A 72089-nucleotide genomic window follows, 5' to 3' on the forward strand; every position below is an offset into this window, starting at 1 on the left:
ATGCTTAAAGAGCACTTCAACTTCTACTTAAGTCACTTTTTTGACAGAGCACTTGTACTTTTACTCAAGTCTGGGTCTCTAGTACTTTATACATCTCTGATTATATGTTACTTTGTGCTCATGTTTTATTATATTATGTTATATTATATTATATTATATTATATTATATTATATTATATTATATTATATTATATTATATTATACTATATTATGTTATATTATTGTGTTGTATAAGTTGTATTATATGTGTTCCAAAGAGTTATTTAACAATAACAAATACTATTTTTGTATCAGCACATGTGTTAATAACACGCGTTACATTTTCAAGTCTTTTGTCTTAACCGAAGAACATGTCTGTTATCCATAAACTCGGATATTAATATGATCTGAAACTAATATTATCTTAGGCATCAAATGGCATGTGGTATTATTTCACTGCATATCTCTGGATATTGCCTTTAATCTGAAACATGCATGTCTCGCACTTTAGACACAACTCTGTCAGCAACTGTCCATAGACATACATACAGTATTTCTTGGTATGTGCAAACAAACTCTAAACAAAACAAAATTTGTTTGAATTCACTGGGCATGTGATCCATATATTAAACCTGTCCATATGTTAATTTCTTGGTTATTATTATTCTATATTAGAGATTTAATGGTTAAAATAACACGTTTTCCTCAATGTTTTGAACTAATTAAGTGAATGATTTAATGACTCTGTCACAAAGTCTTGTGTGTTACTGAATCAATATTTTTTTAAGTAATTAGTTAAGTGAACAATTCAATGACTCGTATAGATGGGCGTCACAGTTTTTAAAAAATGGCCTGTTCACACATGACCCCTTTCCGGAAAATGACCATGAATACTGGTAAATTCGTTGCAGCAATTTTTTTTTTTTGGAAAGAGAAGTTGTAACATTACTGGTAATTTGCCAGAATGCTGCTCTGTGTAAACGCAGAAGGAAAAATGTGTGTTCACGTTTGTAATGTGCTGACGTGAGACATCTACTCCAGCCAATCAGAACATTTAGATGTATTCACATTTGTGCTGGATTTTCCAGACACATTTAGCTGCTAGATGTTAGTTGTCAGATTTTAAATGATGTTTCTATGTTCCTTCTTAATGTAAAAAAAAAAACATTGATAAAATGCTTATGATAAACTGCTGTTTGTTTACCTTCAAGCTTCAGTTGCCTGACGCCTGTGAAGGAGTGCTTCGGTGAGCCCAGCACACACACATATATTATGTACATTTCAACATGTGAAGATGTTCCTCCAAGTTTTCATCGAAGTTGTTCAGAATCCACAGAATTTGTAATGTAGTAAAATGTGTAAACATTTACCTGCGGTTAGCGCTTCTGCCTTGGATGTCTCTGGAACAAAACAGCTGCATGATGCTAAAGCTTTAAAGAAAAGTGAAACCATCAACAAAAGCCTGACCCTTTCTATGTTTACAAATACAAGTGCAGTCGTGTAGAGCTCATTTCTGGTTAATAATGTCAGAATTTGCTGGTATTTTGGAAAGGATGTGTGAACGGTCTTTTCTGGAAAAATTCTGTAATGTCCTTGCCTGTGTGAACGCCGCTTTTTTTAATTTACTGGTTCCAGAAATGTTCCAGATATTTACTGGTATCACTGTGTGTAGGGGCTATTGATCAAGTGAATGATTCAATAACTCATCCATATAGTTTTTCTTGTCTTTGAATGAATCAGGGTTTTGACATGCTTGTTTAGATAAATGAATCAGTGACTTAATCATAAAGCATTTTCTGTCCCTGAATGACTCAGTGTTTTGAAATAACTGTTTATGTAAATGATTCAATGACTCAATCATAAAGACTTTCTTGTCATTTATTTATGTTATTATAATAATTAGGTAAATGATTCAGTAATTCTTCTTAGAGACTTCCTTGCTCCACAATGAATTTTTCATTCATTCATTCATTTGTCTTCGGCTTAGTTTCTATTTTAGAGGTCGCCACAGCGGAATGAACTGCCATCCATACCAGCATATTTTCACACAGCGGATGCCCTTCCAGTTTTGGGAAACAACCATACACACCCATTGACACACACACATTTTCAATTCACCTGTACCACGTCTTGGACTGGAGCACCCGGAGGAAACCCACGCAAACACTGGGAGAACATGCAAACTCCACACAGAAATGCCAAGTGGCCCAGCCAGGACTCGAAGCAGTGACCTTCTTGCTGTGAGGTGACAGTGCTAACCACTGAGCCACCATGCCGCTCCTGATTGAATCAGTGTTTTGAAATATTGTTTGAATGATTCAATAACTCACTCTGATAGATTTAGACTGCAAACAAAAAAACCTATTGCTTTGGTGTTTTAGCAATTTTTTTCAGAATTCAGCAGCCACATCGAACGAACATCTACAAACAATCGAACTTTGTGAAAAACATGTATTATTGTAAATAAACATACAAAAGTAATTGTATCATTGTATCAAGAGAGGGTACAGATGCTGCAGATCTGGGCACGAAAAAGTGTGAACTACATATTACAAAGCAGCAGATGTGTGTGTGTGACATTTATTGGTTTGCAGGAATGTTGTCACTTCTGCAAGTCTGAACCGCTGGGTTTCCCTTCATCTGAGGAAAGAAATCCTATCTGCAGGAACTAGATGAACAAGACAAGGTTCATTAAACCCAGAGAAGTTAAACGTAAACACACAGAAATGGATGTTTACATGTATTTAAAAAAAAAATCACTTTGCCTTAGTTTTTTTAGCGCTTCTGCCAGATGTTGGAAAAGATTGTGCTGTATAGCTTCTGGTTTTATATCTTATCTGATGGATCTGACGATCCGCCTCAAGCCTTCATGATGGCAAAAGCAGAGTGTCTGTCAGTAACTCAAGCAACAGAACAGTCTCAGTCAGAACTGAGGCCAGAATTTTCTTATCATTATTATTGATTCGTGTTCAATCAGATAAGCATCTTCACACATAACGTCACTGGGAAATCCACCATGTTTCTGCAAAACTCCACCAAAGCAATTATTTTGTCACATTTTATAGTGATTTGTCATTTTTGAGGGATATTATATAGATTTGATGGTCAGTACCTGTTGTTTTTACCACTATATACTATTTAAGTATAGCTAACATAAAAAAATACTGTACTAATTTATGGTAAAGTGTAGATTATAGTACAGTAATTTCTATAGTAAAGTGTATTATTCATTCATTTTCCTTCAGCTTAGTCCCATTATTCATCATGGGTCGCCACAGCTGAATGAACCGCCAACTTATCCAGCATACAGTATGTTTTACAAAGCTGATGCCCTTGTAGCAGTACTGGGAAACACTAATACACTCTCACATGCGCACACACAAACACACTAAGGCCAATTTAGTTTATTCAATTCACCTATAGCGCATGTGTTTAGACTGTGGGGGAAACTGGAGCACCAGTAGGAAACCCACACCAACACGGAGAGGACATGCAAGCTCCACACAGAAATGGCAACTGGCCCTGCCGGGACTCGAACCAGTGACCTTCTTGCTGTTAGGCAACAGTGTTAACATTCATTTAATAAGAAAGTGTTGTAAACACTACAATATATTCAGTATAATAAATATACTATAGTATGTTTTAAAAACACTATAGTATTTACTATTAATTAATTTCTATCATACTTAAGACTGCTCAACAATGGATATATATGTGCCTGACCTGGCCTTCTTTTTGCCTATATTTTCATAATAACCGAAAGCGATTTACTGTGAAAGTGGGAGAAACTGGGGCGACTGCAGATAAAGCCATTGTCCCAGTTGCTTTGAATTTAAGTGATACTGCCTTAAAGCAACAGTTCAGTTCTGTCATTGTTTAGCCACATTATGTCATTTAGAGGTTGTATGCTTTTCTTTCTTCAGTGGAAAACTAAAGCAGATGTTCAGCAGAATGTCTTGAGCTGCTCTTTTCCCTGCTGAACGCTGGATGTGACCAGCAGCTGTGGACCATCAGATGATCTTCTGAAACAATAAACGATGATCCAATGTGACTGAAAATTGTGGTTCACTGAAAATATTGTCAAATTCAAAGTGGTACATAGCATGCTAACACAACAACTAAATAAATACAAAAAAATCTGATGTTTTTTACAATTATAGGGTATATTGTACTACAATACACCAAAGTTTACTGTTGTAAAAACACAAGTATACTACAATATTTACTATTACATTTTGTTTAGCACTCATTAACAAAGTTTTGTAAATGGTAAAGTGGTAGTTTTTTCATGTGGATTATGTTGGTTTAGCTGGAAACTTCCCCAAAAAATTCTGAAAGTGTTTTCCAGGTTTGGAAAGTGTATATATTGGTGTAATCAGGTTTCTTTTATGTAGTCGAGCATTGTTCAAGAGTAAACCACTAGCACAAACACGTCATTTACCTTCTTGCCTAATTTCACCACATCCTTTCCTAATCAGACATGAAAGTACAAAAATATAAGCTGAAATGACTTTCTTTAAGAATATGAGATGAGACTGTAAAAATGAAATTGATTGACTCTGTTAAAAGGATAATGATAATAATAATAACAACAACAACAATGGTTAATCTACAGATCAGGGATGTTTGTTTGTTCGTTAGTAGGCCATCTTGACCATGTATACATGTCTAACTGCATTGATTGTTGCGCATAGGTTGTTCTAACCCAATCTCCCTCATCCTGGCATTGTTCCTACTGATGCAGGGACCACTCTTTTGCAACGTTTTCTCCATTTGGTCCTGTCCAGGACATCCTCTGGCGATGCCTTGTTGATATTCAAGTCTTCCTTAACTCTTTCCAATCATCGGTTCTTCTGTCTAACGTATGGCCAACATCCATCTGGAGCCATCCTTATGGCTGTTCTTGCTACAGAGTTCTCATCGCTTCGAGTCGAGTCAATTCAATTCAATTTAATTCAATTCAATTCATGTTTATTTCTATAGTGCTTTTACAATGTAGATTGTGTCAAAGCAGCTAAACATAGAAGTTCTAGTAAATTGAAACTGTGTCTGTCCAGTTTTCAGAGTTGAAGTCAGTTTAGTTTAGTTCAGTGTGGTTTAATTTTCCCCGCTGAAAGTCCAAACGCTGAAGAGCAAATCCATGTGCAGCTTTACAAGTCTCAAACAAACCAAGCCAGTGGTGAGGAACAAAACTTCACCAATTGACGAAACTGAAGGAAAAAAAAAAACTCGAGAGAAACCAGGCTCAATTGGACACGACCATTTCTCCTCTGGCCAAACTTATTGTGCAGAGCTGCAGTCTAGGCGCCGGAGCCTGGAGAACGCTGGGTGTCCATCGAGAAGAAGTTGCAGGTGCAAGTAGGTCAACGACGAGTGTTCAGGTTGCCCCACGGGGTCAATGCAGAGTCACTGGGGTCTTTCAAGATTCAGTCTCATGCTCTCCACTCCTCCATCACCGCAGATGATCATCTGCTCAAAACAAGACCTGTTCCAGGATTATGGATACCTCTAGAAGTCCTCTTTGGTTGAGATGACATAATTTCTTCAAAGGTCATGGATCGCATCAGTGGCAATGCACAATCTCTAGAGGCCTCGGGATGAGTATCCCCACGTGTCCGCATCACCTTAGGCACGAATCGAGCATCTTCTCCTTGATAGGGGCTATTCCCTGTTTTTTCCATATGTTGTCGTTCATAATATGACCCATTCCTGTGATTCCTAGGCCTCATGGTATTTAGGGCCAGTTCATGTATGGTAGAGTTGGGCCAACATTCGAAGCCGTACAGGGCTACTGGTGACTTAGTGGTGACAGGGCTGACTTAGTGGTGACAGGGCTGATCTTTGGTGTACTCCGATGCTGATTGGAAAAGGAGGTGACAATCCAGCTACGCATCGGACCGTGGTGGTGACATTCTTATAGAGGAGTCTGTAGTAGTAGATGGATGGGTCGATAGCTCTGACACTCAGCTACGTCTCCCTTGTTCTTCCATATTGGCACTGTGATGCTGCTCGACTACTCCTTTAGTACTTCACCTGTGCTAATGATGTTGTTGAACAGGCCTGTCAAGGTGATCATCCAAGCAGCTTCCATATTTCAGCGAGGATGTCATATGGTCCTGATGCTTTGCCATTCTTTTTGACTGCTTGTTCCACTTCAGTAGTTGTTAACCCAACTGTTGGGTTAAAAAAGAGTCATTTAAATGAATCAACATTGGGTTTGTCCACATTTGTCCCAACATTGAGTTAAAACAACCCAGCATTTTTATAGTGTAGCAGTTCATGCAGGGCCGTGCACAGGGGGGTGGCCCTTTGCCCTCATTGGCTGAAGTGCCCCTCTCAGCCTGTACCCCCTCCTCCCCCTCGAACGCGTCCGTGCAGTGCCCCTACACTGATACCGGGAATCGCCATCTACTTCACTTTGCGGGTCACCCCACCTCCCACCCCACCCCACAATTAGCGTGATTCCCGTCAACCCATGTCATGTCAAAAAGTTTGGGTCAAATATGAACAAACACAACAGTTTGGCTAAAAATTTAATTGAAATCTAATCTAAAACATTAACCTAATGTCAGGTTTGTCCATATTTGACCGAAAATTGGGTTATTACAGCATTTTTAAGAGCTGCCCTTTAGTTGCCAGGCAACCAAACATCCAATTCATGCCAAAATTACACAAAATTCAATTAGCCTCAGAACATGCGTGCAAAGTTTGGTGAAAAACTGTAAATAACCAAGAGTGCAGACAATTGGAAATAATTTAAGCTAGACTGCTAAATAAAGCAAATGAGCAAACTCAGATATGAATTTGATGTGCCATAGATAGTTTTATACCTTCAATGGAACAAACAAGGGTCTATCAGCATCATTACATAATGAAATTACATCCCGCTTAGTTCTTTACAATGGTATCCGGTGAACTGAAAGTAATAGTCTTTCCTGGAAACTCCTCAAGTTTGGAAAGCACATCCAGTGCCACTTCATCCACTGACAGCGGAATAAATATCCAGGGAGAGCAATGAGTTAAAAACCTGGGAATCAGATCAATCTAAACTCAAGCAATATGCACTCGGTAAACTCAATAAACAGTCTTATCCGTCGTCTACATCTAATCCTCATGTGTTTGTTGCTAATTTGACTTCATGCCGGTTAAAGTTGGACATTGTGGCTGTTGAATCACACGTGGCAACACAACAGTCGTGCTCTTGAAAACATTTGGATGTCTCCGGCCGCCAGCAAAGAGGACTTTTGTTTGTTCTTTTCTCAGCTCAGGAATAAGTTAAGGGCTGTTGTTTATATGACGGTTGACTTTTGTGTCTTTTTCTTTCATGACATCACCGGTGAAGTATCCTGTTCAAAGTTCCTACATCGTAATGAGGTGTTATGTGAACGTGAACAGCGATTCTCATCAAGTTGAATATAAGAAAGAATTTAAAACAAAAACTGGTTACCCTTATCTAGTCTTTCATGGACTATCATGTGTATTTTTTTTAATGTGCCATCATATGGATGCTTTTCACTTGGCATTGATGGCATGTTTAACATTGTTGTCATCCTTGAACATTTTTAATATTTAGATTTTTACAAATGTATGCACATTTAAAAAGCTTTACTTTGCATTATAACATATTTTCATCAAATTGCATCAAATAAATAAAAGAAAATAATTACAGATGACGCAATGTGATTCTAATGAAGTGCTTCAGGCTGGCGTTATCATTATTATTTTTTGAAAATCGTGAAAACAATATTGTGGAGTTTATGATTTGAGCTAACAGGAATGTAAATAAATGTATTTGTGGTACTCTCCCATTCACTACTATCTATGTTTACCTACGTACAGCTGTCCAACTGCTCGTTAACACACATTTCTAATCAGCCAATCACATGGCAGCAACTCAATGCATTTAGGCATGTAGGCATGGTCAAGACGATCTGCTGCAGTTTAAACTGAGCATCAGAATGGGTAAGAAAGGGGATTATAGTGATTTCGAATGTGGCATGGTTGTTGGTCTGAGTATTTCAGAAACTGCTGATCAACTGGGATTTTCACACACAATTTCTAGGGTTTACAGAGAATGGTCCTCTGTGGGCGAAAATCCCTTATTGATGCCAGAGGTCAGATGAAAATGGCCAGACTGGTTCCAGCTGACAGAAAGGCAACAGTGACTCAAATAACCACTCGTTACAACCGAGGTCTGCAGAAGAGCATCTCTGAATGCACAACACATTGAGCCTTGAGGCGGAATGGGCGACAGCAGCAGAAGACCACACCGGGTGCCACTCCTGTCAGCTAAGAACAGGAAACTAAGGCTACAATTCACACAGGCTCACCAAAACTGGACAATATAAGATTGGAGAAAGGTTGCCTGGTCTGATGAGTCTCGATTTCTGCTGGCAGGGTTAGAATTTGGCATCAACAACATGAAAGCCTGTCTTGTATCAAAGGTTCGGGCTGGTGGTGGTGGTATAATGGTGTGGGGAAATTTTCTTGGCACACTTTGGGCCCATTAGTACCAATTGAGCATTGTGCCAACGCCACAGCCTACCTGAGTATTGTTGCTGATCATGTCCATCCTTTTATTGCCACAGTGTACCCATCTTCTGATGGCTACTTCCAGCAGGATAACGCGCCATGTCATAAAGCGCGAATCATTTCAGACTGGTTTCTTAAACATGACAATGAGTTCACTGTACTCATATGGCCTCTACAGTCACCATACTCAATCCAATAAAGCACCTTTGGGATGTGGTGGAATGAGAGATTTGCAACATGGATGTGCAGCCAACAAATCTGCAGCAACTGTGTGATGCCATCATGTCCATATGGACCAACATCTCAGAGGAATATTTCAAGTACCTTGATTAAACTAGGCCACAAATGATTAAGCAGTTCTGAAGGCAAAAGGGGGCAACCTGGTACTAGTAAGTACCTAATAAAGTGTACCTAATAAAGTGGACGGTGAGTGTATACTTGTATGAAATCACCTTTGTGTGGTTTTGAAGATTGGCCAAGGTCTTAGCACACAATCTTATGAGATATCACTTTAATGTTATTAAATTCATACTCATATTTCAATTATCTATTTAACACAACACCCAGTTCCCATGTCTTCAAAAGACAATCAACTGGAACAAACTCGCATCTTTGTTTTTACCAGTTCAGTGTACTGTGGTTAATATCAGGCATTGTCCATAAATCAGCCAAAGGCCCAATGATGACTCTGACCTTTTCACATTTTCAGGTGAATGTCCTCATGTTATGGCACAAATAACCTGCAGTGAGTGCCGGATCTGTGTGCACTTTCATCTTTATCAGAAACATAAAGGAAGGTGAAAAAAAAAAAAAAAGCTACTGCACATAAATGCTACTATGACACTAAAAGGACCATTATCAAGTAAGGGCTATTAATGTGTGTTTCATTTACATGGGCTTCTTTCCCTCTCATGCTTATCCCTAATGAAGCTCAGTGAGCGAGGTATGCCATGTCTCTATAACACTCAAGACAGTAGCATTACAGAGAGTAACATCAGATAGTAACACCACAGACGGTAACACAAAAGAGACTAACACCAAAGACAGTAACACCACAGACAGAAACACCACAGAGAGTAATTTCAATGACAGTAACACTACAAACAGTAACACCACAGACAATAGCACCACAGATAGTAACATTATAGAGACTAAAATCAAAGACAATAAAACCACATATATTAACACCATAGAGACTAACACCAAAGATAGTAACACCAAAGATCACAAAATTAAAGAGACTAACACCAAAGACTGTAAAACCACAGACAGTAACACAACGTAGAGAGTAACACCGATGACAGTAACACCACAAACAGTAACACCCAAAACATTCACATTACAGAGAGTAACACCAGATAGTAACACCACAGATAGTAACACAAAGAAACTAACACCACAGACAGTAGCACCATAGATAGTAACACCAAAGACAGTAACACCACAAATAGTAACACAAAATAGACTAACACCACAGACAGAAACACAACAGATAGTAACATCACAGACAGTAACACCACAGATATTAACACAAAGAGACTAACACCAAAGACAGAAACACCACAAAAAGTAACACCACAGATAGTAACCCCATAAAGAACAACATCAAAGACAATAAAATCACATATAGTAACACCATAGAGACTAACACCACAGACAGTAACACCATAGAGAGTAATACCAATGACAGTAACACCACAGACAATAACACCATAGAGACTGACACCAAAGAGACAACGACAATAGATACTAAAACCACAAATAGTAACACCATAAAGACTAACACCTAAGACATTAACACCACAGATAGTAACACCAAAAACAGCAACATCTCGGATAGTAACACCACAGACAGTAACACCAAAGACAATAACACCACAGATAGTAACACTACAGACAGTAACACCAGAGACAGCAACACCACCAATAGTAACACCACAGGCAGTAACACCAAAGACGATCACACCACTGATTGTAACACCACAGGCAGTAACACCAAAGACAATAACACCACAGATAGTAACACTACAGACAGTAACACCAGAGACAGCAACACCACCAATAGTAACACCACAGGCAGTAACACCAAAGACGATCACACCACTGATTGTAACACCACAGGCAGTAACACCAAAGACGATAACACCACTGATAGTAACACCACAGTTAAAAACCCCATAGAGACTAACACCAAAGACTGCAATACCACAGACAGTAACACCAAAGACAATAACACCACTGATAGTAACACCACAGATAAAAACCCCATAGAGACTAACACCAAAGACAGCAATACCACAGACAGTAACACCACAGATAGTAACATCATGGAGACTACAGTGCATAGAATAAATAACCGGAAGTAAGTGTTGAATCTGTGTCCATCTTTATCAGAAACTTAAAAGAAGGTGGAAAAAATACAGATGCACTTTTTCCCATACAGACTGTTACTATGGTGCTAAAAGGACCATTATCAAGTAAGGGCTATTAAAGTGTGTGTTTCATTTACGTGGACTTCTTTCCTCCTTGCGCTTATCTCTAATGAAGCTCAGCCAGCAAGGTATGCCGTGTCTCTATAGTAACCTTTCAGGATCAAATCCCGCTGATAGTTTTGTTTTGCTCTTTTTTATCAAAGGTCCGCGCGTGTCACCGGGAAGCAGAGGATTGATACAACAGCTGACGTCAGAGCTCAGACTCCGAGCGAAGATTGTTTATCGCAGTGTGAAATGAATGTGAGTTCAGTGTGTGTGAAACTCGGGGAATGTTTGGTCTGATGACCTCAAGATTATACATGACGGCAGAGCTCCACTATCAGAAATGCTGGAAAAACAGTAGTATGAATGCACAGATGGGTCTTCTTTTGGATGCTTGCTTTAGAGCTGCTGATACGGCTAATAATTTAGGAGGGCTAATAATTCTGACTTCAACTGCATATAACTCACATACAGTTTGTGTCACATTAAACATGTTTAAAGTTCCTGTGAAATCATAAAATCATAAAGTTTTTTTAGATGTTAGTATCAGTATATTAATTATAGGTACAGGTGAATTGGGTAAGCTTAATTGTCCGTAGTGTATGAGTGTAAGTGAGTGTGTGTGGATGTTTCCCAGAGATGGGTTGCAGCTGGAAGGGCATTCGCTGCATTAAACATGTGCTGGTTATTAGGATTAGCTCATGTGACATAGCATGTGACCACAGTGTTAACAACTCAGAGAGTAACTTCACAGAGAGTAACATTGCAGAGTTAACAACATCAAGACTAACACCACGGAGAGTTACACCGCACAGTAACACCACAGAGAGTTATACCACAGAGAGTAACACCACAGAGAGTAACATCAGAGAGTCACCACAGAGAGTTACACCAGAGAGAGTAACACCACAGAGAGTTACACTACAGAGAGTAAAAGAACAGAGAGTAACTCTACGGAGAGTTACACCACAGAGAGTATCACTTCATAGAGTAACACCACAGACAATAACACAACAGAGAGTAATGCCACATAAGAGTTACCCCACAGAGATTTACACCACTGAGTTACACAACAGAAAGTAACAGCACAGAGAGTAACACCACAGAGAGTTAAGCCACAAATAGTTACACCCCAGAGGGTAAAACCACAGTTAACAACGCAAAGAGTAACACCACAGAATTACACCACAAAAATTAACACCACACAGAGTAACACCACATAGAGTTACACCACAGAGACTAACACCACAGAGTGTAACAACACAGAGTTACACCACAAAGAGTTACACCACAGAGAATTACACTACAGAGAGTAACACTACAGAGTTACACCAGAGAGAGTATCACCACAGAAAGTTACACCACAGAGAATAACACCACAGAGTTACACCAGAGAGAGAGAGAGAGTAACACCACAGAGAGTTACACCACAGAGAATAACACCTCAGACAGTAATACCACAGAGATTGACACCACAGAGTTACACCACAGAGTAACACCAAGAAAAAAGTAACACCACAGAAAGTAAAACCATAGAGGGTAACACCAAAGAGTTATGCCACAGAGAGTTACACCATAGAGAGTTAAACCACAGAGAGTTACACCGCAGAAAGTAACATCACAGAGAGTTACACTACAGAAAGTAACACCACAGAGAGTAAAATCATAGAGAGTAACACCAAAGAGTTACGCCACAAAGAGTTACACCATACGGAGTAACACCACCGTGTTAACAACACAGAGAGTAACACCATATAGAGTTAAACCACAGAGAGTTACACCACATAGAGTAACACCACAGAGAGTTACACTACAGAAGGCAACACAATTGGGGAATAACACCACCACCAACAACAGCAACAACACCACAGAGAATAACATTACACACAGAAACACTACATACAGACAGTAACACCACAGTGAGTATTACTACATACAGAAGGCCAAAACATGGAGAAAAATATGCATTAAAAAAACATGTACTGTGGACACGGCCACAGTTATAATAGCGATATTTCTGAGATTTTGAGTCCTAAATATTTAGCTGATAAGTGATTAATATCCAGGCAAAACTACAATATCACACACAATGAGTATGCACCAGACCATTCATCAGTGAAAGATATGGACTGAAACAATCATCCTCACAGTGTGCATCATGTTGTGAGGGTGTTTTTCAGCCATCAGTTCAAGAGATGATGATGAATGCTACACAATACATTCAGATGTTGGATGAGAAGCTGCTCTCCTTGGCCAAAGCCTAAACGAGGAAGTTTGTTTTTCACCAGGACAGCGGCACACAGCGACTGCCAAAGCAATGCTGGAGTGGCTTAAAATAAGGAGAACTGACGCCCCAGAGACTCTCAGACGAAGCTGTGACCTCGTTCGGCCTCAGAATATCCTTCGTTGCTGATCCACATCAATCCTGCTGCTGCACATCTACTGAAACTGATGCTGAAACATCAATTATCATGGACTGTGAAATAGAGGATGCACAATTATCCCCACCTGATATTTGTGCAATCTGAGCTGCATCCAATGCTTTTTAATAGGCTCACCTAACCCCACCCCTAACCCTACCCCTCACAGTGACATCACTCGCTCCATTTGAGTGCATTGTGTCTGAAATTGCATCGCTGAGTGATGCAATCTCAGCTTTTATCATAGAGGCTGCATCCAGATACTATTGGTTTCTCCTCCTTTAAAATAATAATAATAATAATAATAATAATAACAATAATATGTTTTTTGGGGGTCGGTTGGAACTTATAGACATGAAAGGTCTAAATGTTCAAAAAAATTTATGCAAAAATGGTTTATATTACATACTTTTTTCAGAGCATATTAATAAAGTTTAATTATTTGCAATAAAATTCGCTCTCATTAAAACTGTAACACACAATATTGGATAGTATCTGTTCAGATTAGTATTTTACATTGTTTTATTTTGAATAAATGATCAAAAACAGATAAAAATGTCCTACTAATAATTAATAATTATGTGTTTAGTTACAAAAAAAATACTATTAAAAATACAATATTTGTAGATCAGTGTTTCTAGGCACTATTTATTCTTACATATCAAAAAATAGCGACACTTTAGTTTAAGTACCAGTTCTCACTATTAACTAGTGTCTTATTACATGCCTATTATTAAGGTATAGGCTGCTGCATGATCTTATTCTATATTGATATTGCGTTTACACAACAGTTTGACGGCATAATCATGTATATAAAAAAGAAAAATAAACACGGAGAGTCTCAAATCTCTTTTGTTAAAGGAGCTATTTTCTTCCGCCATTCATTCACATCTGCAGCTGACGTCAGAACAGCAGAAACTGTAACTCAGGGCCATGCACAGGGGGGCTGCCCTCATTGGTTGAGGTGCCCCTTTCAGCCTGTACGCCCCCCCACTTAGGTCTCCCCCGTCCCCCACTTAGCTTGTTTTTTTGCAGGGCACTGCTGTAGCTTATTCACTAATGTCACTTTAGCGTTAATTTTTGAATGATGCTCTAGCGTAATGTCTAAAGTGACACATTTATCACATTTAAGATTATAAGGCTGAACGGAATATGCCATCAGTCTACAAAGATTTCCCAGGATTTCTATGTTCCAATCGGGAGTACACAATATTACTATTGTATAAATACAGCACTACAACATACAAAAGAGAAAGATCGACTTAGAATATCGCTTACCTGTTTAATAATGATTTCATCTGCTGTAGTTTGAAATTATGCTGTTTTTCTCTTAGGGCTTATTATGCGTTTTCTATCGCCATCTTGTGGATGATAATCATCAACCGTCTTTGCTCAAAGACAGGCTAATGGCCGCCGAGGCGTCGTCACTCAGAAATGATAAATATTTCAAAACACTATCCTTATAGATAAACTGCATAGTTAAAATCTAAACAACTACATTCTCGACTAAAAAGCCTCAAAGTACATTATGTTGTCCAACAGCAGCAATATTTGTCAAACTTTTGAGTGTCCTCTGCTTGTCGCTGTACGTGGGTGGAGTAATACACAAGGATGAAGGGTTAAGAGGCTGAACGAGTGATGTTATTTGCAGAATATCGCACGGCTATCAGCCAATCAGATTCAAGAACCAGACAGAACTGTTGCATAAAGCAGTGTTTCCCAACCCTGTTCCCGAAGGCACACCAACAGTGCACATTTCAAGCTCTCCCTAATCAAACACACCTGAATCAACTCACCAGAACATTAGAAGAGACTCCAAAACCTGAAGTGAATGGGTGAGATAGGGGGGACATCCAAAATATGTTCTGTTGGTGTGCCTCCAGGAACAGGGTTGGGAAACACTGGCATAAAGTGCTATATTGTCTGGGTTGGTGTTGTATATTACACTATAAAAACCTTGTAATAAACTGCCAGCACATTTTATTTCTCTCTATATCATTGCTTATACATTATATTATCTCAAACTGCTAAAATGTTAATAATAGTCTCTTTGTTAAACTGTAGAGTTGAATTTTCAACATTAAAAAGCAGAGCAGAGCGTAATTCACAACCGTAAATAAACAAAAAACACTTGTGAATTACTAATTATTGTTAAAATAACTGTTAGTTAACAGATGTAGATAGATAGTGCTCCGCTATAGCTGGCATCTTAATAGTTTTGCACATGTAACTGAGCGTTGAGGTTAATATCTTTACACTAAATACTTTACATGGCACCATCTCTCATTTCTCCCCAAGATTACAGCATCTGCTGATCTTTCCAGAGTTTCAGAACTAATTAAACATTTTCTTACTTCCAAAAGTTAATAAGATAATGGAATTTAAAGCAGCTGTGAGTGGAAAAGAAGCTCATGCCAAGTGGGAGAAATAACAATATGGTGAGGAAAAGCGAAAGATGACATAGGAGTGATCCCACATCGATGAGGGACATCTGCACACAAATGCATTTGTCTCCTGTCAGTCTTCATTCAGTGTTATTTCAAGTCGGAGTGATCATAAACTTTTTTTTTTTTGAGAAACACTGGTCCAGCATCAAGAATCTGACTGCTATAAAACCCTTGGAAAGAGCTGCTCGCAAATCAAATCAGATGTTTCACATGTGCTATAATTTCTACAACTTCACTGCTAATTAATCCTCCTTTAATATAAACAGTTAGGCATGCTTGAATGACTGTTTCTGTGCAGTTTGATCAAGTACACTCAAATAAAGAGGTGTCAGATTCACTGCGCGACAGATTTTGTAAGCTGTGCAGGAAGTAGAGCGTTTTTCCATTGGATTTAAATTGCTCTGTGACAAAGAAAAGTTGATTCTTATATATTACATTTTGCCCAAAGTGACTTAAAATGGCATTCAGCAATTCAACAAGAAGAGGCTTTACACACAAGAAGTGGTAATTAATTAATTAGGTGTAGGGTTATGAGAGGGTAGTGCTTCTTTTATAGAAAGAAGAGTGTTTCTATAGGTGGTTTGTCAAACCCACTCACATATGTGAGGCACGCTTAGTTGTTAAATGTCACATGTCCCATTTATACAGAATTATAGAATTGGTCTAATCAGATTCAATTATCTATGCTAAGCTAAGCTAAACTTGCTCTTGTCAGACCTAGAAAAAGGTATTTTTTTCTCAAAAATCTCACCAATTTATGGAAATTGAGTCATTTAGTACACAACGTAACAGAATAGTCAAGCTTTAAAGTAGAATTTAGAATTTTTAGAGTAAGATACTAATGGTCTAATCTTATTCAATGATCTATGCTAAGATAAGCTAAAAGTGCACTCATCAATTTTTTCTCAAAAATCTCACCATTGTATGGAAATTGAGTCATTTAGTACACAATGTAACTACAGAAATGGTCAAAATTTAAAACAGGAATTTAGATTTTTTGGAGTATGATGTTAATTGCTAATCATTCAATGATCTATGCTAAGCTAAGCTAAAAGTGCTATTAACAAACCTGGAAAAGGTAAATTTTTCTCAAACATCTAGCCAATTTTTTGGAAATTAAGTCATGCAGTACACAATGTAACTACAGAATAGTCAAACTTCATACTGGAATTTAGAATTCAGATTTTTTGGAGTGAGATGTTAATGGTCTGATTCATTGATCTATGCTAAGCTAAGCTAAAAGTGCTCTCGCCAGACTGGTAAAAAGGTAAATTTTTCTAAAAAATCCTCACAATTTTGGGAAATTGAGTCACAATGTAACTACAGAAAAGTCTAGCTTTAAACAAGAATTTTGAATTTTGGAGTGAGATGCTAATGGTCTAATCTGATTCAATGATCTATGCTAAGCTAAGCTAAAATTGCTCTCGCCAGACCTGCAAAAAGGTAAAATTTTCTCAAAACTTTGGCCATTTTTTGGAAATTTGTTATTTAGTACACAGTGTAACTACAGAACAGTCAATCTTTGATAAGGACATTTTTATTTTTAGAGGCAAGATGCTAATAGTCTCATTAAACTCAACTGTATAACTCAAAGGGAGTTGTAAAAATAAGCCTACTTTTCAAAAAACAGTGGGTACTTTCCTTAAAATGGAACAATCTCTGTATCTTTATTCACTCCCTGACAGCGGAGAGTCTCTGAAACGCTGGACTGAATTCAGTGAATAGATTTGGCCTAAACAGTGTCAACAGCTCACTCATCTCTCAGAAATCAGTTTCTTCATCCCAAACAGAGCCATCCCTGTCTCTACATGTCACATAGCATTGCTCTCTACAGTCCTGCAAAGGGAAAAAGCCTTTTTCTCATCCCTACAGCTCTGAACCAGCTGGTTTGAGCACCTCAGGCTCTGAGCTTGACTATGCAAGTCATATGTTTTAATGCAGTCACTAGTGGATCCAAGCGCTTGATTCAGAGCGGCTCACGCTGATGTAACTGTTGGCAGAGATCTTCCTGTTTTACGGACAGGCAGATACATGTAGATGTGCGCTGTCCTTGTGGATGAGCTCTTACTGATATAAATCAATATTAAGAAGATAAACTCAGGGTTATTTTGGTCGCTTTTCCAACTTCTGAGAACATCTGAAAACAGAGATTCAGTGCTGGTATCATTTTGTTTTTTTAGAAGTACAACTCTGAGAAAGGTTTGCTGATACAAGTTTAACAGTTTTAGACCCCACATGCTCAATTTTATTAAATTAATAAATAAAAAAAAAATTAAAAAAAAATAAAAATAAAATGATAAAATTTGAAATAAATTTAATAAATAAACAAAAAATGCCATAGACCTGTCATAGCATTTATCTAGTGCAATTCTGATTATTTTATTACTGCAAATGTAACAATGTAACCTGCTCACCTAATGTTTGTGTTCGTAATATTTATATTATTTGCTAATTAATAACTTCATGTGTAACTCTGAATCTGCATCTCATTTTGGAGTCTGCTGCTATCCACCATAGGTCGCATACAGTCACGGATGCATACTTTAAAAGCCTTCATGACTGAAATACGCTGTTTTCCACCAAGGCAACCCGGGTGCTGCAATGTAATTGGCTAAAGTGGCATTGGGCAGGTTAAAGGGAACAAAATAAAGAATATCTGAGTTCCGCCACGTAACACATTTTCAAGTAGATTATCTGACTTCAGCATTGTTTTTCAGATAAACAAGAATGTTCACTTAACATGTTTCTTAAATATCTGCAAACATATTATGGTATTTCTATGCTTTAGAAGAGGCAAAAACTTGCATACAGCACCTTTAAACTCCCATTGGTAGCATTTAACACTAACTAAAGCACATAATCAGTACCTGAGGTAATAACTAGTCACTAGTTTATGCTGTTGTTCAGTCATGAGTTTGCAGAAATAGAAGCTGTTTCTAAAACAGAAATTTTGCGCATCGCAGATGGTCTGGACAAAAACTTGTATTAACATAAAAAAGATACCTTTTATCGCATATCGCCACATAGCGTGTAAGTAGAACATGATGTTACCTCTAAATTATGCACTTATAGGCTGGCATGTTAAGACAACAGTCACCAAAGCAAAATAATAATAATAATAATAATAATGAAATTTAGAGAGCCCAGTTAAACATCGATGAGAGCACAGAAGCCAAGAAGCTGTGTTTGTGAGACGGGAATTGTGCCCTGCACTTGAAGTGCTAATGTCAACTTCAGACTGAGTGATATGCTTGTGTATAATTACTCCATGTGCCGTTAAACAGCTCTCATGTTGATCCAGGCATGATTTATAGGAAACTGAGGATGCCAGAGACGTGATGTATAGAATATTTAAGTGCATCAAACATGAGCGTACTGTAAGTCACGAGCCTCCTGACCTCTCTTTCTGAATGATGGTTTTCTTCATGAGTGTTTGGAGCTGGAAATACATTCAACCTGCCCTGCTCATTTGCCAGACAATTGCTTTTATAGAACTGTGAACGACCATTTAAAAAAACATCCATGCAGAGATTAAGTAGTTTTACTTTGCATGCCCTGGGAATGTATTGCATAATTGATGGAAAATCTCATTTAACCTTAAATGTTTTATTATTTGTGGTACAGCAAGCATGACTCATATTACTTGAGGTTAGATATATGAAGAAAGCATTTAACCTTGCTGCTGAAACTCAATGCTTACTTTTTTTTTTTACCTCTTAGGCAATCAAAGCAGCCAAAAAATAAAAGCATCCATCTACTATTTGCACCCAAGTAGCAAAGTAGTGTTTGTTTCTTGACTGTTAAAGTAAAAATTGTTAGCGTTTGACCTGCATACAATAATAATTACAAACCAGGCACATTCTGAAAACGTACCCCTATATACCTTTCTGAAGAGTACCAATGCATCCCAGAAGGTAAGGTTTTTGGCGTTTTTTGATTTCGCTTAAATCCACCAGAGGGCCGCTGTCGACTGACTGACTGACTGACTGACTGACTGACCCAACCTCCTCCTTCCCTAAACCCAACCGATGGTGTTTTTAAAAGTACTGATTGATCTGCCCACCCACTTCTCTAATCCCTACTGACAGTGTTTTCAAAAGAAATCCAGAAAAAAAAGAAAAAGGCTTCATCTGATTTTACCATGTTTTCAGACTTGACCACATTTTACCCTGTTATTTACTAGTTCATTTAAATTTTTGGCTTTTGTTTTTGTCTTACCTGCTTTCTGGAACCATTTTTTGCCAAACTTGAACCCTGTCATCGCGGTCCACTTCGCTCCACGTCACAAGTTTACCGAACAAACTGGTAACAGCAGAAAAGCTGTCCACACAGAGGTAAGTGGTCTGCTCGTAAGCGCAGAAAGGAACATAGCAATTGTTTTAAAAACAAAATGCAGCCATACGTACCTCTGGCTACATGTCCAACAACTGATCTCCAGAAATATTTATAGGGCTACGTTTTCAGAATGAGCTTATTATACAACAATTAAATGTTTATTGAACATTTGTCATTCTAAACCTGTATGCCTGTATGCCAGGAAATCTTTCAGTTGTTTACTGGCAATGGGTTCTTGTGAAAATAAATTGCGTCCCATTTGCCAATTGGCATTCATTTCTTCCCCAAAATGCCTGAAATCCTGATTTATCTAACCACAGTACATGTTTCCACTGTGGTGATGGTCCATCCCAGATGCCTCCGAGCCCAGAGAAGTTGACTGCTTTTCTAGACACTGTTAACATAGGGCTTCATTTTGACTTCAGTAGAGTTTTCACTGACATTTGTGGATGCAACTATGTATTGTGGTACTTGACAAAAGTTTGCTAAAGTAGTCCTGAGCCCATGTGGTGATTGTCATGATTACCAGCGATCTCTAACCACCAGAGGTCGCTGGTAAGCACTCACCCTCACAATAACTTATGGACTACAAAATCCGCCATTCATGGACTACATTTTCATACATGCACTCCGTTCACAAACACACATGCTTCCTCATTTAGACTGATTACATTTGCACCAGCTGAGGAGATTGTCAAAGACTGATTACACCACACTATTTAAACAATCACCACACTCCCTGCCTTTGCCGAGTCTTGTTTACTGTATAGTGACAATTCAACGCGTTTCCTTAGTCTTGTTTCACCGGTGTGTTTACCCTAGCCTTGTTTACTGAGTTATCCTTGTCTGCCGCCTGCCTTCCGACCTCTCGCCTGTAACTGATTACGATTCTGGACTGCCTATATACATCTGTTTGCACCTGTGTTGACCATTGCCTCCCTGACATCGAATTAAACCTGCATGTGGATCCAAACCTCAGTTGTCTCTGTCAATCCCCGTGTTACAGTGATAAAGCTGACAATTCTTGATTCTGTGCCGCCTGAGAGATAGGAGATCACGGTAGTTCAGCTTTGGCTTGCACTCTTCTTCATCACGCACTAAAATTTCTCCAGATTCTTTGAATCTTTTATTGATGTTATGCACTGTTGAAGGTGAAACATCCTAATCCTAATCCACCCTTCTTTGAGGAACATTGTTTTTAAACATTTAATATTTTCTCACATATTTGTTGGCAAACTGGCGATCCTCCTATCTCTCCTATCAGGCATTCCTGATAAACAACTTCATAGACTACAGTTAATTCAGAATTCAGCGGCTAGGATAGTTACCTGCTCGCGTACTTCTGATCACATAACTCCAATTCTCTTTCACCTTCACTGGCTCCCTGTTCACTATCACATACAATACAAAGTCCTCCTCTTAACATACAAAGCTCTTCATAACCTGGCCCCTCACTACCTTTCTAATCTTCTTCATTTGTACACTCCTTTTCGCTCACTGAGACCACTGAGAACTGTTATCGGTCCCAAACTTTAAGATGTAGTCATTTGGTTGGCAGGGCGTTTAGTTGTACAGCACCAAAGTTACGGTATTCCCTGCCTTTGCACATTCGCCAGATGGACTCTATTTCCAATTTTAAATCTCAGATAAAAACGGTTTTGTTTGGGATAGCTTTTAATGATTTGCTGGTTTAATATTATACTGATTGTTATTTTACTGCTTGTATTTTTATGATGTGCTTGCTCTGCTGTAAGGTGTCCTTGAGTGCTTTAAAAGGTGCCTAAAAAATAAAATTATTATTATTATTATTATTATTATCCTCTGCCCATCTTCGCTCCTAAAGGACTAGATCTTCGAGGATGCTGCTTTTGTACCAAATCCATAATTGCGATCACCTGTTGACATCACCTGCTTCAAATCACATCAATATTTAACAATTTGCCTGATTACTAGCCCTGAAGCTACGGTCACACTTGGCTTTGTGTGTGCGAAATTCTGTCGTACGGCGCTGCGAAAAGGGCGGGATTAAACAAGATGTTTAGACATTAAAAAGCCAGCGATTTGCTCCATGTTTTAAATTTCTGTCCAGAGAGGTGCTGTTTTGATCCCTCGATTGGTCTCACGCAGTCAAATGATGCGATTTCACAGGTCAGAGTTCACCAAGCTTGAACTTTGCACCGCAGCGACATGCGAAACTTGACGCATGACCTTGCGTTTCCGGTCTGACGCAGTCGCGTGCGTATGAATGGAAATCTATGGGAGGAAAAGCCCAGTGTGACTGCAGCTTAAGCTGCTCTTGTCCCAACTTTTTTGGAATGAAAATGTCTGAATGACGGGAAAGGATGTATATTTACGAATGAAATGAAGTTGACCAGACTAAACATGAAATAAATTGTGTTCATATTGTCTGCAATGAAACACAAGTCAAAGTAAATTTGGAAATCACTACTTTATTTATTTGTGTTTTCCATACTGGACCAACTTTTTTCTCATAATTGGGGTTGTACAATAATTTCCCTTTAAAGCATGCTGAAGTGTACTTCTTTCTCCTAAGGTTTTTTTTTAATGATGACCTTAACATGAACATAGTATAACACTGCCAGCTCCGACAGGCCCATTAATCCTCTTGTCAAATAAAGGCAGATAAATCAGATGACTGTTCATACGTCCATCTGGCAGCAGTCCACCAAGGAGAGATGCATGTGGATGAAGCTCTTTAAAAGATGATGAAATGCTAATTTATCTCTTGGCTACACAAGCATGTGGAGCTCTTTGGGAAAAAAATGTACTGTCCTTTATATTTTTACAGTATCTTGCTCTCCTGCTTCACATGCAAATACACACAATACATAAAAATCAGACACACACACACTTTTTATGTGGTTTACGAGAACATGCAATCCGTAGGCATAATCTGTCTTATACTGTAAGAAAAACTTACTCTACCCCTTCCCAAACTAGATAACATGTGGCAAAATGTAAATGTTAGAAGATGCATTTGATTTATAAGTGTTTTGAATTACAAGGACACAAGGAATGTCCTCATAAACCAAGCGTAAAGTTGTCAAATATACAAATCTATGTCATTATACAAGCACTTATGTAATTATTTATGTGATGTTTTCCTCATTTTCCTGTTTTCCAGTCCTTTTTGACCTTGTAGGCACACTTTTTGGAGACATTTGGTCCACACAACAGAGATATAAGCCACCTCTGATACCAAATGATCAATTAGAAGTTATCATTTACTGTTCCTAATACTTGGATGGGCGACCAAGACTTTTGTCAGGTAGTGTATTTACTAGCCTTACACCAATCCTATCCGTCAACCCAAGCCAACTAAAAACAACAACAAAAACATTCTTGATATATAGTTCTTTTAAATAATGGAGACATGAGCAATGTCCTCATAAGTTACTTCAAGTTACTTATAAGTTACTTTCTCCCTGAGATATTGGTATTATACTTATGTCATTATATACAGTTGTGTCCTGATATGTAACAAAATCTATTGCACACACACACACACATTTTTTTTGTGAATTGTGGGGACATTCCATTGGTTTCCATTGTTTTTATACTGTAAAAACCGTATTTTCTATTACCTTACACCAACTCTATCCCTAAACCTAACCCTCACAGGAAACTGTGTACAAGGGCTTACAGTTTTAGTTTCTGAAAACAACAACAATTTATTAGCCTTTTAATAACGGGGACATGGGTAATGTCCTCATAAGTTTCTTTCTCCTTGTAATATCGATATCATACCTATGCCATAATACACATACTGAATGTAACCCCAAACCATGATTTTTCTTCACCAAACTTGACTGATTTCTATGAGAATCTTGGGTCCATGCTGGTTCCAGTAGGTCTTAAGCAGTATTTGTGATCATTGGGATGCAGTTCAACAGGTCTGCCGTCTGCCACTTTTCCAAATAATCAACTAGAACTTAAGTTATTATTTGTTGCTCTTACAACTGGGATCAACAACAAGACTTTTGTCTGGTAGAATATATGTGTCAAACTGAACAGAACTACCCTGGGCTATATTTCTCAAACAACAACATCCATAATTGCTGAAATATCATAGTATGATGCACAGTTGAAGAAACCAACTAGCTTTCAAGCGTCTAGTACAGTTTCTAATAACAAATCTCACTATTAACTGATGGCTTATCACATGCTTATTAAGATATTGGCTGTTTGCTAGCACTTATAAAGTATGATCTTATTCTACATCTCTATATCTACACCCAAACATTTACCCAACTACTACCTTGCTAACTATCAACAAGCAGCCCATTAGTAGCTTATTGAGATAAAAGTCATAGTAAATGGTTTGTTAATATCGAGAATTGTAGCATAATATAAAGTGCGACCAAACTGTTGTTAGTCACACAGGTGCTAATTAAAAGCTTTGAGATCAAAATAATGTTGTGTTATTGCTGTAAATATCGACCCGGACATCGAAAGGACTGCATTGTTTTGTTCTCTGATAATTTGCTTTATTATGTGGGAGTCCTGATGTCACTCTCAGGTTCTGCCGGCGCACACAGGACAGACTCTTTAAAACACTTTTGGTCTTTAAAGAAAACTAAAGTATGCAGTAAGGAATGTGTACATGTATGACATATATACTGTTATGTGAAAAAGTTAGCACAACCTATTAAATTGTAATTTTTCCATGTTATTATTTAAAAGATTGTATTAAATGTAAGCTTAGTAGAACAGTGTTGTATATTTTGCAACATAGGCTCATTCTGAAGACTTATACATTTCTGGAGATCGCAAATTATGTAGCCAGAGCTATATGGCTTCATTTCAGCTTTATAACGAACGCTACATGGTGGTATGACACCACTCCATTTCGTGCTTACCAGCTGACCGCTTACCTTCATATGGAGGGCTTTTCCACTGTAACCTCCGGTGGCTCACCATGTATGTCGGCAGATTTGAGATTCAGAGCGGAGTTGACTACGACAACGGGGTTTGAGTCCGGTGAAGAACGGTTCCAGAAAGAAGATAAGACAAAAACAGAAGCCAAAAATTAAAAAGTGGTAAAATCTGAAATCGTGGTAACAATCAGAGGGCTTTTCATTTTCTGCATTGCTTTTTAAAACATTGTCGGTTGTGTTTAGGGAAGTGGGTATGCAGATCAATCTGTGCTTTTTATAACACTATTGGTTGGGTTTAGGGAAGGGGGTGAATAGGTCGGTTGGTCAGTCAGTAGGTTAATCAGTCAACAGCAGCCTCTGGTGGATTTACGTGAGAACAGCAGGCGCGAATGGCATTCGAGAGAGAAATTTAAGATCTGAAAAAGCATACACAGTGGCCTCAGGTGGATTCGCAAAAACAAAAACTACAAAATATGACCTCCTGGGATGCATTTGGCTCTCTCCAGAAATGTATATAGGGTTATGCTATCGGAATGAGGCTGAATTGATATTTTGCTGACTTTTTTAACTTACATTATACCCAATATTTTGAAAAATCCTCAAATTTATCTAATGGAATAAGCTATTTTAACTAGTGAGACGTATTTACACCTATTTTCCAGAAAATAGAGAAACAACAGATTTCTGCAGGAGTCCTGTAGGAATATGAAGACCACAACTCCCATGATTCCACACTCAGCTGTGCAGTCATCAAAATATACGGTTGTTTGTTGTGAATACATGCCCTCTAGTGGAGAAAATTACAACCCCCAATCAGAAAAAGTTGGGACAGTATAGAAAATGCAAGTAAATAAAGAAAATAGTGTAAATAAATACCGAAAGTGGTGATATATTATGATCACGAAATATTTCATGTTTAGTCTGGTCAACTTCATTTCATTTGTAAATATACATCCTTTCCCATCATTCAGACATTTTCATTCCAAAAAAAGTTGGAACAGGCACAGTTTAGGACTAGTAATCAGGCAATTGCTGAAATAATGATGTGATTAAAAACAGGTGATGTCAACAGGTGATTGCAATTATGATTTGGTACAAAAGCAGCATCCAAGAAAGCTTTAGTCCTTCAGGTGCAAAGATGGGCAGAGGATCGCCAGTTTGCCAACAAATATGTGAGAAAATCCTTGAATCTGGAGGTATTGGTAGGAACAAGGGCACAAGCCTAGGCTGAACAACCGTGATCTCTGATCCCTCAGGTGAAACTGCATTAAGAATCATCATTCATCTGCTGTATAAATGATATCACCACATGGGCTCAGGAATACTTTGGCAAACCTTTTTCAAGTACTACAATACATAGTTACATCCACAAATGTCAGTGAAAACTCTACTGCGCCAAAAGGAAGCCCTATGTTAACAGTGTTCAGGAGTGCTGTCAACTTCTCTGGGCTCGGAGGCATCTGGGATGGATCATCAAACAGTGGAAACATGTACTGTGGTCAAATGAAGCAGCATTTTTGGCAGATCAGTAATGATTTTGGGTTGTACATACTGTGCAACCCTGATATGATAGTGTTACGCACCCTTGATCACCACCTCCTGTTTCTGGTTCATATTTTTACTTCCATTATCGCAAGGTTTCCTAACAAGCACAGAAATCTGATTTCCTGCCCTTCTGAAAAGCACTTTTAAATCTGGCAAGCCGTAATCTGATTGGCTGATAGGATTGAGGCCAAACAGGATTTTATCATCCTCTTGCCATGTTTACAATGGACCGGGTGGATTCTATCTAAATAGAGTGGATTGCCAAAGTTATGTATAAGTTATGTCTGTGAAATGATCAGATTTCTGGCCACAGATCATAATGTGTTTTATTTTTGCGGTTTCCTTTACACTCCAGATGATTGACCCGCAAAATACGAGTACTTGTTTTGTCTGGCAGAAACCATGTGTTTTCAGTTCTGAAAAAGAATCAGCGGACACACATGAAAAAATACTACAGTAATTTCCAGAAATTACTACAATACTATAGTACAAGGGGTGTCAAGTCAATTCCTGGAGGGCCGGAGCCCTGCAGAGTTAGTTCCAGCCCTGCTTCAACACACCTATCTGTAGGTTTCAAGCAGCCTAAAGCACTCAATTAGTTTGATCAGGTGTGTTTAATTAGGGTTGGAATAAAACTGTGCAGAGCAGTGGCCCTCCAGGAACTGAGTTTGACACGTGGTGCTATAGTAGATTATATTATACTGTCTAATATTCACAAATGTTTGTTAATAAATGCTCCACCATATTAATAGTGAATGATAAACTGTCATAAATATTGTAGCAAGCTTTAGTTTTTACTACAGTAAACTGGTATCATTATTGTAAATACCCTTGTGGTCATTTCATAGTTGCTATGGTAAACTCAACAACTATAGAATATAAAACAAATTAGCCAGTACTGTAGTTTCTACAACTACAGGGTATATTATGCTACAATGCACCACAGATTACTGTAGTAAAAAACAGAATACTACAGTATTTATTGCAGTTTATCAAACAGCTAATATTACAGTATGCAGTGATCAGCTTTAACATACAATATTACACACAGTGTAATAGACTTCATTATAGTGTGGTTCAAAGCACTTATTATTTACTACAGTATTTTTTACAAGCGTGTATCGTGTCTTTTTTTTAATCATACAGTACAAACTAAGAGAACTACACCAATAAAGTTTACCATAACATAACAAAATATGAGAGATACCAACATAAACGTGAAATGATTCAGACAATGAATGTTAGCACTTAAACGATTAATTGATGAAAATAAATATGCAATCACTAAAAAAGACTATGTTAGGCTATTTTGATTTTAAATAGCCAACAATTATCTGGATTAGTCTGTAGCTGAAAATCTGTTGACCGCGTCCTCCTGCCGCACCAGCATATTCATGTAATATTTATCTTAAGTTATGTTCATTTCTCCGACACTGGCGGTGTTTTCCTTCCAACTTTTGGTTTCCATGTTTGTGAGTTATCATGGCTCTGTTGGCTAAACAGAAATATAAATATATATAAATATATATATATACAGTTGCTGAATTGACATCAATGAATCTGCAGTTATTTTTATCCAGTGATTACACACAGAATTGCCCCTTTAAAATTTGAACAGTAACCCTAAGTCACCGTCACGCCTCTGGGATGTTTTTTTGCAATTAAATCTTATCTAATCATGACAAACTATGGCCACTTTACTGGGTATACTGTCCAACTGCTTGTTAACGCAAATTCTAATCAGCTAATCAAGTGAAACTCAATGCATTTATGCATGTAGACCTGGTGCTGCAGTTCAAAACCGAGCATCAGAATGGGGAAGAAAAGGTGATTTAAGTGACTTTGAACATGGGCATGGTTGTTGGTGCAGATGGGCTGGTCTGAGTATTTCAGAAACTGCTGATCTACTGGGATATTTCATTCATAAACCATCTTTAGGGTTTACAAAGAATAGTCTGAAGAAGAGAAAATATCCAGGTGAGCAGCAGTTCTGTCAGGCGCAAATGCCTTGTTGATGCCAGAGGTCAGAGGAGAACGGCCAGACTGGTTCCAGCTGAAAGAAAGGCAACAGTATACTCAAATAACCACTTGTTACAACCGAGGTTTGCAGAAGAGCATCTCTGAACACACAACACATCCAACCTTGAGGTGGATGGGCTACAGCAGCAGAAGACCACACCGAGTGCCACTTCTGTCAGCTAAAAAAAAGGAATATGAGGCTGCAATTCGCACAGGCTCAACAAACAAAACCATTAGACAATATGGTCTGATGAGTCTCGATTTCTGCTGCGACATTCAGATGTAGGGACAGAATTTGTTGTCAACAACATGAAAGCATGGATCCATCCAGCCTTGTATCACAGTTCAGGCTGGTGGTGGTGGTGTAATGGTGTGGGGGATATTTTCTTGGCACACTTTGGGCCCATTAGTACCAATTAAGCATCATGTCAACGCCACAGCCTACCTGAGTATTGTTGCTGATCATGTCCATCCCTTTTGACCACATTGTTCCCATCTTCTGATGGCTACTTACAGCAGGATAACGCGCCATTTCATAAAGAGCGAATAATCTCAGACTGGTTTCTTGAACATGACATGAGTTCATTGTACTCAAATGGCCTCCACAGTCACCAGAACTCAATCCAATAGAGCACTTTGGGATGTGGTGGAACGGGAGATTCCACATCATGGATGTGCAGCCGACAAATCTGCAGCAACTGCGTGATGCGATCATACAATATGGAACCAGAATCTCTGAGGAATATTTACATTATCTTGTTAAATCTTTGCCACGAAGGATTAAAGCAGTTCTTGAAGGCAAAAGTGGGTCCAACCCGGTACTAGTAAGGTGTACCTGATGTGGCCGGTGAGTGTAGTTGGAAAAGGTCTTCCTGAATACATATTTTGCCAGGTTTTTGTTACATAGGAAGATTAATAGATTAAAACAAATTTACTTCTTTTTTTTTTGGTGACGGCAGCTTAAAGACGCCTGTCCATATGGAGAAATGAAGTCACATGCATTGCTGAGGTGTAAGTTTTTCACAGACTTCAACAGAGTGTAAAAGTCCTGATGGTTCTGTGGGTCTCGTCTGTCAAATCTGAGCTTTATTTTGTATTTTCTATTGGATTCAAGTCAGGTGATTGGCTGGGGCCATTCTACAGCTTGATTATCTTTCTCTGAAAGCATTTGAGAGTCTCTTTGGCTGTGTTTTGGATCATTGTCTTGCTGAAATGTCCACCCTGGCTTCATCTTCATCCTCCTGCTAATGTAGATGTTGGACTGAAGCAGCTGATATTCATTACACTGAGGAAGGGCAGAGGGTTGCTGAAGAACTACGGAGAGTTTTCAGCTGCTGTCTGGGCTTTCGCTGCCTTTCTACACCTTCCTTTCTTTGTGTGTTCAAAACTTTTTCCCCGCATCATTTTATTTTATTACGCATAACTTAATTTGTAACTAATTAGATTTGGTTTCTTTCCATGTATGGATTTCTTTGGTTGTTAATAACATCCGGGAAAATTTCAAGTCAACAGCACCTTTAGAAATATGTTTTCTGAAAAAAATGGTCACATGTTGTACCGCTGTATCATATTCATTGCACTGAATCACAATGGAGCTTTAATTCAGGCATTTTTGTTTTCACAAAAGGTGTTTGAAACATTCAAGCAGACATTTCACTGCATTTAATCTGTTTTCTAAGCATGTAAAATCCCTTCTGTAAGTGTGACCTGAGCTGATGTACTGGCGTTCAGTCTCTTTCTCTCCGGGACTGAGTTTTTATTTGTAAACGGCTCCAGCTGGTCCTGTGTGAGGAATTACATGCTTGTTTCTAAGTCTGGAAGAGAAACTAACAAAAAAAAAACAGCTGCCAAACAAACAATCAATTATGAACAGCCATGACGTTGAAAACTGGATGTCAAGTGATGCACGTGTTAAACTGAACTAAAAAACCTCAATCCTGGATACTGAATAATGCTCAATTAAAATGCTATGAATACAACATAAACAACGTCCAAGTCAGTAGTACAAACAGAACCGGCTTGAAGAGTCTTTCAGGGGAGCTGAAGAAATACGAGCTCGGAGGAGTGGAAGCGGACGATATGCCAGAGAAAAGCTTTAATATAACATCTGTTTCTTATAATAAAACGTAATAAAGGCCAGCTCGAATATACCCTCCAAAACTGTTAACAACACAGAAATGTTGTTGTTTTGGCCAAGTATAACCTCCTATGATCATTATTTGGCCAAGGTGGTGCCAGAATATTAGGAGATCAAATGTTTGTACTGTTCTGTGTTCACCTGATAAACACAGGTTTAGTCACTCAGCTAATCAGAACATTCAGGAAACTGTGACATGTGGCTAAATTGTCGTGATAAAAAATGATTGTCTGCTTGTTTAATAAAGTATATTGCTATGCATTTAAAATGGATTTATTAAATCATTTAAATTATTTAAAATAATTGTAATATACACCACAGGAGTAACACCACAGACAGTAATGTCACAAAGAGTAACATCAAAGATATATCAACCCAGAGTAACGACAGTTACTATTCTTATTAATATTCTTATTTATTTCTAGTGAACATTTATCTTCTCTGCCCCACTCTTGGGTCGATTTAATTATTGACTCATTCTTTGCAAAGTAAAAAATGTCATAATCACAGTTTCCAGCTTTTTAAAACTATGATCCTTTAAAACTCATCCCATAGGCAGCAGCTCATAAGATTTTGTCTCCAAACTCACATAACAAAAATTGTTTGTAAGGTAAGTGGAAAAAAACTATTTAATCACACATGTGTTTAAAAATTCACTTCCAACAGTTGCAGGTAAAGGAGAAATGTTTTGGAAAGAGATATTACTATATATAATACTATATATAATAGATATATAATACTATATATAATATATATAATAGAGATAATACTAACAAAATGTTATTTGAACTTGAGCACAGAAGCCCATCTGTTTTCTTCTTCAGGCCTTTTTTTCTTATTTTCAGAGATTCTCTGTCCTGCTTATATAAAGATACACATTGAGTGCCTTGGGTCCAGGTCCAGATGGCTTTAGCAGAACTATTAAAAGTGTCATTCTCTAGGATTCCACACGTATAATAATGTGGATAAAGTTACAGGTGTTTCCCTTTTACTTTAGTGTTGCTTTAAAAAATGTATTTACTGACATTTTTACAATATTGGTCATTTGGGTCTCAGAGTGAAGAACGCAAATTAAGTCATTTGTCCTTCTTAATCATATTTTTCTTATAAGAAGTGCATTTAAAATATTTTTTTTTACACTGTAAAAAATGCTGGGTTCCACACAATTTTTTCATGTTGTCCCAACACAAATCGATTAAGTTAACCGAAATATTTTTTACAAATTTCAGTGGATTGAACATTGTCCCTACAAAAAATCTTTTAACTAAGTCATTTGAACAAGCAGCAAGTCATTTTTTGAGAGAATGGCATTTACAGAAAAATAAAGATTTGCTGTTAATTTACTCAATGATGTTACTCACTCATTATCCTGATTAATAAACAGCTACTTATGACGCCAGATCTGTCTGAAAAATAATGCATTTACAAAATAAAAGTCATACATACACAATACAATTCACATTTACCAATAAATAAACAATTCCAATTCATAAGTTCAAAACACATATCAAAAATACACAAATCCAGTTCGTGAATTCAAAACACGATTCATAAATACACAAATCCAATTCGTGAGTTCAAAATACGATTCATAAATACACAAATCCAATTCGTGAGTTCAAAATATGATTCATAAATACACAAATCCATTTCATGAATTCAAAACACGATTCATAAATACACAAATCCAATTCATGAGTTCAAAACACGATTCATAAATACACAAATCTAATTCATGAGTTCAAAACATGATTCATAAACACACAAATCCAATTCATGAATTCAAAACACGATTCATAAATACACAAATACAATTCGTGAGTTCAAAACATGATTCATAAATACACAAATCCAATTTGTGAGTTCAAAACACGATTCATAAATACACAAATCCAATTTGTGAATTCAAAACACGATTCATAAATACACAAATCCAATTCGTGAATTCAAAACACGATTCATAAATACACAAATCCAATTCATGAATTCAAAACACGATTCATAAATACACAAATCCAATTCATGAGTTCAAAACACGATTCATAAATACACAAATCCAATTCATGAGTTCAAAACACGATTCATAAATACACAAATCCAATTCATGAGTTCAAAACATGATTCATAAATACACAAATCCAATTCATGAATTCAAAACATGATTCATAAACACACAAATCCAATTCATGAATTCAAAACACAATTCATAAACACACAAATCCAATTCATGAATACAAAACACGATTCATAAACACACAAATCCAATTCATGATTACAAAACACGATTCATAAACACACAAATCCAATTCATGAATTCAAACACGATTCATAAACACACAAATCCAATTCGTGAGTTCAAAACATGATTCATAAATACACAAATCCAATTTGTGAGTTCAAAACACGATTCATAAATACACAAATCCAATTTGTGAATTCAAAACACGATTCATAAATACACAAATCCAATTTGTGAATTCAAAACACGATTCATAAATACACAAATCCATTTCATGAATTCAAAACACGATTCAAAAATACACAAATCCAATTCGTAAATTCAAAACCCGATTCAAAACTACACAAATCCAATTCATGATTACAAAACACGATTCATAAACACAAATGCAATTCGTAAATCCAAAACCCGATTTAAAACTACACAAATCCAATTCATGATTACAAAACACGATTCATAAATACACAAATCCAATTCATGAGTTCAAAACATGATTCATAAATACACAAATCCAATTCATGAATTCAAAACACAATTCATAAACACACAAATCCAATTCATGAATTCAAAACACGATTCATAAACACACAAATCCAATTCGTGAGTTCAAAACATGATTCATAAATACACAAATCCAATTTGTGAGTTCAAAACACGATTCATAAATACACAAATCCAATTTGTGAATTCAAAACACGATTCATAAATACACAAATCCAATTCGTGAATTCAAAACACGATTCATAAATACACAAATCCATTTCATGAATTCAAAACATTCACAAATACACAAATCCAATTCATGAGTTCAAACATGATTCATAAATACACAAATCCAATTCATGAATTCAAAACACGATTCACAAATACACAAATCCAATTCATGAGTTCAAAACATGATTCATAAATACACAAATCCAATTCATGAGTTCAAAACATGATTCATAAATACACAAATCCAATTTGTGAGTTCAAAACATGATTCATAAATACACAAATCCAATTCATGAGTTCAAAACACGATTCATAAATACACAAATCCAATTCATGAATTCAAAACACGATTCATAAACACACAAATCCAATTCGTGAGTTCAAAACATGATTCATAAATACACAAATCCAATTCGTGAATTCAAAACACGATTCATAAATACACAAATCCAATTCATGAGTTCAAAACACGATTCATAAATACACAAATCCATTCAGCACCAATAGCCTAGTGGTATTGTACGCCGACATATAGCACTGACATGCTCACGCCGACCCATTTGATTCCTGGCTCGAGGTCCTTTGCTGATCCTTCTCCTCTCTGCTCCCAATGCTTTCCTGTCTGAAATCTCTACTGTCCTATCATAATAAAGGTGAAAACACCCTAAAAATAAATACACAAATCCAATCTGTGAGTTCAAAACACAATTCATAAATACACAAATCTAATTTGTAAGTAGACACAAAATATAAGCATCTACTTTAATTAAACATAAACAAAAATGATTTAGGAGGATTTATTGTCAGTATTTTATTTATCAGAAGAAAAAAAGAACATTTGTGTTTGAGTTGATGACAGAAATCAATAGAAATAATGACTCTAATGGAAGTTTATTCCATTTAAAGAAGTGGCCAACAAGTTTTTTTAGAGATACTCAATATTTCTTATACATTTAAATCAATATTTCCTTACATTTTTACAGTTGAAGGCACAATATGTAAGCCCTTTTTCATTATAATATCCCCCAAAATGACTAGAGCAGTGTTACTGAATATATTTTGCCGACTTGTGTACTTACATTAACCCAAAGGATCCTTACGATGATGAGGACCACAATGTCTTTGTCACAATTATGTCTTTGTTTGTTGTGAATACACACCCTCTAGTGGAGAAAAGTACATACTGTGCCTTTAATAGACTATATTTAAATATCATCACAGTTTCTTATAGTGCACAAATTGAATTCAACACTATTTGGATCCATCACAACTGTATGTAATAGCTGCTAATGTGTTGTTTTCTTAGAACTGCATTCTAGTGGATAATGAGGTGTGAAGGCGTGTGTAGTGTGTGTTTATGACGGTGTTGTATATCAGTCATCACAAATGTCACGTCCGCCTATTGTAAACATTTGGTTACACCCAGCACCTGCTCCAATGCGCAGCCTACTGTTCTACATATAAACCCAGATGACATTTACTGTGGACTGACTCACTGTGCGTGTGTGTGTGTGTGTGTGTGTGTGTGTGTGTGAGATGGACCATGATCCTCCTACAGCACGCAGAAATGACCTTATTAAAGCAGTGTCTGTCTGAGCTGCTCTCGCGTCTGATCGATGGCCCCTGATAAAGAGGAAAGAGGAAGACTTTAAACCCACAAGCAGTTCTTCATTTTCACCCTCATTACCGCTAAGGCAAACCTCACTGTACTGACCTCGTTTGAAGAGACCCTTATCCGTCTGTGGATCAGCATTTAACCCTTTTAGCGCTTCTCTGTCATTTTATAGAACTATTCCAAGTGATCTTGATACTTGATATAATGATATCGGCAGTGGTGTAGCGGAAATCACGCTTAGTGGGTGGGTGGGGATGGTGGGGGGGGGGGGGGGGGGGGGGGGGGGGGGGGGGGGTTCTGACGGTCCACGGAACCAAGCTCAGTGGGGAGGGTAGGTGGTGACAGGTCCCGGAAATCACGCCAAGTTGGGGTGTTATGCTAATATTTAATATGGTGGGGGGGGGGGGGGGGGGATGGGTGTGCAAACACATACTGAGGGGGAGGGGGGTATCGCGTGGGGCCCCTTGTCCACTACGCCAATGGATATCGCTAACACTTTACAATAAGGTTGTATAAGTTAATGTTACTTAATTCATTTATAAACATGAACAAACAGTGAACAATACATTTGATACAGTATTTGTTCATGTTAGTTTACATTAGCTAATAAAAATACAGTTCTGCTTGTTAGTTCATGTTAACTCATGGTGCCTAAACTATTGTTAACACCCAACAGGCATAGGACATCCGATTGACGATGTACCATCGTGGGACGTTGCATATTGAGTGGAAATGAAAATTGGGTTGACATCAGCAGTGTTGCCAACTTAGCGACTTTGTCACTATATTTCAACCCAGGCTCATTCTGCAAACATACCTCTATATACATTTCTGGAGACTGCGAAAATACATCCTAGGAGGAAGTTTTTGTGCAGTTTTTGTGAATCCACTAGAGGCCACTGTGTAGGCTTTTTGAGATCTCAAATTTCTCTCGCGAGTGTCATTCGCGCCTGCTGCTCTTGCGTAAACCCACCAGAGGCCGCTGTTGACTGACTGTTTGACTGACTGACAAACCGACCAATCGACTGACCCCCCTCTCCTTCCCTAAACCCAACCAACAATTTTCAAAAGCAATCCAGAAAAGAAAAGCCCTCGTCTGGTTTTTACCACGTTTTCAGATTTACCACATTCTCACCCTGCTATTTACTTGTTTATTTTATCTTTTGGATACTGTTTTTGTCTTATCTGCTTTCTGGAAACCATTCTTCACCGGACTCGAACCCCGCCGTCATGTTCAACTCCTCTCTGCCTCTCAGTCCACCAACGTACATGGCGAGCTAACCGGGACAAACTGGTTACAGTGGGAAAGCTGTCCACACAGAGGTAAGCGGTCAGCTGGTAAGCTCTAAAAGAATGGCGTCACACCACCCTGTAGCATTCGTTAAATAATAAAATGCACCCCTACGTACCTCTGGCTACATAATTTGCAGTCTTTAGAAACGTATTTAGGGCTACATTTTCAGAATGAGCCTATGCCTGCTATATTTAGTGACTTTTTAGAGCCCCTTAGTGACTAATTTTCAAAAAGCGACTAGTGAGAAATCTCTCTTACTGGAGATTTTTATAGACTCTCATATGTCCATACTGTACCGTTCCTACTCTTCTTAACGAGCTGTAGGTGATGTCGTCAGCCCCTCCCCCAACTCAAAGTACTCACAGGCGGCCCAGTACTCTTACACCAGTCTCTCCACCTGCAGCCTAAGAGAACAGATCACCCCTCTGCGAAACCAATGGCAAATGATTGAGCACCGCAAGTGTGAGGTAGTTTCCCTTGTACAGTAAAACCGATCTGCTTCACCTTTGTTTTAAATGTAACAATTTAATGTGATCGTTTATTTGTTTCTTGTTCAGAATCACAGATATTTTTGAGGTTTTATTTTAGAGTTTATTACATCTGAGAGATTTCTCTGCAAATTCACTACACGTCTATACTGATTACTGTATGTAAACAGCAATACATTAGTTAAACTGGACATGCAAAATAAAGCATGTAAAGCATAGTGCATAGTATAGTATAGCGTAGTGCATAGTAAAAATAAAGCATAGTGTAAATATAAAATACCCCTTTATTAAACATAGGCTATTAAACAAAAAGGTTGGACATGATTACGTTAGTAGTATGCAAACTGATGTACAGTATGATGTACATGCGACTATTTTGGGGGAGAGCTTAGCGCCTTATCAATTAAAATAGTTGTCAGAACTTAATGTCAAACCGACGTCAGTGTTCAACCTCAGACAGACGTTGGACTTTGGTCATTTTCCAACGCAACCTAAAATCAACCAAATATCAACGTCTAATGATCTTACAGCTTGACGTTGTGCGGACGTTACCACTATGACGTCTATCAGACGTTGGATTTTGGTTCCTATACCTGACGAATAAATGTCAGTATTTGACGTCAATATGACGTTGGTTTAAGATGTTGGCTCAACGTTGGAGTTTGTTCACTTAAACCTAAAACCAAACAAACATCAATGTCATTCAACGCCGCTATTGGAATTCAAAATAACGTACATTGAATTTTGGTCACCTGACATCACGACCTAAATCTAACCTAATATTAACGACTTATTATAATGTTGTGTGCCTGATTTAATAAGGCATTCGTAAATGTTGAATTATGATTAAAAATCTATTGTTCATACTTATTAAAAACATAACTAATGAAATCTTATTGTAAAGTGCGACCATGTTAATGTTAGAATGTTAATAAAAGCATAGATAAAGCTCAAAATTGCCCCAAACAAATGTTTGTTCATTCATTGCAGCATTAATATTTGTATTTATTATTTATATAAGTGATTATTAATTTTAGCTTATAGTCATCTTTTTTAATTTTAGGTATTTATCTTATTAACTGCGAGTTAATGCACTGTGAGTTAACAAGAACTACCAACAAATATTTCTATTTACATTAACGTCAACAAAGATGAATAAATACTGTAATCAATGTTAATAATTTGTTCATGTCAGCAAATACATTACCTAACATGAACTGTTGGACCATTATTTGAAAATGTTACCTTTTATTAATGATTTTATATTGTAGTATTTATCTTAGTATTTGTTTAAATTCATTTTAGCACTTATATGTATTCCAGCAGGCACAGGACGACAACATGATATCAAATTGGCGTTGTACATTATGTTTGGAAATGATAATGGGATTGACGTCAGAATCCAACATCAGGCCAATGTCCAACCTCCAATCTAAAATCAACCAAATATCAACGTCTAATGATGTTACAGCTTGACGTTGTGTGGACATTACTACTATGACGTCTATCAGACGATGGATTTTGGTTGATTTTGGTAATGTATTTGGTTTAAGATGTTGGCTCGACGTTGAATTTTGGTCACTTTCCAACACAACCTAAAATCAACCAAACACCAATGTCATTTGACGTTGATAATGGACATCATAATAACAGTGTCATAAGAAGCTGGCTAGACATTGAATTTTGGTCACGTGATGTCACGATCTAAATATAACCTAATATTAACGTCTAGATGTTTTGTGCCAACTGGAATGTGTGTGTTTGTGTGTGTGGTGTGTGTGTGTGTGTGTGTGTGTGGTGTGTGTGTGTGTGTGTGTGTGGGTTTTTGTGATTTGAGAGGACATTTCATATGAATACACGCCACACTACGAGGATTTTTTATTATGAGGACAGTGCCGGTGTCCTCATAATTCAAGCAATGTAGAAGTGCTTCTACATGTGTAAGGAGCTCAAATTCAAATTTTCTCCAAAAGTCCATATAGTTCACAATCATAACTTTGTGTTAACAGTGTGTATCGGAACTGCGCCCCTGTAGGTGGGTCTTGGTACTGCACCTCCTTATGAATATTCACATGTGTGTATGGAATCGCGGGTTTTGATTGGCTGATGGGTGAGAAGTCCTCATAAATTCGGGTTTTGTCTAAGCGCTGTGTTTTACGCTATTCACACAAAGGACGATAACGATAAAGATATGTTTGTAAAATCGTTCTAAATATAAAGGAATAACAAAGTCCACACCACAACAATAAAAATTAAAACAGAGAAGCAATATCATTGGAATCATTTTCTTCCACCTCCTCCACCTCCGACCGAGTCACTTCCGGCTGAGATAATGAGCGCGCCACTCTGAAGACACTTAAGGTAAGATTATGATAAAACTCAATAAACAATAAAACCTTATATTATAGTTAACGTTATAAAGCAGTTAAACAGGCTAGTTTTGGTCACGTTTGTAAGCTTTTATCTAGCGTTTTATCACGACCTATAAGGAATATAGGATGTATAAGTAATTAACAATTAACTTACTAGTCTGACAAATACATATAATCAATAATAAATCGCTTGTATTATGTTGGTTTGGGTTTAAAAGTTAATGGCTAATGGCTAAATAACTCGTGATGCCAGATTGAGGTCAAATTTATTTTGCTATCTGGGCAGTTCAGTGATAATTGGGTTAATGTACGAAAGGCCACATGGAAAAATTGTAGTATTTGACGTAGTAAATTGGAGTTTACGTCAGTATGTTAAGTGATTACTACACTTTGTTAATGCACTTCAGTATCCTGTAATATTTGTGAGTTGATAAACCATAGTATTCTTTAATTTTTACTATGGTAAGTTTAAAAAACATTATTGTATCTAGGATTATTACTCTAGTTTACTATAGTACAGTAGTCCATTACAGTAGTTTTCATATGGGAATGGGAACTTGATGTTTTTTAGGGCACACAGCTGTTTAATTGTGAACTATGTTGTGTGTCAGATCCCAAATCAGGTCCTTTGTAATTGCTTACAGTTCTTTGTGAAGGTTATTCCTGTAATTGTGCAGTAATATTAATCAGTGTTGTCAGACCGGCTGTTAGTTTTAGCCTTGCTGTAGGTCTCTGTAGAGGTTTTATACTGTATATAAAAGTCTGATAGTTATATCATAATGTTTGCCTTTAGTGACAGTCACAGTGTAGTTGAGAAGTAGAAAAGCAGCATGTTTCAGATTGTTAAAAATACTAAACACATTTGTAAGGTCTAAGATGTTTTTCCTGTTTCACTGGTGCTATTTACTGACCTGCAAGTAGTACAAATTATCCCTGTTGATTATATTTAAGCCCTCTACAGCAAATAAAAGTATAATCATAATTGATTAGGTCAGTGATAAAAAACAGAATTATTATAATTACATAAAGTGACAAAATACATCATCTGGCTTTTGCAGGAAATGGCAGCAACATGGTCCTGGAGGGCTAAACTAAAACCAAAAGATGAAGCTGCATATTTTTCATCCATGCTCAAAGATAAGGATGGATTTGAAATAAAATATATAAATTCATTTAAAGGTGAGTAACACAATTGTCTATGTTTTAAGTATTGTTTTAACTTTTACCCTGACTGGGGTAAGTCCTGGGGAAGAGATATTGTAATTATTGAGATTCTGACTGGCCTTGGAGAAGAAAGGTATTAACAGATTGAAATAATCCTTTTACTATAATTTAAAGACATTTACAGAGTTTACAGTAAAAACAGTTTTTCAACCATGTGGAGAAGTGTTAGTACTTGATTTAGAATCCACACAGGTTTGTTCTGAGGTCGAACTAATTGATTTCTTAAAATTTCCTTAAATGTTTTATTACATTGTATAGTTGACCTTTTGTTAATCTGATTACACAAATCTTTCATATTTTACAGGTTTGTTCTGAGACTGAACAGACCAAGCACTTAACGTATTATTTTACTGTTTAACTTCCAGGTGTGAGCATGTGTGTATAAAACTACAAACTATGCATCTAATTTTACTTTACTTCTAGGTTATATGTACATACAAACACGTAATTTACAAGAAAAGTATCTTGTACTTACAAAGCGTGTTGATTGTGAAGAACTGCCGGTTTCAGACTAATGAATGAATATTTTCCCGCTGACTGGCTGTTTGGCGCGAATGTGCATTAACAATGGTATGAACCGTTATAGGGGTGGTCCAATGTACATTTATATTATTTCTTATTTTAATTATAATTATTATTATTAAGATACAGATTAGAGCGAATTATTTCACACTCTGACCCCGCATATATCTTTTTGACGTCCCTCCGTCCCTTTATTAGCATAATCAATCACCCGTTTAATTTGCAGGCTAGCTGTAGCCCCTAATCAACCTGTAATGTAAGCACCAATCCTCAGTATTTACTAGTGGCTTATTTCCTCCTGACTACTATTAAGACATTGGCTGTTTATAAGTAGGCTACTTTTAAAGTGCATATTTTGCATGATTTTATATCTAAACCCAACTACTGCTTTCATAACTTTTAATAAGCAGCAGGATTAGGAGTTTACTGAGCTAAAAGTCATAGGTAATATTTTAAGACAGAAAACTGTACCTTAAATTAAAGTGTGACCATATTAATATTATTTTATAGATAGAAGTGTTCATATATATTGTCAAAAATAAAAAAGCAGAAATATGTTTACTGTTTAAATTAACTGTTTTTCATTTAAATACATTGTAAAATGTAATCTGTTGTCAGATCCTTCAGAAATCGTTCTAATTTGTTAATTTTTATATAGTATATGCAGAGATGTATAGTAATGAAGTTGAACTACTTCACTACTGTACTTAGGGCTGTATCTGTACTCTATTGTTTTTTCTCCTTCCACTTTTACTTCAGTACATATTTTCGATGAGTTTAATACTTTTACCCCGATAGATTTTTTTATGTGCTGCATAGTTACTCGTTACAATTATCAAAATGTTATGAATCATTCCAAACCCACATTATCACTGCCAGAGCAGCAGATGGCTCTGTCACAGGTTTGAATAAGCTGGCTCGTCATCATTCAGACTATCAAAGAAGACAGCGCTTCCTGCCTGCATTGAGAGCACTTTAGTTTGTTTTCGACATGGAAAACCCAGAAATTCCATCTTCAACTCCTTCACTTTCAACTGTTCGTGGTGATGAGAAAGAAGACCACCCATGGCCCTATTTAGAGTCCATGTTTGCATTTATCGGAGTGAAAGACTGCAACCGAAGTGCATACTCTGCCTCCCGAAAGATTGTGAAATAAAGGCCTTCAAAAATTCATCATCGAATTTGAAGAAACATATCAAGGTAAGTTCAAAATTATATAATACACAAAACACAGAAGTTTGAGCTATCCATAAGCGCTAGATAAGTTAACGTTAGCTACCTGTGGTTTATAATATGCTGCGATGTTCACTTAACGAAAGCTGTCCCGCTGAATGATGTTTTTGACCCATCATATATATATATATATATATATATATATATATATATATATATTATATATATAATATATATATATAAATCGTAAACCATGTTTCTTTTCGTTCTGCTTAATCAAAAAAGATATTTAAAATAAACAAAACAATATGATGTCTTTTGACTGCTTTTTTTAATACTAACACAATACTTCAGTACAATAAATGTTGAATACTTTAGTACTTCCACTTGAGTATAATGCTTAAAGAGCACTTCAACTTCTACTTAAGTCACTTTTTTGACAGAGCACTTGTACTTTTACTCAAGTCTGGGTCTCTAGTACTTTAGACATCTCTGATTATATGTTACTTTGGTGCTTCATGTTTTATTATATTATGTTATATTATATTATATTATATTATATTATATTATATTATATTATATTATATTATATTATATTATACTATATTATGTTATATTATTGTGTTGTATAAGTTTGTATTATATGTGTTCCAAGAGTTATTTAACAATAACAAATACTATTTTGTATCAGCACATTTGTTAATAACACGCGTTACATTTTCAAGTCTTTTGTCTTAACCGAAGAACATGTCTGTTATCCATAAACTCGGATATTAATATGAGCTGAAACTAATATTATCTTAGGCATCAAATGGCATGTGGTATTATTTCACTGCATATCTCTGGATATTGCCTTTAATCTGAACATGCATGTCTCGCACTTTAGACACAACTCTGTCAGCAACTGTCCATAGACATACATACAGTATTTCTTGGTATGTGCAAACAAACTCTAAACAAAACAAAAATTTGTTTGAATTCACTGGGCATGTGATCCATATATTAAACCTGTCCATATGTTAATTTCTTGGTTATTATTATTCTATATTTAGAGATTTAATGGTTAAAATAACACGTTTCCTCAATGTTTTTGAACTAATTAAGTGAATGATTTAATGACTCTGTCACAAAGTCTTGTGTGTTACTGAATCAATATTTTTTTAAGTAATTAGTTAAGTGAACAATTCAATGACTCGTATAGATGGGCGTCACAGTTTTTAAAAAATGGCCTGTTCACACATGACCCCTTTCCGGAAAATGACCATGAATACTGGTAAATTCGTTGCAGCAATTTTTTTTTTTTGGAAAGAGAAGTTGTAACATTACTGGTATTTGCCAGAATGCTGCTCTGTGTAAAGCGCAGAAGGAAAAATGTGTGTTCACTTTTGTAATGTGCTGACGTGAGACATCTACTCAGCCAATCAGAACATTTAGATGTATTCACATTTGTGCTGGATTTTCCAGACACATTTAGCTGCTAGATGTTAGTTGTCAGATTTTAAATGATGTTTTCCTATGTTCCTTCTTAATGTAAAAAAAAAAAACATTGATAAAATGCTTATGATAAACTGCTGTTTGTTTACCTTCAAGCTTCAGTTGCCTGACGCCCTGTGAAGGAGTGCTTCGGTGAGCCCAGCACACACACATATATTATGTACATTTCAACATGTGAAGATGTTCCTCCAAGTTTTCATCGAAGTTGTTCAGAATCCACAGAATTTGTAATGTAGTAAAATGTGTAAACATTTACCTGCGGTTAGCGCTTTCTGCCTTGGATGTCTCTGGAACAAAACAGCTGCATGATGCTAAAGCTTTAAAGAAAAGTGAAACCATCAACAAAAGCCTGACCCTTTCTATGTTACAAATACAAGTGCAGTCGTGTAGAGCTCAGTTCTGGTTAATAATGTCAGAATTTGCTTGGTATTTTGGGAAAGGAATGTGTGAACGGTCCTTTCTGGAAAAATTCTGTAATGTCCTTGCCTGTGTGAACGCCGCTTTTTTTAATTTACTGGTTCCAGAAATGTTTCCCGATATTTACTGGTATCACTGTGTGTAGGGGCTATTGATCAAGTGAATGATTCAATAACTCATCCATATAGTTTTTCTTGTCTTTGAATGAATCAGGGTTTTGACATGCTTGTTTAGATAAATGAATCAGTGACTTAATCATAAAGCATTTTCTGTCCCTGAATGACTCAGTGTTTTGAAATAACTGTTTATGTAAATGATTCAATGACTCAATCATAAAGACTTTCTTGTCATTTATTTATGTTATTATAATAATTAGGTAAATGATTCAGTAATTCTTCTTAGAGACTTCCTTGCTCCACAATGAATTTTTCATTCAGTCATTCATTTGTCTTCGGCTTAGTTTTCTATTTTAGAGGTCGCCACGCGGAATGAACTGCCATCCATACCAGCATATTTCACACGCGGATGCCCTTCCAGTTTGGGAAACAACCATACACCCATTGACCACACAACATTTTCAATTCCACCTGTACCACGTCTTGGACTGGAGCAACCCGGAGGGAAACCCACGCAAACACTGGGAGAACATGCAAACTCCACACAGAAATGCCAAGTGGCCCAGCCAGGACTCGAGCAGTGACCTTCTTGCTGTGAGGTGACAGTGCTAACCACTGAGCCACCATGCCGCTCCTGATTGAATCAGTGTTTTGAAATTTGTTTGAATGATTCAATAACTCACTCTGATAGATTTAGACTGCAAACAAAAAAACCTATTGCTTTGGTGTTTTAGCAATTTTTTCAGAATGCAGCAGCCACATCGAACGAACATCTACAAACAATCGAACTTTGTGAAAAACATGTATTATTGTAAATAAACATACAAAAGTAATTGTATCATTGTATCAAGAGAGGGTACAGATGCTGCAGATCTGGGCACGAAAAAGTGTGAACTACATATTACAAAGCAGCAGATGTGTGTGTGTGACATTTATTGGTTTGCAGGAATGTTGTCACTTCTGCAAGTCTGAACCGCTGGGTTTCCCTTCATCTGAGGAAAGAAATCCTATCTGCAGGAACTAGATGAACAAGACAAGGTTCATTACACCCAGAGAAGTTAAACGTAAACACACAGAAATGGATGTTTACATGTATTTAAAAAAAAAATCACTTTGCCTTAGTTTTTTTAGCGCTTCTGCCAGATGTTGGAAAAGATTGTGCTGTATAGCTTCTGGTTTTATATCTTATCTGATGGATCTGACGATCCGCCTCAAGCCTTCATGATGGCAAAAGCAGAGTGTCTGTCCAGTAACTCAAGCAACAGAACAGTCTCAGTCAGAACTGAGGCCAGAATTTTCTTATCATTATTATTGATTCGTGTTCAATCAGATAAGCATCTTCACACATAACGTCACTGGGAAATCCACCATGTTTCTGCAAAACTCCACCAAAGCAATTATTTTGTCACATTTTATAGTGATTTGTCATTTTTGAGGGATATTATATAGATTTGATGGTCAGTACCTGTTGTTTTTACCACTATATACTATTTAAGTATAGCTAACATAAAAAAAATACTGTACTAATTTATGGTAAAGTGTAGATTATAGTACAGTAATTTCTATAGTAAAGTGTATTATTCATTCATTTTCCTTCAGCTTAGTCCCATTATTCATCATGGGTCGCCACAGCTGAATGAACCGCCAACTTATCCAGCATACAGTATGTTTTACAAAGCTGATGCCCTTGTAGCAGTACTGGGAAACACTAATACACTCTCACATGCGCACACACAAACACACTAAGGCCAATTTAGTTTATTCAATTCACCTATAGCGCATGTGTTTAGACTGTGGGGGAAACTGGAGCACCAGTAGGAAACCCACACCAACACGGAGAGGACATGCAAGCTCCACACAGAAATGGCAACTGGCCCTGCCGGGACTCGAACCAGTGACCTTCTTGCTGTTAGGCAACAGTGTTAACATTCATTTAATAAGAAAGTGTTGTAAACACTACAATATATTCAGTATAATAAATATACTATAGTATGTTTTAAAAACACTATAGTATTTACTATTAATTAATTTCTATCATACTTAAGACTGCTCAACAATGGATATATATGTGCCTGACCTGGCCTTCTTTTTGCCTATATTTCATAATAACCGAAAGCGATTTACTGTGAAAGTGGGAGAAACTGGGGCGACTGCAGATAAAGCCATTGTCCCAGTTGCTTTGAATTTAAGTGATACTGCCTTAAAGCAACAGTTCAGTTCTGTCATTGTTTAGCCACATTATGTCATTTAGAGGTTGTATGCTTTTCTTTCTTCAGTGGAAAACTAAAGCAGATGTTCAGCAGAATGTCTTGAGCTGCTCTTTTCCCTGCTGAACGCTGGATGTGACCAGCAGCTGTGGACCATCAGATGATCTTCTGAAACAATAAACGATGATCCAATGTGACTGAAAATTGTGGTTCACTGAAAATATTGTCAAATTCAAAGTGGTACATAGCATGCTAACACAACAACTAAATAAATACAAAAAAATCTGATGTTTTTTACAATTATAGGGTATATTGTACTACAATACACCAAAGTTTACTGTTGTAAAAACACAAGTATACTACAATATTTACTATTACATTTTGTTTAGCACTCATTAACAAAGTTTTGTAAATGGTAAAGTGGTAGTTTTTCATGTGGATTATGTTGGTTTAGCTGGAAACTTCCCCAAAAAATTCTGAAAGTGTTTTCCAGGTTTGGAAAGTGTATATTGGTGTAATCAGGTTTCTTTTATGTAGTCGAGCATTGTTCAAGAGTAAACCACTAGCACAAACACGTCATTTACCTTCTTGCCTAATTTCACCACATCCTTTCCTAATCAGACATGAAAGTACAAAAATATAAGCTGAAATGACTTTCTTTAAGAATATGAGATGAGACTGTAAAAATGAAATTGATTGACTCTGTTAAAAGGATAATGATAATAATAATAACAACAACAACAATGGTTAATCTACAGATCAGGGATGTTTGTTTGTTCGTTAGTAGGCCATCTTGACCATGTATACATGTCTAACTGCATTGATTGTTGCGCATAGGTTGTTCTAACCCAATCTCCCTCATCCTGGCATTGTTCCTACTGATGCAGGGACCACTCTTTTGCAACGTTTTCTCCATTTGGTCCTGTCCAGGACATCCTCTGGCGATGCCTTGTTGATATTCAAGTCTTCCTTAACTCTTTCCAATCATCGGTTCTTCTGTCTAACGTATGGCCAACATCCATCTGGAGCCATCCTTATGGCTGTTCTTGCTACAGAGTTCTCATCGCTTCGAGTCGAGTCAATTCAATTCAATTTAATTCAATTCAATTCATGTTTATTTCTATAGTGCTTTTACAATGTAGATTGTGTCAAAGCAGCTAAACATAGAAGTTCTAGTAAATTGAAACTGTGTCTGTCCAGTTTTCAGAGTTGAAGTCAGTTTAGTTTAGTTCAGTGTGGTTTAATTTTCCCCGCTGAAAGTCCAAACGCTGAAGAGCAAATCCATGTGCAGCTTTACAAGTCTCAAACAAACCAAGCCAGTGGTGAGGAACAAAACTTCACCAATTGACGAAACTGAAGGAAAAAAAAAAAACTCGAGAGAAACCAGGCTCAATTGGACACGACCATTTCTCCTCTGGCCAAACTTATTGTGCAGAGCTGCAGTCTAGGCGCCGGAGCCTGGAGAACGCTGGGTGTCCATCGAGAAGAAGTTGCAGGTGCAAGTAGGTCAACGACGAGTGTTCAGGTTGCCCCACGGGGTCAATGCAGAGTCACTGGGGTCTTTCAAGATTCAGTCTCATGCTCTCCACTCCTCCATCACCGCAGATGATCATCTGCTCAAAACAAGACCTGTTCCAGGATTATGGATACCTCTAGAAGTCCTCTTTGGTTGAGATGACATAATTTCTTCAAAGGTCATGGATCGCATCAGTGGCAATGCACAATCTCTAGAGGCCTCGGGATGAGTATCCCCACGTGTCCGCATCACCTTAGGCACGAATCGAGCATCTTCTCCTTGATAGGGGCTATTCCCTGTTTTTTTCCATATGTTGTCGTTCATAATATGACCCATTCCTGTGATTCCTAGGCCTCATGGTATTTAGGGCCAGTTCATGTATGGTAGAGTTGGGCCAACATTCGAAGCCGTACAGGGCTACTGGTGACTTAGTGGTGACAGGGCTGACTTAGTGGTGACAGGGCTGATCTTTGGTGTACTCCGATGCTGATTGGAAAAGGAGGTGACAATCCAGCTACGCATCGGACCGTGGTGGTGACATTCTTATAGAGGAGTCTGTAGTAGTAGATGGATGGGTCGATAGCTCTGACACTCAGCTACGTCTCCCTTGTTCTTCCATATTGGCACTGTGATGCTGCTCGACTACTCCTTTAGTACTTCACCTGTGCTAATGATGTTGTTGAACAGGCCTGTCAAGGTGATCATCCAAGCAGCTTCCATATTTCAGCGAGGATGTCATATGGTCCTGATGCTTTGCCATTCTTTTTGACTGCTTGTTCCACTTCAGTAGTTGTTTAACCCAACTGTTGGGTTAAAAAAGAGTCATTTAATGAATCAACATTGGGTTTGTCCACATTTGTCCCAACATTGAGTTAAAACAACCCAGCATTTTTATAGTGTAGCAGTTCATGCAGGGCCGTGCACAGGGGGGTGGCCCTTTGCCCTCATTGGCTGAAGTGCCCCTCTCAGCCTGTACCCCCTCCTCCCCCTCGAACGCGTCCGTGCAGTGCCCCTACACTGATACCGGGAATCGCCATCTACTTCACTTTGCGGGTCACCCCACCTCCCACCCCACCCCACAATTAGCGTGATTCCCGTCAACCCATGTCATGTCAAAAAGTTTGGGTCAAATATGAACAAACACAACAGTTTGGCTAAAAAATTTAATTGAAATCTAATCTAAACATTAACCTAAATGTCAGGTTTGTCCATATTGACCGAAAATTGGGTTATTACAGCATTTTTAAGAGCTGCCTTTAGTTGCCAGGCAACCAAACATCCAATTCATGCCAAAATTACACAAAATTCAATTAGCCTCAGAACATGCGTGCAAAGTTTGGTGAAAAAACTGTAAATAACCAAGAGTGCAGACAATTGGAAATAATTAAGCTAGACTGCTAAATAAAGCAATGAGCAAACTCAGATATGAATTTGATGTGCCATAGATAGTTTTATACCTTCAATGGAACAAACAGGGTCTATCAGCATCATTACATAATGAAATTACATCCCGCTTAGTTCTTTACAATGGTATCCGGTGAACTGAAGTATAGTCTTTCCTGGAAACTCCTCAAGTTGGAAAGCACATCCAGTGCCACTTCATCCACTGACAGCGGAATAAATATCCAGGGAGAGCAATGAGTTTAAAAACCTGGGAATCAGATCAATCTAAACTCAAGCATATGCACTCGGTAAACTCAATAAACAGTCTTATCCGTCGTCTACATCTAATCCTCATGTGTTTGTTGCTAATTTGACTTCATGCCGGTTAAAGTTGGACATTGTGGCTGTTGAATCACACGTGGCAACACAACAGTCGTGCTCTTGAAAACATTTGGATGTCTCCGGCCGCCAGCAAAGAGGACTTTTGTTTGTTCTTTTCTCAGCTCAGGAATAAGTTAAGGGCTGTTGTTTATATGACGGTTGACTTTTGTGTCTTTTTCTTTCATGACATCACCGGTGAAGTATCCTGTTCAAAGTTCCTACATCGTAATGAGGTGTTATGTGAACGTGAACAGCGATTCTCATCAAGTTGAATATAAGAAAGAATTTAAAACAAAAACTGGTTACCCTTATCTAGTCTTTCATGGACTATCATGTGTATTTTTTTTAATGTGCCATCATATGGATGCTTTTCACTTGGCATTGATGGCATGTTTAACATTGTTGTCATCCTTGAACATTTTTAATATTTAGATTTTTACAAATGTATGCACATTTAAAAAGCTTTACTTTGCATTATAACATATTTTCATCAAATTGCATCAAATAAATAAAAGAAAATAATTACAGATGACGCAATGTGATTCTAATGAAGTGCTTCAGGCTGGCGTTATCATTATTATTTTTTGAAAATCGTGAAAACAATATTGTGGAGTTTATGATTTGAGCTAACAGGAATGTAAATAAATGTATTTGTGGTACTCTCCCATTCACTACTATCTATGTTTACCTACGTACAGCTGTCCAACTGCTCGTTAACACACATTTCTAATCAGCCAATCACATGGCAGCAACTCAATGCATTTAGGCATGTAGGCATGGTCAAAGACGATCTGCTGCAGTTTAAACTGAGCATCAGAATGGGTAAGAAAGGGGATTATAGTGATTTCGAATGTGGCATGGTTGTTGGTCTGAGTATTTCAGAAACTGCTGATCAACTGGGATTTTCACACACAATTTCTAGGGTTTACAGAGAATGGTCCTCTGTGGGCGAAAATCCCTTATTGATGCCAGAGGTCAGATGAAAATGGCCAGACTGGTTCCAGCTGACAGAAAGGCAACAGTGACTCAAATAACCACTCGTTACAACCGAGGTCTGCAGAAGAGCATCTCTGAATGCACAACACATTGAGCCTTGAGGCGGAATGGGCGACAGCAGCAGAAGACCACACCGGGTGCCACTCCTGTCAGCTAAGAACAGGAAACTAAGGCTACAATTCACACAGGCTCACCAAAACTGGACAATATAAGATTGGAGAAAGGTTGCCTGGTCTGATGAGTCTCGATTTCTGCTGGCAGGGTTAGAATTTGGCATCAACAACATGAAAGCCTGTCTTGTATCAAAGGTTCGGGCTGGTGGTGGTGGTATAATGGTGTGGGGAAATTTTCTTGGCACACTTTGGGCCCATTAGTACCAATTGAGCATTGTGCCAACGCCACAGCCTACCTGAGTATTGTTGCTGATCATGTCCATCCTTTTATTGCCACAGTGTACCCATCTTCTGATGGCTACTTCCAGCAGGATAACGCGCCATGTCATAAAGCGCGAATCATTTCAGACTGGTTTCTTAAACATGACAATGAGTTCACTGTACTCATATGGCCCTCTACAGTCACCATACTCAATCCAATAAAGCACCTTTGGGATGTGGTGGAATGAGAGATTTGCAACATGGATGTGCAGCCAACAAATCTGCAGCAACTGTGTGATGCCATCATGTCCATATGGACCAACATCTCAGAGGAATATTTCAAGTACCTTGATTAAACTAGGCCACAAATGATTAAGCAGTTCTGAAGGCAAAAGGGGGCAACCTGGTACTAGTAAGTACCTAATAAAGTGTACCTAATAAAGTGGACGGTGAGTGTATACTTGTATGAAATCACCTTTGTGTGGTTTTGAAGATTGGCCAAGGTCTTAGCACACAATCTTATGAGATATCACTTTAATGTTATTAAATTCATACTCATATTTCAATTATCTATTTAACACAACACCCAGTTCCCATGTCTTCAAAAGACAATCAACTGGAACAAACTCGCATCTTTGTTTTACCAGTTCAGTGTACTGTGGTTAATATCAGGCATTGTCCATAAATCAGCCAAAGGCCCAATGATGACTCTGACCTTTTCACATTTTCAGGTGAATGTCCTCATGTTATGGCACAAATAACCTGCAGTGAGTGCCGGATCTGTGTGCACTTTCATCTTTATCAGAAACATAAAGGAAGGTGAAAAAAAAAAAAAGCTACTGCACATAAATGCTACTATGACACTAAAAGGACCATTATCAAGTAAGGGCTATTAATGTGTGTTTCATTTACATGGGCTTCTTTTCCCTCTCATGCTTATCCCTAATGAAGCTCAGTGAGCGAGGTATGCCATGTCTCTATAACACTCAAGACAGTAGCATTACAGAGAGTAACATCAGATAGTAACACCACAGACGGTAACACAAAAGAGACTAACACCAAAGACAGTAACACCACAGACAGAAACACCACAGAGAGTAATTTCAATGACAGTAACACTACAAACAGTAACACCACAGACAATAGCACCACAGATAGTAACATTATAGAGACTAAAATCAAAGACAATAAAACCACATATATTAACACCATAGAGACTAACACCAAAGATAGTAACACCAAAGATCACAAAATTAAAGAGACTAACACCAAAGACTGTAAAACCACAGACAGTAACACAACGTAGAGAGTAACACCGATGACAGTAACACCACAAACAGTAACACCCAAAACATTCACATTACAGAGAGTAACACCAGATAGTAACACCACAGATAGTAACACAAAGAAACTAACACCACAGACAGTAGCACCATAGATAGTAACACCAAAGACAGTAACACCACAAATAGTAACACAAAATAGACTAACACCACAGACAGAAACACAACAGATAGTAACATCACAGACAGTAACACCACAGATATTAACACAAAAGAGACTAACACCAAAGACAGAAACACCACAAAAAGTAACACCACAGATAGTAACCCCATAAAGAACAACATCAAAGACAATAAAATCACATATAGTAACACCATAGAGACTAACACCACAGGACAGTAACACCCATAGAGAGTAATACCAATGACAGTAACACCACAGACAATAACACCATAGAGACTGACACCAAAGAGACAACGACAATAGATACTAAAACCACAAATAGTAACACCATAAAGACTAACACCTAAGACATTAACACCACAGATAGTAACACCAAAAACAGCAACATCTCGGATAGTAACACCACAGACAGTAACACCAAAGACAATAACACCACAGATAGTAACACTACAGACAGTAACACCAGAGACAGCAACACCACCAATAGTAACACCACAGGCAGTAACACCAAAGACGATCACACCACTGATTGTAACACCACAGGCAGTAACACCAAAGACAATAACACCACAGATAGTAACACTACAGACAGTAACACCAGAGACAGCAACACCACCAATAGTAACACCACAGGCAGTAACACCAAAGACGATCACACCACTGATTGTAACACCACAGGCAGTAACACCAAAGACGATAACACCACTGATAGTAACACCACAGTTAAAAAACCCCATAGAGACTAACACCAAAGACTGCAATACCACAGACAGTAACACCAAAGACAATAACACCACTGATAGTAACACCACAGATAAAAACCCCATAGAGACTAACACCAAAGACAGCAATACCACAGACAGTAACACCACAGATAGTAACATCATGGAGACTACAGTGCATAGAATAAATAACCGGAAGTAAGTGTTGAATCTGTGTCCATCTTTATCAGAAACTTAAAAGAAGGTGGAAAAAATACAGATGCACTTTTTCCCATACAGACTGTTACTATGGTGCTAAAAGGACCATTATCAAGTAAGGGCTATTAAAGTGTGTGTTTCATTTACGTGGACTTCTTTCCCTCCTTGCGCTATCTCTAATGAGCTCAGCCAGCAAGGTATGCCGTGTCTCTATAGTAACCTTTCAGGATCAAATCCCGCTGATAGTTTTGTTTGCTCTTTTTATCAAAGGTCCGCGCGTGTCACCGGGAAGCAGAGGATTGATACAACAGCTGACGTCAGAGCTCAGACTCCGAGCGAAGATTGTTTATCGCAGTGTGAAATGAATGTGAGTTCAGTGTGTGTGAAACTCGGGGAATGTTTGGTCTGATGACCTCAAGATTATACATGACGGCAGAGCTCCACTATCAGAAATGCTGGAAAAAACAGTAGTATGAATGCACAGATGGGTCTTCTTTTGGATGCTTGCTTTAGAGCTGCTGATACGGCTAATAATTTAGGAGGGCTAATAATTCTGACTTCAACTGCATATAACTCACATACAGTTTGTGTCACATTAAACATGTTTAAAGTTCCTGTGAAATCATAAATCATAAAGTTTTTTTAGATGTTAGTATCAGTATATTAATTATAGGTACAGGTGAATTGGGTAAGCTTAATTGTCCGTAGTGTATGAGTGTAAGTGAGTGTGTGTGGATGTTTCCCAGAGATGGGTTGCAGCTGGAAGGGCATTCGCTGCATTAAACATGTGCTGGTTATTAGGATTAGCTCATGTGACATAGCATGTGACCACAGTGTTAACAACTCGAGAGTAACTTCACAGAGAGTAACATTGCAGAGTTAACAACATCAAGACTAACACCACGGAGAGTTACACCGCACAGTAACACCACAGAGAGTTATACCACAGAGAGTAACACCACAGAGAGTAACATCAGAGAGTCACCACAGAGAGTTACACCAGAGAGAGTAACACCACAGAGAGTTACACTACAGAGAGTAAAAGAACAGAGAGTAACTCTACGGAGAGTTACACCACAGAGAGTATCACTTCATAGAGTAACACCACAGACCATAACACAACAGAGAGTAATGCCACATAAGAGTTACCCCACAGAGATTTACACCACTGAGTTACACAACAGAAAGTAACAGCACAGAGAGTAACACCACAGAGAGTTAAGCCACAATAGTTACACCCCAGAGGGTAAAACCACAGTTAACAACGCAAAGAGTAACACCACAGAATTACACCACAAAATTAACACCACACAGAGTAACACCACATAGAGTTACACCACAGAGACTAACACCACAGAGTGTACCAACACAGAGTTACACCACAAAGAGTTACACCACAGAGAATTACACTACAGAGAGTAACACTACAGGAGTTACACCAGAGAGAGTATCACCACAGAAAGTTACACCACAGAGAATAACACCACAGAGTTACACCAGAGAGAGAGAGAGAGTAACACCACAGAGAGTTACACCACAGAGAATAACACCTCAGACAGTAATACCACAGAGATTGACACCACAGAGTTACACCACAGAGTAACACCAAGAAAAAAGTAACACCACAGAAAGTAAAACCATAGAGGGTAACACCAAAGAGTTATGCCACAGAGAGTTACACCATAGAGAGTTAAACCACAGAGAGTTACACCGCAGAAAGTAACATCACAGAGAGTTACACTACAGAAAGTACACCACAGAGAGTAAAATCATAGAGAGTAACACCAAAGAGTTACGCCACAAAGAGTTACACCATACGGAGTAACACCACCGTGTTAACAACACAGAGAGTAACACCATATAGAGTTAAACCACAGAGAGTTACACCACATAGAGTAACACCACAGAGAGTTACACTACAGAAGGCAACACAATTGGGGAATAACACCACCACCAACAACAGCAACAACACCACAGAGAATAACATTACACACAGAAACACTACATACAGACAGTAACACCACAGTGAGTATTACTACATACAGAAGGCCAAAACATGGAGAAAAATATGCATTAAAAAAACATGTACTGTGGACACGGCCACAGTTATAATAGCGATATTCTGAGATTTTGAGTCCTAAATATTTAGCTGATAAGTGATTAATATCCAGGCAAAACTACAATATCACACACAATGAGTATGCACCAGACCATTCATCAGTGAAAGATATGGACTGAAACAATCACCCTCACAGTGTGCATCATGTTGTGAGGGTGTTTTCAGCCATCAGTTCAAGAGATGATGATGAATGCTACACAATACATTCAGATGTTGGATGAGAAGCTGCTCTCCTTGGCCAAAGCCTAAACGAGGAAGTTTGTTTTTCACCAGGACAGCGGCACACAGCGACTGCCAAAGCAATGCTGGAGTGGCTTAAAATAAGGAGAACTGACGCCCCAGAGACTCTCAGACGAAGCTGTGACCTCGTTCGGCCTCAGAATATCCTTCGTTGCTGATCCACATCAATCCTGCTGCTGCACATCTACTGAAACTGATGCTGAAAACATCAATTATCATGGACTGTGAAATAGAGGATGCACAATTATCCCCACCTGATATTTGTGCAATCTGAGCTGCATCCAATGCTTTTTAATAGGCTCACCTAACCCCACCCCTAACCCTACCCCTCACAGTGACATCACTCGCTCCATTTGAGTGCATTGTGTCTGAAATTGCATCGCTGAGTGATGCAATCTCAGCTTTTATCATAGAGGCTGCATCCAGATACTATTGGTTCTCCTCCTTTAAAATAATAATAATAATAATAATAATAATAACAATAATATGTTTTTTGGGGGTCGGTTGGAACTTATAGACATGAAAGGTCTAAATGTTCAAAAAAATTTATGCAAAAATGGTTTATATTACATACTTTTTTCAGAGCATATTAATAAAGTTTAATTATTTGCAATAAAATTCGCTCTCATTAAAACTGTAACACACAATATTGGATAGTATCTGTTCAGATTAGTATTTTACATTGTTTTATTTTGAATAAATGATCAAAAACAGATAAAAATGTCCTACTAATAATTAATAATTATGTGTTTAGTTACAAAAAAAATACTATTAAAAATACAATATTTGTAGATCAGTGTTTCTAGGCACTATTTATTCTTACATATCAAAAAATAGCGACACTTTAGTTTAAGTACCAGTTCTCACTATTAACTAGTGTCTTATTACATGCCTATTATTAAGGTATAGGCTGCTGCATGATCTTATTCTATATTGATATTGCGTTTACACAACAGTTTGACGGCATAATCATGTATATAAAAAAGAAAAATAAACACGGAGAGTCTCAAATCTCTTTTGTTAAAGGAGCTATTTTCTTCCGCCATTCATTCACATCTGCAGCTGACGTCAGAACAGCAGAAACTGTAACTCAGGGCCATGCACAGGGGGGCTGCCCTCATTGGTTGAGGTGCCCCTTTCAGCCTGTACGCCCCCCCACTTAGGTCTCCCCCGTCCCCCACTTAGCTTGTTTTTTTGCAGGGCACTGCTGTAGCTTATTCACTAATGTCACTTTAGCGTTAATTTTTGAATGATGCTCTAGCGTAATGTCTAAAGTGACACATTTATCACATTTAAGATTATAAGGCTGAACGGAATATGCCATCAGTCTACAAAGATTTCCCAGGATTTCTATGTTCCAATCGGGAGTACACAATATTACTATTGTATAAATACAGCACTACAACATACAAAAGAGAAAGATCGACTTAGAATATCGCTTACCTGTTTAATAATGATTTCATCTGCTGTAGTTTGAAATTATGCTGTTTTTCTCTTAGGGCTTATTATGCGTTTTCTATCGCCATCTTGTGGATGATAATCATCAACCGTCTTTGCTCAAAGACAGGCTAATGGCCGCCGAGGCGTCGTCACTCAGAAATGATAAATATTTCAAAACACTATCCTTATAGATAAACTGCATAGTTAAAATCTAAACAACTACATTCTCGACTAAAAAAGCCTCAAAAGTACATTATGTTGTCCAACAGCAGCAATATTTGTCAAACTTTTGAGTGTCCTCTGCTTGTCGCTGTACGTGGGTGGAGTAATACACAAGGATGAAGGGTTAAGAGGCTGAACGAGTGATGTTATTTGCAGAATATCGCACGGCTATCAGCCAATCAGATTCAAGAACCAGACAGAACTGTTGCATAAAGCAGTGTTTCCCAACCCTGTTCCCGAAGGCACACCAACAGTGCACATTTTCAAGCTCTCCCTAATCAAACACACCTGAATCAACTCACCAGAACATTAGAAGAGACTCCAAAACCTGAAGTGAATGGGTGAGATAGGGGGGACATCCAAAATATGTTCTGTTGGTGTGCCTCCAGGAACAGGGTTGGGAAACACTGGCATAAAGTGCTATATTGTCTGGGTTGGTGTTGTATATTACACTATAAAAACCTTGTAATAAACTGCCAGCACATTTTATTTCTCTCTATATCATTGCTTATACATTATATTATCTCAAACTGCTAAAATGTTAATAATAGTCTCTTTGTTAAACTGTAGAGTTGAATTTTCAACATTAAAAAGCAGAGCAGAGCGTAATTCACAACCGTAAATAAACAAAAAACACTTGTGAATTACTAATTATTGTTAAAATAACTGTTAGTTAACAGATGTAGATAGATAGTGCTCCGCTATAGCTGGCATCTTAATAGTTTTGCACATGTAACTGAGCGTTGAGGTTAATATCTTTACACTAAATACTTTACATGGCACCATCTCTCATTTCTCCCCAAGATTACAGCATCTGCTGATCTTTCCAGAGTTTCAGAACTAATTAAACATTTTCTTACTTCCAAAAGTTAATAAGATAATGGAATTTAAAGCAGCTGTGAGTGGAAAAGAAGCTCATGCCAAGTGGGAGAAATAACAATATGGTGAGGAAAAGCGAAAGATGACATAGGAGTGATCCCACATCGATGAGGGACATCTGCACACAAATGCATTTGTCTCCTGTCAGTCTTCATTCAGTGTTATTTCAAGTCGGAGTGATCATAAACTTTTTTTTTTTGAGAAACACTGGTCCAGCATCAAGAATCTGACTGCTATAAAACCCTTGGAAAGAGCTGCTCGCAAATCAAATCAGATGTTTCACATGTGCTATAATTTCTACAACTTCACTGCTAATTAATCCTCCTTTAATATAAACAGTTAGGCATGCTTGAATGACTGTTTCTGTGCAGTTTGATCAAGTACACTCAAATAAAGAGGTGTCAGATTCACTGCGCGACAGATTTTGTAAGCTGTGCAGGAAGTAGAGCGTTTTTCCATTGGATTTAAATTGCTCTGTGACAAAGAAAAGTTGATTCTTATATATTACATTTTGCCCAAAGTGACTTAAAATGGCATTCAGCAATTCAACAAGAAGAGGCTTTACACACAAGAAGTGGTAATTAATTAATTAGGTGTAGGGTTATGAGAGGGTAGTGCTTCTTTTATAGAAAGAAGAGTGTTTCTATAGGTGGTTTGTCAAACCCACTCACATATGTGAGGCACGCTTAGTTGTTAAATGTCACATGTCCCATTTATACAGAATTATAGAATTGGTCTAATCAGATTCAATTATCTATGCTAAGCTAAGCTAAACTTGCTCTTGTCAGACCTAGAAAAAGGTATTTTTTTCTCAAAAATCTCACCAATTTATGGAAATTGAGTCATTTAGTACACAACGTAACAGAATAGTCAAGCTTTAAAGTAGAATTTAGAATTTTTAGAGTAAGATACTAATGGTCTAATCTTATTCAATGATCTATGCTAAGATAAGCTAAAAGTGCACTCATCAATTTTTTCTCAAAAATCTCACCATTGTATGGAAATTGAGTCATTTAGTACACAATGTAACTACAGAAATGGTCAAAATTTAAAACAGGAATTTAGATTTTTTGGAGTATGATGTTAATTGCTAATCATTCAATGATCTATGCTAAGCTAAGCTAAAAGTGCTATTAACAAACCTGGAAAAGGTAAATTTTTCTCAAACATCTAGCCAATTTTTGGAAATTAAGTCATGCAGTACACAATGTAACTACAGAATAGTCAAACTTCATACTGGAATTTAGAATTCAGATTTTTTGGAGTGAGATGTTAATGGTCTGATTCATTGATCTATGCTAAGCTAAGCTAAAAGTGCTCTCGCCAGACTGGTAAAAAGGTAAATTTTTCTAAAAAATCCTCACAATTTTGGGAAATTGAGTCACAATGTAACTACAGAAAAGTCTAGCTTTAAACAAGAATTTTGAATTTTTGGAGTGAGATGCTAATGGTCTAATCTGATTCAATGATCTATGCTAAGCTAAGCTAAAATTGCTCTCGCCAGACCTGCAAAAAGGTAAAATTTTCTCAAAACTTTGGCCATTTTTTTGGAAATTTTGTTATTTAGTACACAGTGTAACTACAGAACAGTCAATCTTTGATAAGGACATTTTTATTTTTAGAGCAAGATGCTAATAGTCTCATTAAACTCAACTGTATAACTCAAAGGGAGTTGTAAAAATAAGCCTACTTTTCAAAAAACAGTGGTACTTTCCTTAAAATGGAACAATCTCTGTATCTTTTATTCACTCCCTGACAGCGGAGAGTCTCTGAAACGCTGGACTGAATTCAGTGAATAGATTTGGCCTAAACAGTGTCAACAGCTCACTCATCTCTCAGAAATCAGTTTCTTCATCCCAAACAGAGCCATCCCTGTCTCTACATGTCACATAGCATTGCTCTCTACAGTCCTGCAAAGGGAAAAAGCCTTTTTCTCATCCCTACAGCTCTGAACCAGCTGGTTTGAGCACCTCAGGCTCTGAGCTTGACTATGCAAGTCATATGTTTTAATGCAGTCACTAGTGGATCCAAGCGCTTGATTCAGAGCGGCTCACGCTGATGTAACTGTTGGCAGAGATCTTCCTGTTTTACGGACAGGCAGATACATGTAGATGTGCGCTGTCCTTGTGGATGAGCTCTTACTGATATAAATCAATATTAAGAAGATAAACTCAGGGTTATTTTGGTCGCTTTTCCAACTTCTGAGAACATCTGAAAACAGAGATTCAGTGCTGGTATCATTTTGTTTTTTTAGAAGTACAACTCTGAGAAAGGTTTGCTGATACAAGTTTAACAGTTTTAGACCCCACATGCTCAATTTTATTAAATTAATAAATAAAAAAAAAATTAAAAAAAAATAAAAATAAAATGATAAAATTTGAAATAAATTTAATAAATAAACAAAAAATGCCATAGACCTGTCATAGCATTTATCTAGTGCAATTCTGATTATTTTATTACTGCAAATGTAACAATGTAACCTGCTCACCTAATGTTTGTGTTCGTAATATTTATATTATTTGCTAATTAATAACTTCATGTGTAACTCTGAATCTGCATCTCATTTTGGAGTCTGCTGCTATCCACCATAGGTCGCATACAGTCACGGATGCATACTTTAAAAGCCTTCATGACTGAAATACGCTGTTTTCCACCAAGGCAACCCGGGTGCTGCAATGTAATTGGCTAAAGTGGCATTGGGCAGGTTAAAGGGAACAAAATAAAGAATATCTGAGTTCCGCCACGTAACACATTTTCAAAGTAGATTATCTGACTTCAGCATTGTTTTTCAGATAAACAAGAATGTTCACTTAACATGTTTCTTAAATATCTGCAAACATATTATGGTATTTCTATGCTTTAGAAGAGGCAAAAACTTGCATACAGCACCTTTAAACTCCCATTGGTAGCATTTAACACTAACTAAAGCACATAATCAGTACCTGAGGTAATAACTAGTCACTAGTTTATGCTGTTGTTCAGTCATGAGTTTGCAGAAATAGAAGCTGTTTCTAAAACAGAAATTTTGCGCATCGCAGATGGTCTGGACAAAAACTTGTATTAACATAAAAAAGATACCTTTTATCGCATATCGCCACATAGCGTGTAAGTAGAACATGATGTTACCTCTAAATTATGCACTTATAGGCTGGCATGTTAAGACAACAGTCACCAAAGCAAAATAATAATAATAATAATAATAATAATGAAATTTAGAGAGCCCAGTTAAACATCGATGAGAGCACAGAAGCCAAGAAGCTGTGTTTGTGAGACGGGAATTGTGCCCTGCACTTGAAGTGCTAATGTCAACTTCAGACTGAGTGATATGCTTGTGTATAATTACTCCCATGTGCCGTTAAACAGCTCTCATGTTGATCCAGGCATGATTTATAGGAAACTGAGGATGCCAGAGACGTGATGTATAGAATATTTAAGTGCATCAAACATGAGCGTACTGTAAGTCACGAGCCTCCTGACCTCTCTTTCTGAATGATGGTTTTCTTCATGAGTGTTTGGAGCTGGAAATACATTCAACCTGCCCTGCTCATTTGCCAGACAATTGCTTTTATAGACTGTGAACGACCATTTAAAAAAACATCCATGCAGAGATTAAGTAGTTTTACTTTGCATGCCCTGGGAATGTATTGCATAATTGATGGAAAATCTCATTTAACCTTAAATGTTTTATTATTTGTGGTACAGCAAGCATGACTCATATTACTTGAGGTTAGATATATGAAGAAAGCATTTAACCTTGCTGCTGAAACTCAATGCTTACTTTTTTTTTTTACCTCTTAGGCAATCAAAGCAGCCAAAAAATAAAAGCAATCCATCTACTATTTGCACCCAAGTAGCAAAGTAGTGTTTGTTTCTTGACTGTTAAAGTAAAAATTGTTAGCGTTTGACCTGCATACAATAAATAATTACAAACCAGGCACATTCTGAAAACGTACCCCTATATACCTTTCTGAAGAGTACCAAATGCATCCCAGAAGGTAAGGTTTTTTGGCGTTTTTGATTTCGCTTAAATCCACCAGAGGCCGCTGTCGACTGACTGACTGACTGACTGACTGACTGACCCAACCTCCTCCTTCCCTAAACCCAACCGATGGTGTTTTTAAAAGTACTGATTGATCTGCCCACCCACTTCTCTAATCCCTACTGACAGTGTTTTCAAAAGAAATCCAGAAAAAAAGAAAAGGCTTCATCTGATTTTACCATGTTTTCAGACTTGACCACATTTTTACCCTGTTATTTACTAGTTCATTTAAATTTTTGGCTTTTGTTTTTGTCTTACCTGCTTTCTGGAACCATTTTTTGCCAAACTTGAACCCTGTCATCGCGGTCAACTTCGCTCCACGTCACAAGTTTACCGAACAAACTGGTAACAGCAGAAAAGCTGTCCACACAGAGGTAAGTGGTCTGCTCGTAAGCGCAGAAAGGAACATAGCAATTGTTTTAAAAACAAAATGCAGCCATACGTACCTCTGGCTACATGTCCAACAACTGATCTCCAGAAATATTTATAGGGCTACGTTTTCAGAATGAGCTTATTATACAACAATTAAATGTTTATTGAACATTTTGTCATTCTAAACCTGTATGCCTGTATGCCAGGAAATCTTTCAGTTGTTTACTGGCAATGGGTTCTTGTGAAAATAAATTGCGTCCATTTGCCAATTGGCATTCATTTCTTCCCCAAAATGCCTGAAATCCTGATTTATCTAACCACAGTACATGTTTCCACTGTGTGATGGTCCATCCCAGATGCCTCCGAGCCCAGAGAAGTTGACTGCTTTTCTAGACACTGTTAACATAGGGCTTCATTTTGACTTCAGTAGAGTTTTCACTGACATTTGTGGATGCAACTATGTATTGTGGTACTTGACAAAAGTTTGCTAAAGTAGTCCTGAGCCCATGTGGTGATTGTCATGATTACCAGCGATCTCTAACCACCAGAGGTCGCTGGTAAGCACTCACCCTCACAATAACTTATGGACTACAAATCCGCCATTCATGGACTACATTTTCATACATGCACTCCGTTCACAAACACACATGCTTCCTCATTTAGACTGATTACATTTGCACCAGCTGAGGATTGTCAAAGACTGATTACACACACTATTTAAACATCACACACACTCCCTGCCTTTGCCGAGTCTTGTTTACTGTATAGTGACAATTCAACGCGTTTCCTTAGTCTTGTTTCACCGTGTGTTTACCCTAGCCTTGTTTACTGAGTTATCCTTGTCTGCCGCCTGCCTTCCGACCTCTCGCCTGTAACTGATTACGATTCTGGACTGCCTATATACATCTGTTTGCACCTGTGTTGACCATTGCCTCCCTGACATCGAATAAACCTGCATGTGGATCCAAACCTCAGTTGTCTCTGTCAATCCCCGTGTTACAGTGATAAAGCTGACAATTCTTGATTCTGTGCCGCCTGAGAGATAGGAGATCACGGTAGTTCAGCTTTGGCTTGCACTCTTCTTCATCACGCACTAAAATTTCTCCAGATTCTTTGAATCTTTTATTGATGTTATGCACTGTTGAAGGTGAAACATCCTAATCCTAATCCACCCTTCTTTGAGGAACATTGTTTTTAAACATTTTAATAATTTTCTCACATATTTGTTGGCAAACTGGCGATCCTCCTATCTCTCCTATCAGGCATTCCTGATAAACAACTTCATAGACTACAGTTAATTCAGAATTCAGCGGCTAGGATAGTTACCTGCTCGCGTACTTCTGATCACATAACTCCAATTCTCTTTCACCTTCACTGGCTCCCTGTTCACTATCACATACAATACAAAGTCCTCCTCTTAACATACAAAGCTCTTCATAACCTGGCCCCTCACTACCTTTCTAATCTTCTTCATTTGTACACTCCTTTTCGCTCACTGAGACCACTGAGAACTGTTATCGGTCCCAAACTTTAAGATGTAGTCATTTGGTGGCAGGGCGTTTAGTTGTACAGCACCAAAGTTACGGTATTCCCTGCCTTTGCACATTCGCCAGATGGACTCTATTTCCAATTTTAAATCTCAGATAAAAACGGTTTTGTTTGGGATAGCTTTTAATGATTTGCTGGTTTAATATTATACTGATTGTTATTTTACTGCTTGTATTTTTATGATGTGCTTGCTCTGCTGTAAGGTGTCCTTGAGTGCTTTAAAAGGTGCCTAAAAATAAAATTATTATTATTATTATTATTATTATCCTCTGCCCATCTTCGCTCCTAAAGGACTAGATCTTTCGAGGATGCTGCTTTTGTACCAAATCATAATTGCGATCACCTGTTGACATCACCTGCTTCAAATCACATCAATATTTAACAATTTGCCTGATTACTAGCCCTGAAGCTACGGTCACACTTGGCTTTGTGTGTGCGAAATTCTGTCGTACGGCGCTGCGAAAAGGGGCGGGATTAAACAAGATGTTTAGACATTAAAAAGCCAGCGATTTGCTCCATGTTTTAAATTTCTGTCCAGAGAGGTGCTGTTTTGATCCTCGATTGGTCTCACGCAGTCAAATGATGCGATTTCACAGGTCAGAGTTCACCAAGCTTGAACTTTGCACCGCAGCGACATGCGAAACTTGACGCATGACCTTGCGTTTCCGGTCTGACGCAGTCGCGTGCGTATGAATGGAAATCTATGGGAGGAAAAGCCCAGTGTGACTGCAGCTTAAGCTGCTCTTGTCCCAACTTTTTTTGGAATGAAAATGTCTGAATGACGGGAAAGGATGTATATTTACGAATGAAATGAAGTTGACCAGACTAAACATGAAATAAATTGTGTTCATATTGTCTGCAATGAAACACAAGTCAAAGTAAATTTGGAAATCACTACTTTATTTATTTGTGTTTTCCATACTGGACCAACTTTTTCTCATAATTGGGGTTGTACAATAATTTCCCTTTAAAGCATGCTGAAGTGTACTTCTTTTCTCCTAAGGTTTTTTTTTAATGATGACCTTAACATGAACATAGTATAACACTGCCAGCTCCGACAGGCCCATTAAATCCTCTTGTCAAATAAAGGCAGATAAATCAGATGACTGTTCATACGTCCATCTGGCAGCAGTCACCAAGAGAGATGCATGTGGATGAAGCTCTTTAAAAGATGATGAAATGCTAATTTATCTCTTTGGCTACACAAGCATGTGGAGCTCTTTGGGAAAAAATGTACTGTCCTTTATATTTTTACAGTATCTTGCTCTCCTGCTTCACATGCAAATACACACAATACATAAAAATCAGACACACACACACTTGTTTATGTGGTTTACGAGAACATGCAATCCGTAGGCATAATCTGTCTTATACTGTAAGAAAAACTTACTCTACCCCTTCCCAAACTAGATAACATGTGGCAAAATGTAAATGTTAGAAGATGCATTTGATTTATAAGTGTTTTGAATTACAAGGACACAAGGAATGTCCTCATAAACCAAGCGTAAAGTTGTCAAATATACAAATCTATGTCATTATACAAGCACTTATGTAATTATTTATGTGATGTTTTCCTCATTTTCCTGTTTCCAGTCCTTTTTGACCTTGTAGGCACACTTTTTGGAGACATTTGGTCCACACAACAGAGATATAAGCCACCTCTGATACCAAATGATCAATTAGAAGTTATCATTTACTGTTCCTAATACTTGGATGGGCGACAAGACTTTTGTCAGGTAGTGTATTTACTAGCCTTACACCAATCCTATCCGTCAACCCAAGCCAACTAAAAAACAACAACAAAAAACATTCTTGATATATAGTTCTTTTAAATAATGGAGACATGAGCAATGTCCTCATAAGTTACTTCAAGTTACTTATAAGTTACTTTCTCCCTGAGATATTGGTATTATACTTATGTCATTATATACAGTTGTGTCCTGATATGTAACAAAATCTATTGCACACACACACACACATTTTTTTTGTGAATTGTGGGGACATTCCATTGGTTTCCATTGTTTTTATACTGTAAAAACCGTATTTTCTATTACCTTACACCAACTCTATCCCTAAACCTAACCCTCACAGGAAACTGTGTACAAGGGCTTACAGTTTTAGTTTCTGAAAACAACAACAATTTATTAGCCTTTTAATAACGGGGACATGGGTAATGTCCTCATAAGTTTCTTTCTCCTTGTAATATCGATATCATACCTATGCCATAATACACATACTGAATGTAACCCCAAACCATGATTTTTTCTTCACCAAACTTGACTGATTTCTATGAGAATCTTGGGTCCATGCTGGTTCCAGTAGGTCTTAAGCAGTATTTGTGATCATTGGGATGCAGTTCAACAGGTCTGCCGTCTGCCACTTTTCCAAATAATCAACTAGAACTTAAGTTATTATTTGTTGCTCTTACAACTGGGATCAACAACAAGACTTTTGTCTGGTAGAATATATGTGTCAAACTGAACAGAACTACCCTGGGCTATATTTCTCAAACAACAACATCCATAATTGCTGAAATATCATAGTATGATGCACAGTTGAAGAAACCAACTAGCTTTCAAGCGTCTAGTACAGTTTCTAATAACAAATCTCACTATTAACTGATGGCTTATCACATGCTTATTAAGATATTGGCTGTTTGCTAGCACTTATAAAGTATGATCTTATTCTACATCTCTATATCTACACCCAAATACATTTACCCAACTACTACCTTGCTAACTATCAACAAGCAGCCCATTAGTAGCTTATTGAGATAAAAGTCATAGTAAATGGTTTGTTAATATCGAGAATTGTAGCATAATATAAAGTGCGACCAAACTGTTGTTAGTCACACAGGTGCTAATTAAAAGCTTTGAGATCAAAATAATGTTGTGTTATTGCTGTAAATATCGACCCGGACATCGAAAGGACTGCATTGTTTTGTTCTCTGATAATTTGCTTTATTATGTGGGAGTCCTGATGTCACTCTCAGGTTCTGCCGGCGCACACAGGACAGACTCTTTAAAACACTTTTGGTCTTTAAAGAAAACTAAAGTATGCAGTAAGGAATGTGTACATGTATGACATATATACTGTTATGTGAAAAAGTTAGCACAACCTATTAAATTGTAATTTTTCCATGTTATTATTTAAAAGATTGTATTAAATGTAAGCTTAGTAGAACAGTGTTGTATATTTTGCAACATAGGCTCATTCTGAAGACTTATACATTTCTGGAGATCGCAAATTATGTAGCCAGAGCTATATGGCTTCATTTCAGCTTTATAACGAACGCTACATGGTGGTATGACACCACTCCATTTCGTGCTTACCAGCTGACCGCTTACCTTCATATGGAGGGCTTTTCCACTGTAACCTCCGGTGGCTCACCATGTATGTCGGCAGATTTGAGATTCAGAGCGGAGTTGACTACGACAACGGGGTTTGAGTCCGGTGAAGAACGGTTCCAGAAAGAAGATAAGACAAAAACAGAAGCCAAAAATTAAAAAGTGGTAAAATCTGAAATCGTGGTAACAATCAGAGGGCTTTTCATTTTCTGCATTGCTTTTTAAAACATTGTCGGTTGTGTTTAGGGAAGTGGGTATGCAGATCAATCTGTGCTTTTTATAACACTATTGGTTGGGTTTAGGGAAGGGGGTGAATAGGTCGGTTGGTCAGTCAGTAGGTTAATCAGTCAACAGCAGCCTCTGGTGGATTTACGTGAGAACAGCAGGCGCGAATGGCATTCGAGAGAGAAATTTAAGATCTGAAAAAGCATACACAGTGGCCTCAGGTGGATTCGCAAAAACAAAAACTACAAAATATGACCTCCTGGGATGCATTTGGCTCTCTCCAGAAATGTATATAGGGTTATGCTATCGGAATGAGGCTGAATTGATATTTTGCTGACTTTTTTTAACTTACATTATACCCAATATTTTGAAAAATCCTCAAATTTATCTAATGGAATAAGCTATTTTAACTAGTGAGACGTATTTACACCTATTTTCCAGAAAATAGAGAAACAACAGATTTCTGCAGGAGTCCTGTAGGAATATGAAGACCACAACTCCCATGATTCCACACTCAGCTGTGCAGTCATCAAAATATACGGTTGTTTGTTGTGAATACATGCCCTCTAGTGGAGAAAATTACAACCCCCAATCAGAAAAAGTTGGGACAGTATAGAAAATGCAAGTAAATAAAGAAAATAGTGTAAATAAATACCGAAAGTGGTGATATATTATGATCACGAAATATTTCATGTTTAGTCTGGTCAACTTCATTTCATTTGTAAATATACATCCTTTCCCATCATTCAGACATTTTCATTCCAAAAAAAGTTGGAACAGGCACAGTTTAGGACTAGTAATCAGGCAATTGCTGAAATAATGATGTGATTAAAAACAGGTGATGTCAACAGGTGATTGCAATTATGATTTGGTACAAAAGCAGCATCCAAGAAAGCTTTAGTCCTTCAGGTGCAAAGATGGGCAGAGGATCGCCAGTTTGCCAACAAATATGTGAGAAAATCCTTGAATCTGGAGGTATTGGTAGGAACAAGGGCACAAGCCTAGGCTGAACAACCGTGATCTCTGATCCCTCAGGTGAAACTGCATTAAGAATCATCATTCATCTGCTGTATAAATGATATCACCACATGGGCTCAGGAATACTTTGGCAAACCTTTTTCAAGTACTACAATACATAGTTACATCCACAAATGTCAGTGAAAACTCTACTGCGCCAAAAGGAAGCCCTATGTTAACAGTGTTCAGGAGTGCTGTCAACTTCTCTGGGCTCGGAGGCATCTGGGATGGATCATCAAACAGTGGAAACATGTACTGTGGTCAAATGAAGCAGCATTTTTGGCAGATCAGTAATGATTTTGGGTTGTACATACTGTGCAACCCTGATATGATAGTGTTACGCACCCTTGATCACCACCTCCTGTTTCTGGTTCATATTTTTACTTCCATTATCGCAAGGTTTCCTAACAAAGCACAGAAATCTGATTTCCTGCCCTTCTGAAAAGCACTTTTTAAATCTGGCAAGCCGTAATCTGATTGGCTGATAGGATTGAGGCCACACAGGATTTTTATCATCCCTCTTGCCATGTTTACAATGTACCGGGTGGATTCTATCTAAATAGAGTGGATTTGCCAAAGTTTGTTAAGTTATGTCTGTGAAATGATCAGATTTCTGGCCACAGATCATAAATGTGTTTTATTTTTTGCGGTTTTCCTTTACACTCCAGATGATTGACCCAGCAAAATACGAGTACTTGTTTTGTCTGGCAGAAACCATGTGTTTTCAGTTCTGAAAAAGAATCAGCGGACACACATGAAAAAAATACTACAGTAATTTCCAGAAATTACTACAATACTATAGTACAGGGGTGTCAAAGTCAATTCCTGGAGGGCCGGAGCCCTGCAGAGTTTAGTTCCAGCCCTGCTTCAACACACCTATCTGTAGGTTTCAAACAAGCCTAAAGCACTCAATTAGTTTGATCAGGTGTGTTTAATTAGGGTTGGAATTAAACTGTGCAGAGCAGTGGCCCTCCAGGAACTGAGTTTGACACGTGTGCTATAGTAGATTATATTATACTGTCTAATATTCACAAATGTTTGTTAATAAATGCTCCACCATATTAATAGTGAATGATAAACTGTCATAAATATTGTAGCAAGCTTTAGTTTTTACTACAGTAAACTGGTATCATTTATTGTAAATACCCTTGTGGTCATTTCATAGTTGCTATGGTAACTCAACAACTATAGAAATATAAACAAATTAGCCAGTACTGTAGTTTTCTACAACTACAGGGTATATTATGCTACAATGCACCACAGATTACTGTAGTAAAAACAGAATACTACAGTATTTATTGCAGTTTATCAAACAGCTAATATTACAGTATGCAGTGATCAGCTTTAAATACAATATTACACACAGTGTAATAGACTTCATTATAGTGTGGTTCAAAAGCACTATATTATTTTACTACAGTATTTTTTACAAGCGTGTATCGTTGTCTTTTTTTTAATCATACAGTACAAACTAAGAGAACTACACCAATAAAGTTTACCATAACTAACAAAAATATGAGATACCAACTAAAACTGTGAAAATGATTCAGACAATGAATGTTAAGCACTTAAAACGATTACTTGGATGAAAATAAATATGCAATCACGAAAAAAAGACTATGTTAGGCTAGTTTGATTTTAAATAGCCAACAAATTATCTGGATTAGTCTGTAGCTGAAAATCTGTTGACCGCGTCCTCCTGCAGCACCAGCATATTCATGTAATATTTATATAAGTTATTTTCATTTCTCCGACACTGGCGGTGTTTTCCTTCCAACTTTTGTTTCCATGTTTGTGAGTTATCATGGCTCTGTTGGCTAAACAGAAATATAAATATATATAAATATATATATATACAGTTGCTGAATTGACATCAATGAATCTGCAGTTATTTTTATCCAGTGATTACACACAGAATTGCCCTTTAAAATTTGTGAACATTAACCCCTAGTCACCGTCACGCCTCTGGGATGTTTTTTTGCAATTAAATCTTAATCTAATCATGACAAACTATGGCCACTTTACTGGGTATACCTGTCCAACTGCTTGTTAACGCAAATTTCTAATCAGCTAATCAAGTGAAACTCAATGCATTTATGCATGTAGACCTGGTGCTGCAGTTCAAACCGAGCATCAGAATGGGGAAGAAAGGTGATTTAAGTGACTTTGAACATGGCATGGTTGTTGGTGCAGATGGGCTGGTCTGAGTATTTCAGAAACTGCTGATCTACTGGGATTTTCATTCATAACCATCTTTAGGGTTTACAAAGAATAGTCTGAAGAAGAGAAAATATCCAGTGAGCAGCAGTTCTGTCGGCGCAAATGCCTTGTTGATGCCAGAGGTCAGAGGAGAACGGCCAGACTGGTTCCAGCTGAAAGAAAGGCAACAGTAACTCAAATAACCACTTGTTACAACCGAGGTTTGCAGAAGAGCATCTCTGAACACACAACACATCCAACCTTGAGGTGGATGGGCTACAGCAGCAGAAGACCACACCGAGTGCCACTTCTGTCAGCTAAAAAAAGGAATATGAGGCTGCAATTCGCACAGGCTCAACAAACAAAACCATTAGACAATATGGTCTGATGAGTCTCGATTTCTGCTGCGACATTCAGATGGTAGGGACAGAATTTGTTGTCAACAACATGAAAGCATGGATCCATCCAGCCTTGTATCAACAGTTCAGGCTGGTGGTGGTGGTGTAATGGTGTGGGGGATATTTTCTTGGCACACTTTGGGCCCATTAGTACCAATTAAGCATCATGTCAACGCCACAGCCTACCTGAGTATTGTTGCTGATCATGTCCATCCCTTTTTGACCACAGTGTTCCCATCTTCTGATGGCTACTTACAGCAGGATAACGCGCCATTTCATAAAGAGCGAATAATCTCAGACTGGTTTCTTGAACATGACAATGAGTTCATTGTACTCAAATGGCCTC

Source organism: Danio aesculapii, chromosome 16 (assembly GCF_903798145.1).
Source record: "Danio aesculapii chromosome 16, fDanAes4.1, whole genome shotgun sequence".
Taxonomy (NCBI): Eukaryota; Metazoa; Chordata; class Actinopteri; order Cypriniformes; family Danionidae; genus Danio; species Danio aesculapii.